The following is a 69,898-nucleotide window of genomic DNA, read 5'->3' as shown; positions in this document are numbered from 1 at the left end:
CCGCGGTCCGACCGTGGTCGTTTTCGACTATTCAGTTTTTTCGCCTTTTCTTCTACCGTGTTCCAGCCGGCCCGACCGCGGTCGCGGTGGACTATTGCCCAGTTTTCTTCGCCTTTTCTTGCTCATTTTCATCCGGGCTCTTCTCGATTTGCCTTGTATCTTTATTTTTTACCCCAAAACGCTCTATATCCTTCTCCTAACTCGGAGTAGCTCCTGTAAAGCATAAAAAAACTCAATTAGAGTATTTTGTTATCATTTAGCACTTAAAAAATCAATAAAGTATGGTTAATTTAGAGCATAAATAGCATCTACATCGCATAATATAGGCTACTATCAATCGAATAATATAGGCTACTATCAGAGTGCCAAAGGCTTGAAGCAAATGACCACAGCTATCCATAGCCGACACTCCAATGCTTGCCAACTTCTTTTCCAATTGTAACTCAGCATCTGCAAACATAACAACACCATCTTGTGCCACAGTAATATTTTTATTATCATAACAGTCAGATGTGTGGGAAGGAGAAGAGATAGTAAACATAGAATTTTCATATTCATGAAAATCAAAAGGTGCTTTGTTTACAATTTCATTAGGTTCACATATATCCCCATTAAAGTTCAACAAATTTCTAGCATTCCAAATTTGCCACATAATTAAAATGCTTAGTTTAACAATTTCAATAGATCCAGGATATTTGTTAGCCGTAATAAAAACATCATACCACCACGCAGGAAAATCTAAAGTATTTTCTAAGTTAGGCCAATTAGTAGGACTTAATTTCCAAACTATCTGAGTTTTATGACATCTAAAGAGCATATGATCAATAGTTTCATTTTCTAAACCACAAACCTTACATACTTGACGTACATGACTTAAACGTTTAGAAATAATACAATTAACAGGTAGCACATTCAGGATACATTTCCTAATAAAATGTTTATATTTGTTCTTAATTTTCAGAGACCATAAGAACTCACAAAAAGCTTAAGAATTAGGAATCCAAGGATCAATCCATACATTAATATTTTCACATGTTCCTACCCTCCATCGAATCCCTTTTTGCAATGGCTCTCTTCCCCAAATAATACTTTTCCAAATTCAAGAACTAGATGATGAAATAGTAGCTTTAAGGAAAGAATTATTTTGAAAGTACTTACTTTTGAGAATTTTAAAGAGTAATAAATCTTGTTGAGGCAAGTTTAGCTAACAAAGCTTGGTTAAAAGATTTTAAATCTCTAAAGCCAATACCACCTTTTGATTTTGCTAAACAAAGATTCTCCCATTTTTCAAAATGCATTTTCCTCCTGTCCTCATTTCGCCCCCACCAGAAATCAGAAAAAATAGTAGTAATCTCTTTGCATAGGTTATCCGAAAATTGAAAGCAAGATAAAGCATAAGCCGGAATCGTGGATAAGACAGATTTAAGCATCACCTCTTTTCCGACTGGACTTAGAAAATTATTTTTCCAACCCTTAATTTTTGTCCTCACTCTATCCTTAATAAATTCCAACATTTTCTTCCTAGATCTTCCAACTACTGCAGGTAAACCCAGATAAAAGCCTAAGTTATTCCTTTGTAGCTGGCCTAGCTCTGCAATAATACCATCTTTATCAATTTCAAGAGTATTTTTACTAAAAATTAGCGCTGATTTATTCAAGTTCACCTTCTGTCCAGAAAATTCTTCATAAATTTTTAAAATTTTAGAGATATTAATTGCATTTGGGATATTAAACACAATAATCTCTCCTCCAATATACCGATTTTAAAATCTCAATTCGCATATAAAAAGCAATAAAAAAAAGTTTAGTTCAAAGAGACTGTAGTGGACATCCACCTGAAAACAGGACCCACGCAAATAATTCTTTGAATGTGAATTGCTTATCTTTACCCATTTTCATTTGCAAATGCGTGAAAGGTGTATCATATGTGGATTATTTTTCCACGTCTAGTCGATATGATTGTCCACTCTAGATTGTCTATTTAGGATGGTGATGGCAAAAGGATCTAAATTGGAATATTTGGAGATGAAGGTACAATAATAATACAAAGATGGCCATAAATTTGGAGTCATTTTCATGTATACACCAAACATTTGAAAAAATTGGACACCAATAATTAAAATTTTCTTCAACCTTTCCTTGTTACAATATGTCTTATGAAGCTTATATGTAAATTTCTTGAATGAGTTGTAAATGTTTTATGAAAATTTAAAAAGACTAGAGAATATAATTAGCAATATTTATGGTCTGCTTTAGATTAAAGTAACTGTTCATTTTCTAGTCAGTTGTTCCTTAATAACAAAATTATTCACAAGAATAACTAAAAAGTTAAAAAATTTAATTACTAAAATAAAACAATTATAAATAAATAATATTTCCTTCCTACTTCCGCTTCTGTATGCATTATATACTCTTTTAAAAGGCTTTTTTGGGATTTGCTTAACGCTCGCCCTGGGGGCACTATCAAAACGCCCTGAGGCTTACGCGGGGAACTTTAGATCCATGATGTTCCCGACTGTGCGCCATGAACATGTCTAACGCTCAATGCTCGGGGCTTGCCCAACAGTTTTTATGCAAATAGTGTGTTGAATTTCCTAATAAGCTTTGTTGACCCCTCATAATTCTATAACAAATGAATGATAAAAATTATATGCATCTGCAGGAATATAAAAATTCAAAGTAACTCAAATAACGAATCATGGTGTTGTATATTATGTAATTGAACATTGTGGGAGTGAATTCCATTTGAATATTTCTTTGGGAAATATACACTATTAGAAATTCGGCCAAAATCGACCGCAGTCGACCGACCGATTTCGGTCGGTTTTTCAAAATATTTTTTATTTTTATTTTTTTTTTATGAAACCGACCAACTTTGGTCGGTTTTTTTGGCGCCAAATGCGGAAAAACTATTTTTGCATCCCGCAAAATTTATTTTTCAAGAAACCGGCCATTTTGGTCGGTTTTTATTTAAAATAAATTAAAATTAATATTCAAAAATCGACCGAAATCAGTCGGTTATTTTGGCCTGTCATTTTAAAAAACTGACCGATTTTGGTTAGTAATTTTATTTTTTAAGAATCTCTTAAAAATATAATTAAAGAGTATAAATAAAATAAAAGACAATCATAAAATAAAATGCACCAATGGTCTAGTAGTAGAGTAGTATTCTGCCACAATACGAACCCCGATTTGATTCCCAAATAGTATATTTTTTAATTACATAATTAAAAATACCGACCGACTTCGGAAAATACTTACCGACTTAGGTCGGTTTTTTCAGCAATTTTTTCTTTTTTAATATTTGATTGACCGACCGAAATCGATCGAAAAATACCGGTCAAAGTTGGTCGGTTGGCTCTACCGACCATACGATTACCGACCGCCACGAGTCGGTCGGTTTTCGGTCGATTTTTTCCAATTACCGACCAACATCGGTTGGTTTTGACAGTCGGTTTCCCCCATTTTTTTAGTAGTGATATAGCCAAAATTTGATATTCACTTATCATTGGTCTTCATCATTTAGTTCAATATCTCACTATTTGAAAGTAATTTTGCATTTAATCGTGAAGAAATAATATTTTAAATTACGGTACTGATGAAGTTTATTAATTATTTTACTTGAAGGGAAGTAAAATATGTCGTTTGATAATAGTTTTAAGAAATTATATTTTTTTAAATTATTTGAAAGTTAAGTATGGTTTGTTTGTATCTCACATTAAGTTAACACTATTACATTTCTTATATTCGTAGAAAATGCTAAATGCTTTATTTTGTATGTGTTTTTAATCCTTTTTAATTTTATTAATTTTGATGTACTTTTTTGTATACGGTGAAATCAGAAGGTCCAATTCCTCGCCATCGAGGCACCTCAGAAAATCATCTCGAAGGCTCGAGGCTACAAGGCTACAGTCGAGTTTCCTCCGTCGAGGTTCGTCGACGCTCGACCTTGGGACAATGTCGACCCCGGCTATGGTAGAAATGGGGAGTTCCCAAGGCACACAGCTAAGGCTGACAAAGCCTAGAGGTCTAGCCCTGACCCGTATCTGGGCAGTAGGTGGCTATACCTGCCACATATCATTGTAATTAATGTTATTGTACTATATTGGGATTCCCCCCTCCTATATAAGGGGAATCCTTGTCATTTTGTAGGGTACTCCCTGTTGCTCCAGACTAAATATACTAGAACATTCTCTCTGCTCTCTAACACTTTCTCTTGGTCTCGTTATCTCATTTGTTGCTAATATTTATTGTGTTCTATTCATTGTTCATCATTTATTGCTTATTATTGGCCATAAAGAGCCTTCGTTGATTTTATTATAACTGTTAGCCGTTTTCCAACTGGCTTCGATAGCTCCCAACCGAGCATCAGAATCGACCTCGAGGTCCCAATTGTTAACCTATCTGTTTGGTTATCACCTTATTCCTAACTCTTATCTCGTTTCTAAGTCTCACACATAGCATCAACTGCTTAACAACCAGCATAAAAATAGATCATGTATTTTTAGATTCCCATAATCAAATTTAATTGTTATTACCATTTTCACGGTAAACAGTTTGGCGCCCACCGTGGGGCTAAAAATAATAGTGATTATTTTCTTGCTGGTTTAACCACGTAACGCAAGTTATCGTTCACACCTTTTCTTCTCCAAGATCTTTGATTTCAGGTCAAATGTCTAACTCAGTAAACGCACGTGAAAACATCAACCTTGAAAACCATGGAGAAAATGGCATTGCCGTCCCAGGTGTTGGCGTACCACCACGAAACCCTGAGAATGCACCGAAACTGATCCCGTGGACGCGGTTTCATGTGACGCTCAACACATCGAAATAAGCTCCCACACCAACAGGAGCATACACAAAGGCGACCAACAAGAAGCCCAGAAAACCCCAGCTTGGGAAGAACGGGAGGTTAGCCTTCATGTTATTTTTGAAATGTTGCAGGCACAACAACTAGCTATTGCTCAGCTGCAAAGTTACCGGAAAACTCCTAGCACGGTAGCCCCGGCCGAGCAGGTACCGGAGAGATCAAGCAACAATGGGTCGGCAGCTGACCCCGCCATCGTAAATATGCTCGAGGACCTCACCAGAAGGATCGAATCGGGCGATAAAATGATGGAAGCCAACGATAAGAAGGTCGAGACTTACAACTCCAGGGTCGACCAAATTCCAGGAGCGCCCCTGATTTTAAAAGGTGTGGACTCAAAGAAGTTTGTACAAAAGCCGTTCCCACAGGAAGCGGCCCCGAAACCCATTCCAAAAAAGTTCAGGATGCCTGACCTTCCAAAGTATAATGGAACATCGGATCCCAACGAGCACGTCACTGCCTACACTTGTGCAGTAAAAGGCAACGACCTGAGGGACGATGAGATCGAGTCCGTCCTGCTGAAGAAGTTTGGGGAAACACTTTTTAAAGGGGCAATGATGTGGTATCACAACTTGGCCCCAAACTCAATATATTCATTTGCCATGCTGGCGGATTCTTTCATAAAGGCACATGCTGGTGCCATCAAGGTAGCAACAAGGAAATCCGACGTTTTCAAGATTAAGCAGAGGGATAATGAGATGCTCGAGAGTTCGTAGCTTGCTTTTAAATGGAACGAATGGAACTACCACCAATCTCCGATGACTGGGCGGTACAGGCCTTCACTCAAGGTCTGAACGAACGAAGCTCGGTGGCTTCTAAACAGCTGAAACAGAACCTAATCGAGTACCCTCCCGTGACTTGGTCGGATGTTCATAACCGATACCAGTCAAAAATCAGGATCGAGGACGACCAGCTAGGGGGCCCCTCGGGCTCGGTATACCTAAGGAGGCTTCTGGCAAAGGAGCCAAAACCAAACAAAGAAAGGTACCAGCCATACATCGAAGACAGGAGGAACGCCCCAAGGCGCAACATACCCCGCAACGATCGAAGGATGGCCTAAGGACAGAATCCTCAGGGACCCGTCAACAAAGTCGGATTTGATAGGCACACAGGCTAACAGAAACACCTTGCTTTGTCAGAATACAACTTCAACGTCCACGTACCAGACATCGTGTTCGCTATCAGTAAAATTAGAGACGTCAGGTGGCCCAGGCCTGTACAATCAGATCCTTCGCAAAGGAATCATAACTTAGTGTGAGAATTTCACAACACGCACGACCACCAGCTCCGAGAAGAAGTAGCCAGACTACTCAATAAAGGTCACCTCCGAGAATTCTTAAGCGACCGGGCCAAAAATCAGTTCCGGGAAAGAGAGGCGGCCAAGAAGAACGAAACGAACGAGCCGCAGCATTTCATCCACATGATCTTGGGAGGCATTGATGCCCCACAGGAGCCCATGATAAGAAGAACAAAAATATCCATCACCAGAGAAAAGCGAACTCGGGGCTACGTACTCGAGGATGCCCTCACATTCAGCGATGAGGACATCGAGACCTTGTCTCAACCTCACAACGATGCACTGGTAATCTCCTTCCTTGTAAATTCATTTCAAATTAAACATGTACTTGTGGATCCAGGTAGCTCGACCAATATTATCAGGTCGAGGGTAATAGAGCAGCTCAGACTGCTTGACCAAATCGTGCCCGCCACTCGAGTCCTCAACGGATTCAACATGGCGAGTGAAACAACGAAAGGAGAAATCACCCTCCCAGTCAACGTGGCCGGCACAACCCAAAATGCTAAATTCCACATCATCGAGGGAGACATGACGTACAACGCCTTGCTCGGAAGGCCGTGGATACACTGCATGAGAGTAGTGCCATCCACCCTCCATCAAATGATGAAATTCCCAACAAAGGATGGGATCAAAACCGTCTACGGGGAACAGCATGTTGCGAGTGAAATGTTCGTGGTGCACGATGTGGCCCCGACACCGTACCTCCACCGTCGAAGGAGCCGAAGGATAAACAAACAGTGAAATAGCTATAACAAGCTACACTCTCGGCTACTCCCGGCTAAACAAAGCAGGGGACCGCACTGCGTCCTCATCACAAGCGACTGAAACACATCAGGGCTCGAAACATCGCCGGCATAATCTATATTAAGGTATGACCGCCTCCCGATTCGTTCAATTTTACTCTACGCTAACCTGAGTGCAGGTACCCAATCAAAACGATCGAAGCACTTCTCGAAGGCCTTAGGTTTCGAAAGCATGCGTTGCACTCTTTTCCTTCTCCCGGGTTTTTATCCCAACAAGGTTTTTACCGGCAAGGTTTTTAACGAGGCAACACCTATATGTTACCTAAGGAAAACTCAACAAGTATTCAAGGCTTCTCTTGCAATCAACCACGAATACTGGGGGGCATCCCCCCGGAAGATCACCTTCTCGGAGAAGCTAACATATGTTGAACAGGGTCTTGATAGGAAAAACAATGTACCGGGCCAAACAGTCGAATGAACCGTGCCTGCATAGAATAACTGAGCCCCCAACAGCAAAGACATGTATGCTCAAGCAATCGAAGAATAATTTCAAAAAGCATTAAGCGTTTCGAAGAAGCTCGGTATTTTTACAAAAACGGCTCCTCTGTCAAAAACGTCCCGAACCCTCGGGGACTGCCTAAATGACCTCCGGGTCGGAGCTCTAAACTCATAAGCCCTCAACGAGGCAATGTTAAAATCACGAAATGGCTCCAAACCCAGAAGCGCCCCGAGCACTCGGGGGCTGGCGTCAAAGTCGCAAAAATCACACGACGTCCAGGTCGGAACTCCTAACTCATATGCCCTCAACGAGGCGACATCTAGATCACCAAACAGCTCCAGAGCCAAAAATGTCCCAAACACTCGGGGACTGGTGTCGAAAACTCAAAGCCACATGACCTCCGGGTCGGAAACTCCGGAATCGTAAGCCCTCAATGAGGCAGTACCAAGTTTTCAAATAATGGCTCCTGAGCCAAGAAACCATCGATAACTCGGGGACTGCCGTCAATCGTCATCTCCATCACAATGGCTCCCGAGCCGAGAAACCCTCGATAACTCGGGGACTGCCGTCAATCGCCATCTCCATCGACTTATCAAAAATCCGAGGCCATAAGACCCTAAATGGGCAGACTCGGTCTTGTAAGACCTGTATAAGGCAACAACAAAACTGTAAGACCTCAAAGGCATGTAAAACTTGTAAGACCTTAAAGGCATAAACCCGATCTCAAAGTTAAGGCTATATATCGAACTTGTAAGACCCCTAAAAGGCATACCCTTGATATAGACGCCGAAACTACTTCTCTCGGGATCAAAAATGGCTCCGTCCAAGCACAAATGACTACGGTCATAAGGTTGTACCAGCCAAACTAACGCGACTCGGGGACGCCCGACCGTCGCTACAAAATCACAGGCCTTCAATTACTTCGAATCAACTTTGAAAAGAACGGTTAAACAGGCTACCCTCGACATAGGCAAAAGAGCTTCGACCATGTCAGCTCCTAAACATCGGCTTTGAGATACTCAGCCTCCGAGCCAAACCTCCCAAGTTGCTCGATCATCACCATATAACGACTCGCAATCGAGGTTTTTTAAACCGTCGAGAGTCAAGCAAACACTTTCAAAAAATCTTTGTCGAGGGAAACATAAAGCCTACATAAAAGGTCTCATCGACCCAAGGCGTAAGAGCCATTGTCGCCAGCCCACATAAAAGGTCGCATCGACCCAAGGCGTAAGAGCCATTGTTGCCAGCCCACATAAACGGTCGCACCGACCCAAAGCGAAGAGCCACTGTCGCCGGCTTAAATTCAAAACTTGAGGGTCGAATGAGCTCGAGTCAAAACCCGATTCGGAGACTGAACCTAAGACAGTTAACTAAACCTGCCTAAGAGCAAAAGTGTAAGAGCCATTGTCGCCAGCTTACACTAAAAAGTCGCATCGACCAAGTGCGTAAAAGCCTACGGGTCAGCCAAATGAGCCTTAGGGCCATACCACGAATCTAAGGGCTCCTCTCAACTCAAAGACCAATTCATCTAGCTAAATTCAAGACAGGATGAGATACAGAAGAAACAAAACCACAAGGTTTTCTTTCGTACATATATACAAAAAAACACAAGCTCCATTTCCAGCATACTTTGAAGATACTGTGTGCAGAATCAGAAAAAGGAAATCTACGTTACCCTTGGGGACTACGGCCCGTCAGCCTCATCCTCGCTATCCTCGGCGCCGGATAGAAGTGACCTAGCACCTCGCTCGTCCACCCTCGCTCGTTTCACCTCTCCCGAGAGGTCGAAGCCCCCAGCATGGATATCCTCAAGGGTTTCCCTTCGAGACTTACACCAAGCATATTCCTTGCTCCTGCCCTCGCGGTCAAAAATCCTTCTCAGCTTAGCTTGAGCATCGGCAACGTCCTTCAAATAGACCGCCACTTTCTGGTCGGCCTTAGTTTGACTCATTGCAGCTTCAGCCCGAGCTTCCACAACCTCGACCTTTATCTTCAAAAGCTCAGGAGCTAGAAGAAAGAACACGCACTCGCTCGGAACAAAAACTACCTGCTCCTTCAAATAGCTCTCATAATTCAAGCTCCGACGCGCCTCATACTGTAAGCGTGCCAGCTCGACTTCCCTTTCATCACAAAGGAGCCTAAGGGATTTCTCGTCATCCAGAACTTCCCGCAGCCTGGCCTCGCGGTGAAGTAGCTCGGACTTAAGCTTGTCAAAAGCCTGCAAAGGAAAACTCAATAAGGAAGGGAAGGCACGAAACTCGAAGGGCCTGTGCCAAAACTCACCACATAGTGAAGTCGCTAGGCTTCTTCGAAGGCCGAACGCATATCTGCTAGCCTGGCCCCCTCAGCTCCGAAAGAGCCGACCCCGATCGGGGCACGATCGCTCGGTGCGTATGATCCCGGGTTTCGAATATCCCTCGAAGTACCTCCGACAGAAAAAGAGGACGACATTGGAGGAGAGACCGCCTTGCCAACACTAGAAATCACGGGCGTGGCAGGCTCAGTCAATATTTCCACTCCGGGCCCCCGGTCTAAGTTCACCTTGCTTTGAGCACCGTCGCCCTGCAGAGGTATCTCTTGCTTATTGTTATCATTCTTTGTCCTAGAAGCTAGCAACCCTTCTTCCTTTCCAAAGGGGCACGACCTCGCCTCGGAAGGCTCCCCGATGCCTACAATAACAGAGTTAGCATGCAGAAAGAAAAGGCGCCCTTCCGAGAAGAAAGGAGGTGAGAGCAAATCGTATAGCACGTACCGTGGTGTTTTGCCTCCCACCTATCCTTTGATAAAGCTCGCCATTTACGTTCATTGTAAGTCAAGTGGGTCAAAAACTTCCGAACCCAGCCTGGCAGATCGGGAACCTCGCTCGGCGCCCACGAAATCGCTGCAGAAAAGAAAAGGAAGCCATTGGCACCATTGCAAGTCCCGAGGTGGTACCCGACCTCGAAGACCTCCATCAGAAAAATGTTAGGCTCCAGGAAGCCATTGGCACCATTGCAAGTCCCGAGGTGGTACCCGACCTCAAGGACCTCCATCAGAAAGATATTAGGCTCCAAGAAGCCATTGGCATCATTGCAAGTCTCGAGGTGGTACCCAACCTCGAGGACCTCCACCAGAAAGAGGTTAGACTCCAAGAAGCCATTGGCATCATTGCAAGTCCCAAGGTGGTACCCGACCTCGAGGACCTCCACCAGAAAGATGTTAGACTCCAGGAAGCCATTGGCATCATTGTAAGTCCCAAGGTGCTACCCGACCTCGAGGACCTCCATAAAAAAGAAGTTAGGCTCCAAGAAGCCATTGACATCATTGCAAGTTCCGAGGTGGTACCCGATCTCGAGGACCTCCAAGAGAAAGATTGACTCCAGAAAGCCATCAATGTCATTACAAGTCCCGAGATGGTACCCGATCTCGAGGGCTTCTCTCAAGAGGAAAATAAGCGCTTAAACTCTACTCACATGGGTTATGCCTTGGGGTACCATCTGAACCCGGGTAAACCCTCACCCGGGATCTATCTACAACTCCTTAAAGCTATCTATACTAAGTTCAAAACAAGTTTCCAGGTAGCCCGGGTTTGAGCAAACCCCTACTCGGAAACTGCTCTCGAAAGCCTAAAGGCAGTCTCTATTCAACTCGAAGTTAGGATCCCGATGGCCCGAGTTTATCAGTCCAATCCAGGCTCGGTCCAAGGAACGGCAAAGGGTTCTGCGGGGAGCCGTGTTAATCAATCAAAAGTCAGAAGAAATACTTACACCCGGGCTCGATATATGCGCCAATCGATGGGGTCATGCATTCAAATTCTTCACAAACATAGATAAAGGGAAATATAGCATATATCAGAGGAAAATTAAGAAACATCTTTATATTAATAAACACTTGATTACAAAAGGCCCTCGAGGGGTCCTTACATAAGATTACAAAAGCCCACAAAGGGTCCTTACACAGAAACAAAGAAGCAAAAGAAAATACATACGACGAAAGCCAAGAGTCTAAGCTATCCCCAGAGGTATATTCTCGGCGGCGTTATGATCGACCGCCACCCCCTCGAGAATCGTATCTCCGGAGGCCTGATCTCGATCACCCCGCCAACAGCGTCTCAAAGGTTGAGGAAGGCAAAGGAGATAAAGTGCCACACCAGGCTGGAGTAGGGAGGTGAGCAACAGCGTATAGTCCGAACGCGCTCCCGAGCAGCGGTGTAGAGTCCAAACATCCTCCTAAACCAGAAGAAATTGGCCCCCCTGTCTCACCATCTCGAGCCAACAACAACAACAGTAATAGCAATAACAAAAACAACAACAAGTCGGTGTAATCTCGATCGGCAAGGGAAAGCCCTAGGAAAGGGCCGCGACATGACTGATGAGAACGCCGCCATGCGGCCCTAAGACAGCGGGGCTCAAACATGAAAAATAACAATGGATGGGGATAAAGAGAAGGGAAGGGCAAAAGACTAATCTGAGAACACTTGAATAAAGAAATGGCAGAATAGGTAAAGACCCCCCTAAACTTGACACTTTTTAATGAGTGTACACCTTAACTATACGTGATTTTAATTACCCCCCTATGCTTACTTTTTCGGATTTTATTACCCCCTAACCTGCCACATGGCAGTGGAAGTTGGTTCAAATGGCTGAGTGCGCGTGGGGTGGGGGAGTATATTTTTTGCCACATCAGTTGAATATTTCCCTTTCCCAATCCTAGAACCATCCCTAATGGTAATAATTTCCCCCAACGGTAACAACCCCCTTCTCACCCCTATTTATTGGCTTCTTTCTAAGTCTTCAGCATTTTCTTTATTCTCACAATCTTTNTTCGACCATTTCCGAGCACCTCATATCTTTTTCGGGGCGTCCGAAGATTCGATCATTTTTGTATGATTTCTCTTGCACTGCCCTTTCCAATGGGTTTCGAAGATAAAAATCCTTTATTGATTAGCCCATAAACTGATCTAGGTAAATCCATGAACTCCATTGGATTATTCCTTCTGACTAAGCATATGAACCATGAATTGTCCTAATAAGACAATTCAATCAATCCTTTGTTTTGAAAGAACTCTTCAAGGACCAAGCGATCCCTTTCCTTCATACTTCATATAAATAAATCTAAAACCCCAGAGTATATCTTTCCACGGATCGAAGGAAAAAAGACAGTTCGATCGAATATTTATTTTTAGATTCTTTTATCTGTTAGAAAAAGAGATAATCTACTATTTTTCCTTTTCTTTTCTAAAAGGAAAAATCGAAAAATTCAATAAAAATAAATAAGAGACTGGAAATGAAAGTCTCTTTCTCGGATCTATTCTTCATCACACTGTTGGAACAAAACAAAAATACCGGATGCAACGATATTGAAATATTTGGTACATGAAGCCACGATCTGATAGATATACATCGAAATCTACAATCTACTTAATATAATATAGATATATAATCTAGATCCAAACAGTAAAGAAATTCAAGTGGTCTTCTTGGAGGGTGATTTCCCCATAACCTTAGATCTTGTTTGTATTCCACCGGATTAGGACCTTGTCTTGATTCTAGCCATTGCAGCTTGGACTTGAAGTTGTCTTTGAGTCACAGCTTCCTTCCCTTTCCATTTCAAACCTTTAGAAGGCTTATATCCAATATCACCAGTAACATGGGTAGAATCAATTAAAGGGCCAGTATAAACCTTTCTGGATGTAGGCAAACCATGCTGATAACATTCAAACCAAAAGATACATTTCAAAGTTAGACAATAACATCATATAGTAGTTAGACAATAAAATGTAAGGACAAAAAAATACACTTACATTAATACTTGTAAAACCAGATTGTGCAACAAATACACCATGTCCTTGAAGCCTAGGCCTCTTGTAGTGGCTTCCTCCCCCCCCCCCTCCCCCCCCCCAGATTTTCCTTCAGTACTTGTAGATGTCTTACGTATAGATGCCTTACTTGTAGATGTATTGTCAGATTCCTTTCTGCCTCTCTTTTGTGAAGTTTTTGTTGTTGATTGTTGTGAGCAATCAGTAGTCTATTATATGAGAAAATGAAGTTTTTGTTGTTGATTGTTGTTCTCATAACCTTCATCAACTCCAACTTCACCTAAAAATCCATCAGGTTTTTCCTTCCTAAGTTTTCTCCTATTCTTTTGTCTATATTTCTTCAGATCTTTTTTAACAACCCTCAACTCTTCATGGACATCACTTCCATAATCAAATGACCTCTCAGATTCATCACCAGATGTTATTTCTTCTTCTTCTCCGGCTGGTTCTACTTGTTGAGAATCAGCAGCAATGTCTCTACATCATCAGCAGCAGCAGATTCTTCTTCCTCTGAAGAGGAAGTCCAATCTATAGGTTAATCCTCTTCTTGAGTGGTATTCAAAGAAGTAGGTAACCCTAGATCTGGATTTGCAGCAGTAGTATTTAAAGGAGGACCACATGGAACAAAAGATTCCCTATTGTCTTGTTGTGTGCTAGAAGATGCATTAAATGGCTCACCCACGTGGCTTATTTGGCTACCCTCTATAGCATCCACCTCCTCAAATTGTGAGTCAGAAGAGACAAAAATGTCTATTGTGTCCCCATTGTTTAATGACATAGCAAGGTCCATTAAATCCCTATTTTTGTTAATTCAACCAAACTACCACCCTTAGCGCTCATAATATAAGTTTTTTCCTAACTTTGTAATTCCAAAATCCTTAGCATAATCAGATAACTCTGGTATTGACAAGTGGTCACAGTCGACATTTGTCACATGTTCAACCCTACCCTCAACATATAGAGGTTATACCTTACTCACCAATATCCCACCAATTTTCCATCTTAGATTTACATACTTAGTATCCATGGGACCTTACACAGCAATAAGAAAAAGTAAAAAACAACTCTCAAGACAGATGTTTGTAAAATTATATACAGAAGATTACAAATAAACAGTAATCGGTAAAGACCCCCACAAATTAACAAATAACATAAAAGCCCTAATTTAACCCTAATCACCATGCTTGCAAAAATCACAATCAACATAAAAGATCTGATTTTACCCTAACAAAAAGAGGCACACATACCTTCAAACTCAGAGTGAAAACAGTAGAAATATTAGCGAGAATCAAAGATACCCAGTAGCTTTCAGCTCCTCCACAGTAGCTTTTAGCAGCACCTCAACGGAGAACCCTATCGACTCACAAAATCAAGCTCAAGAACGCACAATCGTCTTTGTCATTGATGATGGGAGTGAAGTGGTGAAGCCTAGTTTTTCTATGTTATCGACCAAATGAACGATTGTAAAAGGGATGGGTTAAATTTGAGGGATTAATTTTAATGGCGGGTCGAGTATTCTAATTGGATACCTGAATTATTCCAACGTGTACAAACACATCAGCAAGCATTTACATGTATACGGCGCGTGTATGCACGATAGAAAGGTTTACTAAGTTAGGGGGTAATAAAATCCGAAAAAATAAGCATAGGGGGGTAATTAAAATCACGTATAGTTAAAGTGTACACTCATTAAAAAGTGTCAAGTTTAGGGTTTTTTTTACCTATTCCCTTATAAAGAAATGGTTCCAGGAGGTTCCCTTTTATAGGGGATGGCAGCTTAACCGGCGGCCCCATTAATGTCTTTGAAAGACGTATCGGCAGGAGCAATCAACGCGTTTTTGAAAAATGGACCGACGACGATATTATTGTTTTGAAGAACAAGAATCGACAGTGTAGTGAATGACTCTGAAAAGATGAACCGACGTGACGCTCCAGTTGCCACTAAGGCTTATGTCATAAGTATGACATCACCAGTGTAACATTATCGCGGGAAATTCGGAAAGATGGTTATCAAGGTCGTTTCTAATCGTTCTACTCTTAGAAACACGGGACTATCTGTATACGGTAAAATCGGAAGGTCCAATTCCTCGCCATCGAGGCACCTCAGAAGATCATCTCGAAGACTCGAGGCTACAAGGCTACGGTCGAGTTTCCTCCCTCGAGGTTCGTCGATGCTCGACCTTGGGACAATGTCCCGGCTATGGTAGAAATGGGGAGTTCCCAAGGCACACAGCTAAGGCTGACAAAGCCTAGAGGTCTAGCCCTGACCCGTATCTGGGCAGTAGGTGGCTATACCTGCCACATATCTTTGTAATTAAAGCTTTTGTACTATATTGTGATTCCCCCCTCCTATATAAGGGGAATCCTTGTCATTATGTAGGGTACACCCTGTTGCTCCAGACTAAATATACTAGAACATTCTCTCTGCTCTCTAACACTTTCTCTTGGTCTCGTTATCTCATTTATTGCTAATATTTATTGTGTTCTATTCATTGTTCATCATTTATTGCTTATTATTGGCCATAAAGAGCCTTCGTTGATTTTATTATAACTGTTAGCCACTTTCCAACTGCCTTCGATAGCTCCCGGCCGAGCATCGGAATCGACCTCGAGGCCCCGAATCAACAAGCTTGAGGTCCCGATTGTTAACCTATCAGTTTGGTTATCACCTTATTCCTAACTTTTATCTCGTTTCTAAGTCTCACACGTAGCATCAACTGCTTAACAACCAACATAAAAATAGATCACGTATTTGTAGAGTCCCATAATCAAATTTAATTGTTAGTACCATTTTCACGGTAAACATTTTTATATTTTTGTGTTATTTGGAGCTTACGCCCCATATTAAGGAAAATGCCCCGCTCTTTAAAACACTGATACATTCCTGTAAAAGAAAAATTTACGCACGGTTCTTGTATATAATTTAGATAAAGAATAAATTTTGTTAAATGGAATACTGTTATTTATCGATATATTTTTAAGAAGTTTTTTTTTCTAGTTATTGATCCTAAATGAATTAGGTAAACTTAAAAAAAGATATGATAGCATAATATTAATTTAATCATCTTTTTCCTATAATAAATATTTCCTCTATTTTAATTTGTAAAGTACCTCTCTTGGGATGACTTGTGTATCAAGCCTCACGTCCACATCAGCTTCACGAGTCACGTCACTGAATTTGCACTTCAAGTATTCTATCTTGGTTTTGCTCAACTTGAAACCTTTAGATTCTAGGATCTGTCAGCATACCTCTTCGCGTTAACACCGCATTGTGTCTCGTCAATCAGTACAATATCATCCGCAAATAACATACGTCATGGCACCACTCCTTGAATGAGTCGCATCAATGCGTCCAATGCCAAGGCAGATAAAAATGGACTAAGGGTTATTCTCTGGTACAACCTCATCACGACTAGAAAGTGTTCCGAGTCTCCTCTTAATGTTCTTAATAGCCTCCAAACATCTCCACAAGACCTTCCTTAGAACTTTGTCGTATACTTTTTCTAAGTCAATGAACACCATATGCAAGTCCTTCTTCCTCTCTTTATATTGTTCCATTAATCTCCTTGCCAGGTGAATCACTTCTGTAGTCGAATGCCCCAACATGAATCCGAGCTGGTTCTCAAAAGTAGATACATTCCTCCTCACCCTCACTTTCACAATCCTCTCCCAAACTTTTATAGTATGGCTTAACAGTTTGATACCCCTATAGTTGTTGCATATTTGGATATCCCCTATTTTATACTCTATCTCCATTCTTTAGGCATCTTCTTCATCCTAAAAATAACATTAATATTTATGAAGTAGTGATCAAATTAACTATTTTCGATGTGAATTCAGACATAAATTCCTTTAAGTTATTTGAAACAAAAGGAGTAAAAGATATTAAAGTTGATAGGACCAAGAGAAAGCACGAAACACGTGGAAGAATAGTTGTGGAAAAGTATTAGGACAAACAAAAAACCTAGCAAAGTGATTCAAATAAACAAACAATTTTTCAATTTTCAACTTTTAATAATTGAAATCATAGGAGAATATGCTTTCATATTTCCTANAGCTTCCTATCATTTAAAAAAGAGAAGCATTCCCTATTAAAAAAAATTATGAAGTTGGACCAGAGACGAAGACCTCTAATTAATCCATTTACCACAACTCGTTAATGTTACTTATTTAATTATCTTGTTAGCAACAAGATCATGTCTCAATCATGTTTACTTGGTCCAAAATAATATTTGAACTTTACCTTCCTGACGAGAAATTTCGAGTTCGAACTTAAAAATGAATTTGTTTTATTACAGAACACTTTATCCTTCAAAATGAATTTTGTCCCATGTCAAACTCAAATTAATCGCACCACAAAGCAAATATTGGAAAAATAATAATACAATAAATTTCTAAAATCACGAAAAAAATACTCCAAATCCCAAACAACAACAGACACCTGTAACATGCAACTGTTGTTTATTAGTATTATATTAAAAGCTGTCCCATTCTCTTTTCTCAGTTATTGCTCTCTTCTTAGCCCACCTTTTTCTCAAGAAAAGCAAAAGCTTTCCCAAAGATAATATTTTTCCATCATACTGCAAGTTTTTGAAAGTCCTTTCTTCTTTCTTAGGAAAATATTTTGTGGGTATTTAATTGTGATTAAGATAAAGAAAAATGTTTGGGAGGGAGTGTTGCAGCTGGGATAGTGTATCTGATTACTACAATGTTGAACCACAGCGTTTTCATTTGCCTTCACCCCTTCCACAATGGCCTCAAGGTATGTTTTTAAGTTTCTGTTTTTCGTTTTTAAAAAAATAAAATTCTTATTGTTTTTATTATTTTCCAGTTGTCCTATTATCTTTAACAGAAGCTCTGTGTTTCAGTCAGTTCTCAGTTACATTGACTCTCTCTCTCTCTCTCTTCAGTTCTATGATTGACTTTGGCTGGGGCTAAGAATGAAAAATTGATCTTCTTCTGTATATATAAAATTCACATTTTTATGTGCAAGAATCTATGAAAAGTGAATAATTCAGCATTTATGTGGAAAGGAAAATTTTGAATTTTTATTTTATGAAGAATTAACCTAAATAGCCTTCGCCCAACTGCTTAAACTAAAAGTAGCCGATCAATGTATAATATCAGTCCATGTATAGTATGTGTATAATTAGTGTATAGTCTATGTATATTGGTTAGAAAAAGTATATAGTGAATCGAGTGGGCTATTTGTGTAAAGGTCCCATTTTTAATCTGGATAATTTTTTTTCTGGTGGAGTGCTGAAAGTCCTTTTGTTTCTATTTGTGTTTTGATTTTTGGGTTGAGGATGAAGATCCTATTAGTTAAATGATGTGCCATTTTAATATATGCTGCAATGGGCAAAACGAAAATAGAAATAGTAAATTGTAGAGTTGTCACGTTAAAAATTGTTTGTATAAAGCATTTCCAAAACAATAGAGACAAGGGGCCTAAAAAGCTATGTTGCTCCGATACTCCAAAAATACCGCCGAGTGTGTGTTGGATCGACACGCGTGTGACGGCATTTTTGAAGGATCCGAGCAATATAGCTAACAACAAACACTTGACAGTAAAAATTCTGCTATAGTTTCTCAGTTTTTCTAATGGAGATATTGTCCTTGTAGGTAAAGGATTTGCTACAGGAAAAATATGCCTAGGTGAAATTGAAGCTGTTCAAATCACCAAGTTTAAGAAAATTTGGGGTTGTAATCCATTATTTGGAAAATCAAAATCAATCTCATTCTATAAGCCAGATGAAATACCACAAGGATTTTCAATTCTTGGCCATTACTGTCAGCCTGATGGTGAGAACATAACAGGTTATGTTCTTGCTGTCAAAGATTTATCTGCTGATCAGAAGCAAAAAATTTCATTTCGAGATTCGACTTCCAAGCTTCCTGCTCTTAAAAAGCCATTGAACTACACTTTAGTATATAGCGCGAAATCCCTTTATAATGAAGTTGGTTACATTTGGCTTCCTAATGCACCAGTTGGTTATAAACCGATGGGCTTTGTGGCTACTGTTGAGGCTAATGAACCGAATCTTGAAGAAGTTAGATGTGTCCACGCTGATCTTACAGAAAGTTGTGAGGCTTGTGAAGTTGTTTTTAGTTCAAATTCTCTTTTTGGAAAGAACCAATTTCAAGTTTGGAAAACAAGACCCTGCGCGAGGGGCATGTTGTGTAAAGGGGTTTCGGTTGGGACTTTCTTCTGCAGTACAAGTTTCACTAAAGGAAATGAACTCAACATTGCATGTTTGAAAAATCTCGACTCGTCTCTAAAGGCAATGCCCAATCTTGAGCAGGTCCATGCACTTATTAAGCACTATGGACCAACTGTTTACTTCCATCCTGATGAAATTTATTTGCCCTCGTCCGTTCAATGGTTCTTCAAAAATGGAGCCCTTCTATTTAAAGATGGGAAGGACAATGGTATAGCGATCGACTCTAAAGGCTCAAACTTGCCAGCAGGTGGACAAAATGATGGTAAATATTGGCTTGATTTGCCAAATAAAGATGTTGAAAATAGACACACTGTCAAATGTGGTAATATTGAGACAGCTGAGCTCTATGTGCATGTTAAACCGGCTGAAGGAGGAACGTTTACTGATATTGCAATGTGGGTTTTTTGCCCCTTTAATGGACCAGCTACCCTTAAAATAAGTTTGTTGAGTCTAGCCATGAATAGAGTAGGCGAGCACGTTGGTGATTGGGAGCATTACACTCTTCGTATTAGCAACTTTTCGGGGGAGCTCTGGTGTGTCTATTTCAGTGAGCATAGTGGTGGTGAATGGGTTAATGCTCGTGATTTGGAGTTCATCAATGGGAACAAGTCAATTGTATATGCATCAAGAAATGGACACGCGAGTTTCCCACATCCTGGCTGTTACCTTCAAGGCAATACAAAGATTGGTATCGGAGTGAGGAATGATTGTGCAAGAAGCAAATACTACGTCGACTCTAGCAGTAAGTATCAAATTATCGCTGCTGAGTATCTCGGAGAAGGAATTGTTGCAGAGCCGCCTTGGTTACAGTACATGAGGGAATGGGGTCCAACGATCGAATACAAATCGGGATATGAAGTTGACAAGATAATCAACCACCTTCCTTCTTTTTTTAGAATTTCGGTGGAGAGTCTTATTGAGTTATTTCCAACTGAACTTTATGGTGAAGCAGGGCCAACAGGACCAAAAGAGAAGAATAACTGGTTTGGGGATGAAAGATGGTAGGCAAAGGCGAATCCAGGATCTAAAATCAATAGGTTCAAAGCAAGTACGGTCTTATTATATGTACACATTTTAATTTTTTTAGCATATATATACATGCTTCGAGCCAAAAACAATAGGTTCAGTTGAACTCTCGGGTTTAGCACTACTAAAGTTAAGGGTTCAAATGAAGAACCATTTTTTGGCAGTTATATTTAAGTCCAAGCCAGTATGGTTGACATTGGTTGATGATCAAGTCCAAGTGTAACAGCAGTTATAAATGTATATGGTTCCTGTATTAGTTTGTTGGTTGTATTATGTGCAAAAACCAAGAGATTTTAGAAGGCAAAGTGGGGGAAAAGCAGGAAGGCTTGAAACTGTGAGAGAAAATGTAAAATTAGACTGTTATTGCTCTTTGTGTGAAATTAAAACTCTTGAAACCCTTTATGTCCAATAGATATTTTCAAGCTTTTATAGCTTGTTTGGATGGTTGTTACCTATTGTATTGTATTATATTGTATCGTTATTTTATTTTGATTATTGCTTAAATTTTATTGTATCGTATCGTTAAATTCGTCGTTACGTAATAATGAAAAGTGTCACTTTATGTAATGACCGATTTGGTGTAGTCGCGTCATTACCTTATTTTTTCCTATCATCTTTCCTTTCCTTATTATTAAATAATCCTATTTTATTCTCTACCCTATCTTTTTATGTAATAATTCTACCTTATACCTTTCTTTTTCTTTGTAATTACAAGTTTTTCTACATATTTGCGGGTGCATGAAACGACGACAAACAGTATAATCTATCTAAATATTGTATATATTAAAACGATACAGTACAATACAATGCAACGCAATACAATATAATTCGATATATTATGAAATGATACATAACAACCATCCAAATAAGCTGTTAGAAAAACCTTTTAAGCGCTTCTAAGAACATTATAATGTCTCAAAACCTTCTCATTCAATGTGATAGATACATCTTCTTCCTTGAAATTACATGCTAATATGTTCAATGCACTACACCAAAAATCAAAGAATTTACTATTAACAGACTTTGTAATATACTGCTGAACAGAGTTTAAATTGTATCCCTTTCTTCTGCATCAAATTTGTAACATACTCCGTAAGAACTAGTGAAAATAGCACGGGCTAACCAGTTTTCGGTAATCGAAAATTAGTTAGCATTTACAAAGTCATTGAATGCTGAAATAGGGAAAGTTCCAGCATAATATGCGGGATTATAGAGCTCTTGCGTATAAACTTCCAAGATATTGTTTTGGAACTCTAACACAAGGAAAGTTCCAGCATAATATGTTGGATTATAAAGCTCCTGCATATAAACTTTCCGCATATTATGTTGAAATTCCAGCACATTCTGCGGGAAGCTCATATGTAAAAAATTCGAATTCCTGCATATTATGCTAGAATATTTCCGGATTTTAAAGGGTGTTTTTGTTCATATTTTATCTTTACTTGAAAAAGTGGCCAAAATTTCAATTACTTTTAAAATTGTCACTATTTATCAATTACCAATTATAAATCTGGCTATTTTTTATTTTTACCCTAAGAACTCAAGATTCATGTCTTCTTGAAATTGTTGATTTGAGGCTCTTCTTGAAATTGTTGATTTGAGACTGCTATCCAAAAGTAGCAATTTGTCTTTCATAACCAGCAAGTGTATCGGTGAAATCAGCATATCCATAGGACATAACTAATGCTTCAACAGTCATTGGCCAAAGGACTAATCACATTAGCCATTCCAGATTTACAATCATTAGTTATTTCGGTTTTTTATTACTCCCTCCTGTCCACAATAAGTGATCAATTTATTTTGGACACGCACATTAAGGAAATACTAAATTCTAGACAAAAATACTTAGTGTGACTAAATTACCCTTAATTAAATGTTGCAGCATAATTTAATATGAGGAGTAAAAGACTTTTTAAAAATAAGTACATAATTTTGGAAAAACACATTGAATATTTTCTTGATTAATGCTTCCAACAGTCGTTGGCCAAAGGACTAATCACATTAGCCATTCCATATTTACTGTTATTAGTTATTTCGATTTTCTATTAGTGGCTTTAACGGTAACGCCTCAATTCTAATTACTGGTCCCAATAACATAATGAGAAAAGCCCACTCTTGCCTACTCTTCCACTTTGATTGTGCATTTGATAACATTCTTCATGTGGCAAACCACTACCATCTAGTAGAGTTTTGTACATGTTAGATTATCGAAGGGTACAAAGTACATAAAAATCTTGAACTATTATTTTAATGTGTTACTACTAGTATTAAAGTAAAATGACTACAAAATTGTGGGAATTAGCTCAATGATTAAAAACCTTTGTCCTCTCTTCTCATTAGTTACTATATATATCCCAAAAAAGAATGACATAACTAGTACTATTCAAGGGCCATATACTTACATAAGCAAACCTACAAAGTCTGCTAATACTTTCTTATTGGCTTCATTATGATTAATTGTCTCGTCTTGAATAATTTTTTTTGTTTTGCTTTCGACATACTCTCGATGGAGGAAGATTTTATATCAACAAGTAAAGAAAAAAAGGAAATTATTTGATACTTACTACTGATATTAATTCAAATTGTGTCCGGTGTGTTGGAAGAAAAATAATTATACTAATTCAGCATACTTAAAATTGTCTCGGTATAATATTCTCACAAAGTTGAAATTTTAAAGAACTATTGTTTATTGAATTTATCTTTTACGGAATCAATCGTCCGATCAATAAATACATAAATACATACCGCGAAAGAAGAGAGGTATCATTTTTTTGTTAACATTAATACTAGTAATCCAAATAGCGTCTTTCTTACTTAAAAAGGAAGTTCGTCCTTAAAGGAAAATAAGGTAATATAGGTGCCTAAATATTCATTCGAATTGATATGAATTTCAGTAATAGACATATAGATAAAAGATTATTTGCGCAATTTCATTTTCTCCATTCACAATGGTTCACATTCAAATATTATATAACAACAGTATAAAGTCAACATACACACATTTTGACTATGCCATTGGATAGTTATATACTAAGTAACTCTATTTACCGAGGGAAGTTACATAATTTATCTCTACTAAATTTCGAATCTTAAGCTCTAATAGTCTTCATTTAGTTTTTCACCATTAGGTCATACTTTTGGATTAGACGAGCGCCTCTCTTACCTAAAAAGTAATTAGACGCGCGTCTTTCTTACCTAAAAAAGAAGTTCGTCCTTGATGAAAAAAGAGATAATATTGATGTCTAAATATTAATCCGAATTGATATGAATCTCAATAACGGACATATACATTAGAGATTAAAGAAATCACATTTTTTTTCATTCACAACGGTTCTAATTTAAAAAAATTTATAATTATATTATACAGGTCAGCTTACACACATATTAACTATTTCACAGCATACTTGCATACTAAGTAACTATACAATAAGGCAAAGCTACGTAATTTCTTAGCTCAACCTTAGTGTTCATTGGTTTTTATTTCGTTTCATCTACCATACTTTTAGACTATTTTCAAATAATTTAATGCTAAAATTCTACAATTTATAATATTTATGTCCAAAAATTCACATAAAAAAATAAAATAAAATTGTTGTCATTGTTGACCCTTGTCCGCCTACCTTGTCACTTTATTTGGACAGAGTCATTATCATCATCCCCTTACTATTTATAGTACATCAATTCCAAAACCAGTAAATATCAAATTCAAGAAAACACCATTCTTTTCTGATTTCTCCAAGTCCAACAAATTTCTCCCGTCACCCACAAACTCCTTCTACTTCTTCTCCTCCCCAACCACCAACACCCTTTACTGTTACAACAATGGCGGCAGTTCCTATTGAGGAAAGTGTGGATATAGCAAGAAAGTGTTGGATCAAATTCAAGAAAGAGTCAATTCTTGCACTTTACACTCCATTTATTGTTTGTTTAGCTTCTGGGACTTTAAAGCTTGAAACATTCCAGCATTACATTGCTCAAGATTCTTACTTCCTCAAAGCCTTTGCTAAAGCGTCAGTTTCTTTACTTTACTTCCATTTTTAGAAATTTTTTTTTACTCCCAATTCGTTTTTATCATTTTATGTACTTAAGTTGCAATTCTACTTGAATCAAAAGGGTGAAAAGAGATATAGTTGCAATTCTACTTGAATCAAAAGGGTGAAAAGAGATATACATTTCTTGGAATGTTCGTTAAAGTTTCTTTTCTTGAATAGAGCGGGTAGTTTTCTTGTTCTTGTTTCTACCTGTAATTTTTGTGTAGGGATAATGTTTCAAGAAATGGTGTATTTGATTTTGTAATTTTTGTAGTTTATTTTGTTTGCTGCTTATTTATGACATACTAATAGAGTGGAATGGAATTATTTAGTATCAGAATGAAATGGACTTAATAATAGGGGGATTAATGTAGAGGATTTAATTTGGGATTGAGATATAATTAATTTATGTGGTTTAATGAATATGCAAGAAAATAATTAATTTATGTTATGCGATCCTTTTTTTTTTTTTTTTGCTGAGCTTGGTATGGTTACTTATGGGGGAAGATTATTGGTTAGTGGAAGATTTTCTACTATTAATACTACTTGTATACGGGTGTTTTTTTGCCATTTATTAATAAAGTTATATTACTTTATCAAAAAAAAAAAATGGTTTGTGGGGTCTCTCTTAGAAAATCTTGAAAATCTATCATTGGAAAAGATGTCTTTATCTTTCTTATCACAAGATGATGCAGGATTTTTTGGGGTCTAGTTGGTTTTAATACTTTGTATTGGTAGTGATAAATGTAGGAATGAGGACAAATGATTGAGATTTTTGGTAGGGAATAAGTTTGTTTTTACCATGAGTTTTGGTAGTTACATGTGTATTAGTTGTTTTATACATTTACTCCAAAATGAAAGTGTCTTGCAGGTATGAAGCTGCAGAAGAGTGTACTGACGATGATGATGCAAAGGTCGGCATTAATGAATTGCGGAAGAATGTCATCGAAGAACTCAAAATGCATGATACGGTTATTCAAGTGAGATATAATTAAAACTTTTGTTCTTTCTCTTGGTCATGTTTCATTCTAGTTTCTCATCACACTTGTTTGTAATTGGGACTACTGTGCATTGGTTGCCTGCTGCTTATTTTAACATATTAGGGTGACTTTTAGTTTCTATAGGTACTTTCGTTAGAGTTATAATTATTGAATGTATCTAACTCTCTGGTGGATTTTGAAAAAATAGTTGACTCTGTATAGCAGGTGGTTTTTCGACGGTTCTCATCTTTGATCAAAATAATTGTAATACTGTTTTTCTTGTGGGAGTATACTGGTGCAGCAAACTTGTCATCTTTATAAGACTTGGAATTGAGTCGTTTAACTAAAACCTCTGTCTGAATTACACCCACAAAGGAATGTGGAATCCTTTTTGGAGTTTAATCAAGTCTATCCAATTTGATGATGGAACAAAAAGGAAAAAAGTTATTTAAAACATGGGCTTTTGTTGAAATAGCTAGCTGTAGACAAAGCGGACCTTTGCCTTCTTTTTTTAATCTAGAAAAGGCTTATTGGCAAAGGAATGCCATAGAAGTGAGTGCATTCTTAACTTTCAAATGGGCTATATATCTAGAGACTATCAGGAATCTAATGCCAGTGAGAAGTTTGATGTAAATATATTTTTAGATTTCAGCCTATAATGTTCCTAACATAAGTTATTATCAGCAGTTTTGATCTTGTCTGTTACAAATTTATGTTGATGCATCCCGTCTCTTCTGGCTCTAGCTTTGTTACCATGTTAAGAAAAATAAACTTTGGACCTAACTCAAAATCCTGATGTTGAGTTACCCAATGTTGAGGCCCCATTTTATGTAGTCCAGCTCAAATGTCTAGGTCTAGGCGTGCAAGGAGTTGTTAAGAGGTCCACGTTGGTTGTGGGGGATGCTTCCTGTCTTGTATCGCTATGTTCAGTCTTAAGTCTATGGGCTCCAAAAGACAAGGTTAAACAAGGTCAAGAATGGGTAGAGGACTGAATTGTAATGAGTAGACAAACCATTGTGGTTTTCCTGTGGGGATATCTCAAAGATTGAATTGGTAGAAGATCGCCCCCCTCCTTTTTGGGACGGCAATCTAATGAAGGCAAGTGAGGAAGATGTTAAATGAATGGACCAACTTCTCAAAAAACATGCTATCGTTATGCAAATATCTTCACTGTGTTCTATTCTGTAAATCCTCTGGATAATTCAAAATTCTACTCCAACACCATCTTCAGATGATCTCTGTGGACTCTCAATAGCTGTTTACTTTTTGTGTCTATAGCACATCTGAAGGGCCACTCATCTAGTTATACTTTGATTTCCCATTTAAGGAGATAGTTGTCATTTGCAACTACTGTGATGATTGTTATCTTATGATTACAACTCAAGTGCTATATGCCTATATATCAAAGTATTTCCAAGTTATCTTTATATTTCCTGTAATCTCTCGTGAGCAAATAAATTATGTCATAAATCACTATTAGGAGTGGGGCTTTGATCTGGCCAAGCAGTCTACGGCCAACCCTGCAACAGTCAAGTACACAGATTTCTTATTGGCTACAGCCTCGGGAAAGATTGAAGGAGTAAAAGCTGCTAAACTTGCTACTCCATTTGAGAGAACTAAGTTGGCAGCTTATATCCTTGGCGCTATGATTCCTTGCATGAGGCTTTGTGCCTACCTTGGTAAAGAGATGCACGTGTTTCTTGAGAGCGAAGCAACTCATCCTTACCAGAAGTGGATCGACAGTTATGCTTCTGAAGGTTTCCAGGTTCGTGGCTGTTTGTTCCTTGCTCATGAATTCAGCTTTTGTAAGATAAACACAATGTGATATACTCACTTACTTTGTGAATTTAGGGACTGACTCTGCAAAATGAGGAATTGTTGGACAAACTAAGTGTCTCTTTGACAGGCGAAGAGCTTGACGTAATTGAGAAGCTTTATCAACAAGCAATGAAACTTGAATTGGGCTTCTTCTTAGCGCAGCCAATTGATCAGAAATCCGTCATCCCTCTGTCAAGAGAGCACAGTCCTGCTGAACACCGGCTTGTGATATTTTTCAATTTTGATTTGACATGCGCGGTTGTTGATTCTTCAGCGATCTTGGCAGAACTTGCAATTATGTCGGCACCAAAATCTGGTGAAAATCAACCAGAGAATCAACTTGTTCGAATGTTGTCAGCAGATCTGAGAAGTACATGGGAACATCTCTCTAAGCAGTATACCGAAGAATATGAGCAATGCATAGAGACAATGTTGCTTACTGAAAAAGGTACACTTTATTCATAATCTTTTGCTGTTGTTTGTCAGTGTAACTGAAATGAATTTAGATTTCTGAGAAATTTATTCCTTCTTCACAGCTGAAAATTTTGATTACGAAAGGCTGCATAAAGCGCTTGAGCAACTTTCAGATTTTGAGAAAAGAGCTAATTTGAGGGTGACTGAATCTGGAGTACTGAAAGGTATGAATCTTGAAGACATAAAGCGAGCCGGGGAGCGGTTGATTCTCCAAGATGGTTGTAACAACTTTTTCCAGAGCATAACACAAAATGAACAGTTGAATGCAGACATTCATGTCCTCTCCTATTGTTGGTGCGGTGACCTTATGAGGTCTGCCTTCTCATCAGGTATTTCCTTGCTGATAAGAACTTTGAATAATGGATTTAGTCGGAAAATATGGCCATTGATTATGTTTTGGTTTACAAACTGAGTCTTTTGTTGAGATATCACCATTTATATGATGTGTACTCCTCTTTTGTCTTTCTGAAAACTTGTCTTTTCGTAGCTGCTAATGTGCGGTGGGTCCTCTTTCAGTTTTCAAATTAATGGTAGTAATACTTTTCTTGCCTTGTGTTGAACAGGGGGTTTGGATGTTCTGAATGTGCATGCAAATGAGCTTATATTTGAAGAAAATCTATCCACTGGTGAAATTGTTAAGGAAGTTGAGTCCCCCATCGACAAAGTTCAAGCCTTCAGTAAAATATTAAATAGCTGCAGCAATGACAAAAAGAATCTGACAGTTTACGTCGGGGATTCCGTGGGCGACTTGCTTTGCTTGCTGCAAGCAGATATTGGGATTGTGCTCAGTCCAAGCTTAAATCTGAGTAAAGTGGGGAATCATTTTGGTGTTTCTTTTATTCCGCTGTTTCCTGGCATCATTGAGAAACAGAAGGTTTTTGCTGCGGGAAACTCATCTTGTTGGACGGAGCCCTCTAGCGTTCTCTATACCGTTTCTAGCTGGGCCGAGATTCATGCCTTCATATTGGGGTCGTAGAACGTTCTTTCAACTTGCAGATATGCCGTGTTAATTAGGACGTAGAGAAATTCATATATAGTAAAATCATACATACAGCTTGGTGGCAAGTTTTATTGCAGTCCACAGGTAAAGGTCTGTTCTTTCTTCAGAAATGTAAATCTGATTCTTTTGGCTGGAGATTCTACGCAAGTAATGCTCTGGTGAATATGGTCAACTGTAGGATGTTAAATGGAAATTATCCTTTTTTTCCCAAGAATTTTATATTTTCTTGGTGAATGGTTCTTTTCAGAAAGGAGTAACATGAAATTGTTCTGTGTTACAACAATATTATTCAAGTGTTATATACATATGATTGTTACAGATTCTTGCTGTTCAACTTTTAGCTTGAATTGCATGTTCAATAATGCAGCAGCTTTTAGCTTATTTTTGGTTCTGCAGCTATTGGAAGCAAGTACTATAGTATAAGACATTCTATATTCAGCATCTGGTTATTGTCTTTCCATTTTCATATTGTTTACATATGAGCTTAACTTCTATACACTTAAGGGCAGCCCGGTGCTCTAAGCTCCGGCCTCCCGCTATGCGCGGGATTCGGGGAAGGGCCAGACCACAAGAGTCTATTGTACTCGGCCTTACCCTGCATTTTTGTAAGAGACTATTTCCACATCTTGAACCCGTGGCCTCCTAATCACATGACATCAACTTTACCAGTTACGCCAAGGCTCTCCTTCTATACACGAACAGTAAAAAATGTTTTTTACACAATCTGGTCGCCCAAAAATATTTACATTTTGATTGTCTATAAAAAGTGGGAATAGAAACCTGGAAAGTAAGACATGTTACTTGTTACGACAGGTTAAAGTAGAGTGATCATGTAAATTTCAAAACATTAAATCAGTTACATATATATTTTGCTGTCAAGATTTTATGGCGCTGAAAACTTTCTTCTCCCCTCTAATGTCATTGCTGCTATCTCTCTTTTTCTCTTTGTCTATCTGTAGAGTTTATGCAACAAAATTGCCATGGAATTGTAGTAAGCCAAGTTACATCTTCCATAGGTTTCAGTTCAGGGACTGATGGCACAATTTCACAAAGTTGTGCATAATACATAAGGGATTTTTTTGGTAAAAATTAATATAACTACTTTTCAATCACGAACTAGTTAGAATCGAGTATATGAATCTTCTTTATGCATTTAGTCCTATTCAATCACACAAAAGATTTATCATAATCAGTTATATTTATTTTGGTTTTTAACTTACAGCCACCTTTCTCTTTAATTCTAAGTTCAAAACCGATCCGAAATCAAAAACCGAACCAAAACCGAAGCTTAATGGCTTATTGGTATCGGGTTAACAGTTTAACGGACGGGGAACGGATTGAAATTTTTTTATTAACGGCTTATCGGTTTGGGGGCGAATTATTCAATTTTCTTAACGCCTAATTCCTAAATAATCAAAAAGACAGAAACGTGTTCTGTTTTGGGATTTAATGTGTTCTGTTTAGAGGAGGTGTTAGTGTGTTCCTAGGCTAGATAAGAAATCTTCTTTCTAAGTTCTCACAACTTAACAGACATGTGTAATGTCATGGGCGGCTTTCCAGCCATGCCCCATGACCCCTTGGGCGCGCCCCGTGGCGTCCTAGCGAACCTCCCAATGCCTAGCGCCACGGACGGCCCCGTGGTCTTGGCCGCGCCAAGTGACAAGCGCGCAGGTGCCTCTGTCGCCCCACCGATATCCCTCGCGAGCGCCAAGCCGCAGGCAGAAGCTAACAGCGCCGCGCGCGCAGACCGTGATGCCAAAGACACTGCTGCTGACAACGGACATGCTGCTGCCTTATAGAAGACTAAGTCATTTTCATTGTAAATATAGAGTAGTTTTATTTCATGTACTTCCATTATGTTTCTCTAGCTTAATTAAGTCTACTCCTGTAACTTTGGATTATTTTTTTTAAGTACTATTAGGGGGGATCAAGCAATCAAAACTTTCTAGCAAGCAAGCAATTCTCTGTACTGGTGTCTCTCCCCCTCGACACCGCGTTGCTTTTCTGTAATAGCTTTCATTAATGCAATCAAGCTTTCTTTCATTCTGAATTCTCATTTCTGTTCTCTCAATTGCTCTTGATATTGGTTTTCCCGTACGGCACTGACAATCTCGTCTAGCGTACGGAGGGGACCTCAGTTGGCGGACAGCAACTGCACTGACATCAGTTGCCTAGCCGTACGTCGCCCTTCCAAGGAATCTCAGGAAGGCGTCGCGTATCAGTAATTTTGATTTCTGAATGTGTAATTTCGATTTCTGAATTTGTATGCTGAAATTTCTGAATGTGTGATATAGATTGAATTAGGCCAATAAGCCGCCCGATAACCACCCGATAAGAGCTAAACCGATACCAATCCGCCCGTTATCCTATCGGGTGGCTAGCGGATTAATATATTTAAAAGCCGATAACCGATAAACTAAACCGTTAAGAATAAATAACCGCTCAATCCGTCCGATAAGCAGCCCTTTTTATGAAGCTTACAAAGTGGTAGTTAAGACAAGAGAAACCAGCAAATCATATGAATATTATACTTTTTGGAGAACTGCATGAAATTCATTTCTATTATTACTGCTATAATATATAATATACATAGAGAATATAGCAAAATAGGGTATATAAAAATGTGTCAACTAGTCACGAAATGATACATGGCATCGTCAAAGGACTTAAATTAGATAATTAACAGTATAAAGATATTTTACATGATCAATGTAGTTTAACCTTTTTTAGGTCGGCAATTACTTCCTATGTTTCAATTTATATGATTTTTTTTTAATTTGTTTAAAAAAGAATGATATATTTTTATATTTGAGAACTCTTTAATATTTAACTACTCATTTTATCCTTAATAAATAACATAGTCTTATAGTCATAGAAATATCATAGCATGTCTAATTCTAAGACCACAAATTCTAAGGGTACATTTGGTCAAAGGCTTTTCGTTCTTAAACAACGCGTTAAGTCAAAATACTGTTATATAACATGAAATAAAAGGAATAATACCTATCAGAAAAATTTATTTATAAATACATTATAATTAACATAATTATGGGTAATTTTATTTTTACCATCAGTGCTTAAAATTATTTTCAACGAGAAAAATCTTCAGCCGCCATGCCCACTTAGTTAACCAATTGAAAAGCTATACTCATCTCCCTCCTAGAAAAAAGATGTAGGGTTAAACACACTTATTTTCATATGAATTTGAACGCTATTTATATTCAGAAGACAAAGATTATATATATATATATATATATATATATATATGAAAGACCTTAATTAGGCATGATTAATGTTTACCTGTTGATTGTAGGAATCAAAAAAAATAAAAACTTTTGATGGAAAATAATAATATGGTGGGGAGTGGCCACTTTATGTCTAATTCTATAAAGGTCTAAATCAAGCAATTTCTTTTCAACTACTCCCCCTCCTCCCTAATCTTTTTTGCAATACACAGTTAATCCTTGTAGGTAGAAACCTTAGTAATTAAACTTGAAATAGCTAATGGACTGCTAAAAATATCACGAAATTTATACAGTTGATTGTAATCTTACGATATTATAAAATAGTTATACAACAACAACAACCAAGTAAAATCTTACAAGTAGGGTATGGGGAGGGTAGTGTGTGTGCAGACCTTATCTCTACCCCGAGGGAGTAGAAATGTTGTTTCTGATAGACAATCGGCTCAAGAAGACGAAAAGAGACAATATATCAGTACCATCAACAGAAATCATAGAAATAAGGACCAGAAAATATATGAAAAACAATAACAATAACCAGTAAATAAAGCTCGGTACTATAAACTACGGAAGAATAGTGTGAACACAACATTAACCACTAGCAGTCTAAGACGAAACCTCATCAGACTAACCTCACACCCGGTACGAAGTAGAAGAATGTTCAAGTACCTCCTAACCTACAACCCTATTGCTCGAACTCCATACTTCCTATCAAGGGTCATGTCCTCGAAAAATTATAAAATAGTTGTTTATTAAATTTAACCATGCATATGAAATATTATGTTCTCGATCACAATCTCATAAGGTTAAATTTAATAAACAATTTTTCAGAAATATTGAGTCTTAAATCTTTTTCACAATTAGGTAATCTCTATCTAATTTATGTTATAGTTCAAAGCTTTTCCGAAATTTACTTAGTCAGTTGTCACAAGATAAACAAAAAGTTTGATGAAATTTAAGTTGGGCTAGCCTAGAATATTGACATAGTGAATTGTCCAATCTTCTTTCTTGTTTAGTGGATAAAGATTCATTTTTATTGTCCCTACATGGAATGTGGGGTGGGTGGGATATCCATTACGGTAGGACCCACAAAAAAAATAATTAAAAAAGACAACTCAGTGTATCACCGGGTACAAGTAAGAACCGCATTCCAAAGAATATAATATAAACAGTCAACCCTAATACAAATATTCGTACGGTTTAAATTATAAAAATTTCTATGATTAGTAATCTGAAAAGTATGACAAGTCATATAACAAACTGAAAAACACTTAACAGTACAAAATTATAGTATCAGTGCAGCGTTTATTAACAAATAACAATTCATGAAGATCCAAAACCAAGAATAAAAAAAAATGAAAAAATTACTAATTTAAAAGTTTTGAGTAGGGGTGTACATAAGACGGGTTGGTTCGAATTTTTTAATTACCAAACCAAACCAATTATATCGGATTATTAAATCTAAATACTAAACCAAACCAATAAAAGTCAGGTTTTTAATCTCGGGTTTTTGGGTTTTCGGGATTTTCGGGTTTTTTTGCAATAAAGTCTTCATAGCACAAAACATAAAGTTTGTGCTCTAAATATTTCTTCAATTCTAGTAAGACAAAAATATATAAGGTATTTTTCAATAAAATAACATAAATATGAGATGAGTCATGGCATTGTACTAAAATATTCAACAATAAAGATAATAAAATTGCATAAAATAAATATTATTAATAAGCCATAATGAAAACAAACATAATTTAAAATTACGACTAATAAGTACTACTTATTATTTACATGACTAATCACTAAAAGAAAAATAAGCCATACATTTTATCTAAACCATGGATAAACTAAAAAACTAGATATCCAACACTATTTTCATTCATAATACAGTTGAATTGAATGTTTTATTAACATTAGTATTGACTTGATTTTGGTTTAGGATTTATTTGAGTTACTAACATTTATGGACTATAAAACTTATTGGAGCATCCAAAAATTATTAGTCCAAGCTTGAAATAATACGATAAAACTATGAAAAAGCTTAAGAAATATTTATAAAATACACTACAATAAATATGTTTATGTATTAAATATATTTAAAACTTCTATACATATAACGTCGGGTTGGTTTGGTTTGGTTTTTTTTCCCAACACCAAATCAAATCAAACCAAACTATAATCGGACTCTTTTTCTCTATTTGACTCGGATTATCGAGTTGGTGCGATTTGTTGGTTTCATTTTGTACACCCCTAGTTCTGAGTATGCCTAATTTCTTAATTTCTTTTTTTTTCCTCTTCTTTTTGCTCTACCCCTTCTCTTTTTCTTTTCCTTTTCTTTTACATTTGCTTCCCTTGGATTCCACTTTACCTTAAGTGTGTTCGTTAGTAGCAATTATTATAATAAAATATTTCATGACATAGGAAAACAATAAAACAAACATGTGACATATGCCCTTATAAATTAAATATTTTAATCCTATCACTTAATTTGTTAGGTATCCAGTTGGCTAACATGTATTGATTGATGCACTTTCATTATATCGTTAAAAAAAAAAAAAAAAAAAAATTTAAATAAAGCAAAAAGAAAACACCTTGTTACTTCGAACTTTCTCACCTATGAACTAAGTTTTTATCCATTTCCCTTATAAATATTCCACCATTTTTCTTCCTAATTCTTATCTCCTCTTCTTCTTCTTATCTTCATTTTTTTCTTCTTCATTTTTTATATTCTTACATTTTCCTCCCTTCTTTATTTTGGAAATGATACGAGGTGATAATTGTACTTGTTTTCATAGGATTGGAAGTTTTCATGAAAATGAAAGAAGCAGGAACAAGAACAAGAACAAGAGAAAGAGGATGAATTGATGAAAAAATGCATATCTTAGGCAAGTCTGATGCTTGGCTTCATTATTTTTATATTCAAATCTTCGTTTGAATTACTTCTTTTTTTTTTTTTTTTTTTGAAAAAAAAAATGTCTTTGTTTTGATTTTTGAGGAAAAAGAAAAACAAGAAAAAGGAAATAGAATCCAGAGATTAAGAAATCTTTGGGAGGTCAAGTCAATTTCTTTCTCTCTTTTTTTGTTTTGTTTTTGTTTTGTATTTTAAGTGATAGTGAAACCTTGTAAAACAAGCAGAGCTGTTCAATTTTTAGTAAATTTGAAGAAAATTTATGTGATTAATTTTCCTAGGGCAATTTAAATATAATTAATTCAGAATATGAACCCCATAAAGGAACCTTAATTTCTAAGTAAAGTAAAATATGTGGCTCAACAACAATAATAAAGCAGCTCTCAATTATTATGTCTTAATTACTTTTTAAGGTTGATGATGCATCTTACTACAGGAATATGAATAACTACATTCATGAGTCAATGACTTATTATTTCATATTCCTTAAGCAATGCCAGAAATGCTCTTGGTAAGATTATATTTGAAATTTTTTTTTTAAAAAAAAAAGATAAAAAAAATAAGGAATCTTTTCATGGGTTTCGATTTTGTTGTTTTTTTATCAAGTATCTACGTAAAACCATAATTGTTATGGCCAAACTTTAGGATAAGGATGGTTAATAGTGGAAAGTCAATCATGCTTTTGTTGATATACGTGTCACAATTAGCGGAAAACGACTAGTAACTAATATGGATTAATATTTTTTTAAAAAAAAATAAAAACAAGAAAAGAAGTAATCTACAGGCAATCAAATGATAATTTTCTATTGTTAATGACTCATCAATATTAGAATAAGCTTAGATTAATCATCAGAGTGCCTAATTAGGTGAAATGAGAGTTCACGAGCTTAATTAAATGTTTTCTTACAGCTTGTTTGAATGGTTGTTACATGTTGTATAGTATCGTATTATTAATTTAAATGCAATGTATGTTTTGATTATTACTTAAATTTTATTATATCGTATCGTTAAATCCGTCGTTACGTAACGCCGAAAAGTATCATTTTATGTAACGGCGGATTTGGTGTGGTGGTGTCGTCACCTTATTTTTTCTCTCATTTTACCCTTCTTTATTATTAAATAAATATATTTTATCCTTTATCTTATTTTTTTTATATAATAATTATACTTCGCATCCTATTTTTTTTTAGTAATGTTGCAAGTTTATTCTTCATATTTTTGGTACGTGACATCGTAAAACGACGACAAATGATACAATCTATCTAAACATTATATTCATCAAACTACATTATAAAATGACATGTAACAACCATCCAAACAAGTTGTTAGTTGTTCCATTGTCCATGTACGGTTGTCACTAGTATTTCCATTATACATGACATTGGGTTTTCTATAAAAAAAAAGAATAATTTTTTTGTTAATGTTCAGTTTTGCCGTAATAATGGAAGATTTAATTAATTACAACTTCTCATAAGTACTTTGAATTTGGATATCCTAATATTATGATCGTATGCGTGTCGAGATATTGGTCTCTTATATGGTATGTAGACATGAATAAGGATTCGTTCAGCTCTAATAATAATGTCGGATGCCGATCATAACTCCCTAGTTTTGGGTCGTGACATAGGTGGTATAACAGCATTTTCACATAAAAAGTGGCTGCCCCCATTGACTGACTTGTTCATTGTCATTGTCACCACCTTGAAACATGAATTTGGTTAGGATTTTTAAGTTGTTCAACCATGATTGCTACCTTCACTATTGAATCCAAATATCATTTCCAATGCCGATCAAATTATATTTAATTTTTATATGTAACACTAAAACTCTATATGGCGATAAGAATGCAAATAACCTAGCTAACATAAAGTCACTTCAAGATAGGGGAAATGCCAGAGTCACGCCGCCTTACCCACAAGTTTTAGCGCTTAAATTGACATATTTAGTTGCCCAATTTCGTGGAAATGAGGTCAGGTAGCCATTTTTAAGTATGTTGTTTAAAATATATCTATAGTTTGCAATGTATTTAAAGATTAGTCAATTTCGCTTAAATTTCAGGACACTACGTCCTAGAGTTTAAATCTTAAAATCCAAACTTCAGGACATCGTGTCCTAACGTTCGAAAATTGTATCCTAAAGTTCGAATCTTATGTCTAGAATTTTAAATTAGTAGTTCAGAAATTTAGGAGATCGTGTCCTAAAGTTCGAAAATTGTGTCCTGAAATTCGAATCTTATATCCTGAATTTTAAATTAGTAGTTCAGAAATTCAGGACACTTAGTCCTGAATTTCAAATTTGCAGCTCAAAAATTCAGGATACTAAGTTCTGAATTTTCAAATTCAGAATACTTACTCCTGAAGTTTGGGTGAATTGGTTAATCTTTAAATACATTGTAAACTACGGATATATTTTAAATAGCGAGCTTAAAGGCGACTATGGCTACACTTCGCCCCCTAATTGCTTGATATCTCCATAATGGTCTTAATTCTTCAATACCCATTATTAATCTGGGATTTTTACACGAATAGTCACTCGGATACATGGTTTACTTTTCCTAGCCGGTAAAAATAGACTATACACTATTTATACGTATATATACATATACATTCAAACCTTTTCATAACATCATCATTTGTTCCGATATTTTTTGTCTTTTATAGTGAATGGTTGTTATACACTTATAACAACGATTGACATTTAAATATTTTTATCTGTTAAATAGACAATCCAAAAAATAAATTTTCTTTGCTTTAATGTTATATGTAAAAGATAAGAAAATTATTTAGATGTGACGACCCAAAGGGTCATCACCTGTTTCCTCATTCGTTCTGTGCTTTCGAGGCCTTGGAAACCTCACTTTTGGTTGCCTCGATTTGCGTGCGCACTGCGGGCGCGAAGCCGGAAAATTTTTATGTTAAAATATATGAATTCTATGAAAAATTTGGTGAATTATGATATTAATATTGATATAGTTGACTTTGGTCAACATTTTGGGTAAACGGACCCGGACCCGTGATGTGACGGTTCCGGGAGGTCCGTAGAAAAATATGGGACTCGGGCATGTGTCCGGAGTCGAAATCCGAGATCCAGAACCCGGTAAAAGAATTTTTCTGATAAATTGTTTTCTGAAATTAATAAGGAAAAATGGAAATGAAAATGAGTTAGAAAATATAGGTATCGGGCTCGTATTTTGGTTCCGACGCCCGGTACAGGTCTTAAATATGCGTTAAGCGCTTTCTGTGAAATTTGGTTGAAATCGGACGTCGTTTGACGTGTTTCGGACCTAAATAGCTAAAGTTGAAGGTTTATGAACTTTGAAATGAAAATTATGAGTTTTGGGGGTTGATTCTTTGATTTTGATGTTATTTTAGCGATTTGATCGCTCGAGCAAGTTCGTAGGATGTTGTTGAGTTAGTCCATGTGTTTGGTTAGGAGCCCCGAGGGCTCAGGTGTGATTCGGATGTGTTTGGGATGGTTTTAGCCTTAGAAAAGTTGCAGATCTGCTGTCTGCTGTTGTCCCGCTGTTTGTTCTATGCGATCGCATAGCTTTGTCCGCGATCGCATAGTGTAACTTGTTCAGGAGTTTATTTTGTTGTATGCGATCGCGTAGATCATTTTGCGATCGCATAGTGTTAAGTTGAGAAGCCCTTCATTTTTCCTCTACGCGATCGCATAGTCCCGTTCGCAATCGCGATGCCCGACCTATTTCTTCTATGCGATCGCATTGCCCTTTCTGCGATCGCAATGGACAACCTTCATATCCCTATGCGATCGCATGACTTGCTTCGCGATCGTATTGAGCAATTTTTTGCCCAGTTATTTTTAAATTACAGAAACAGTAGCTTCGGGGTTTAGTCCATTTTTCACACGAACTCACCTTCTCCACAGCCCATAGGCGATCTTTAGAGCTTTTCTTCACCAAAGTTTTTTGGGTAAGTATCATCTACTCGTTTTCTTCCTTTTCTATCATCATTTATCAAATTCCTAGACCTAAAACATGTAATTTAGGGTGTAAATTAAGGGTTTTGGGTAGAGTTAGGTTTTTGGGAATTTTGGGTGATTCAACCTCAATTTGGGGTCGGATCTTGAAACAAATTATATATTTGAACTCGTGGGGTTATGGGTGATTGGAATTTGGTCCGAGCCTCGAGTTTGGACCATGTGGGCCCGGTGTCGGATTTTGCTATTTTTGGAAGAATGGTAAGAAATTCATTTCTAGGCCATGGGATTATGTTGTTGAGCCTCATTTGATATTATTGAATTAATTATGATTAGATATCATTGTTCCGGAGTCGAATTCTAGAGGAAAGGCGGTGTTAGAAGCTTGATTGCTATTCTCGGACCGAGGTAAGTGTTTGATCTAACTTTGTCTTGAGGGAATAGGATTAGAGTATCATAAATGCTATGTGCTAATTGATCGAGTGCGGTGTATAGGCGTGGTGACGAGTGTCTATACACCGGAGTCTAGCATGACCGTGGGTCTTTGTTTTGTACTTGTTTTGAGATATTTTGGAACTCTTCTAAGCTACAACATGTTTTGCTGCAAATGTGAAGAGTTTGAGGATAAGTTGTGAAATATTAATATTTTGGAGCATTGGCTCAAGTGTTAAATACCATTGAGTAAGAGATGAACGTATTGAAAAGAGTTGTGATTAATCCCTTGCCGGGTTGCGAAAGATATTGTTATTGTTCCCTTGCCGGGACTTGGTTGTTATTTGTGTTATTCCCTTGCCGGGATAGTTCATATTACTTGTTTATTCCTCTTGCCCGTTTGGTTGTAACTGTTATTTGGGTGAGGAAGAGTGAAATTGCACGAAGGGTCATTCCGTGCTATTCTTGATTATATTTGCACGAAGGGTCATTCCGTGCTATGTTTTGACTATTTATGCACGAAGGTACATTCCGTGCTCTGATTTGATATATTTGCACGAAGGGTCATTCCGTGCTATGTTCTGACTCTTTATGCACGAAGGTACATTCCGTGCTCTGATTTGATATATTTGCACGAAGAGTCATTCCGTGCCATGAGATGAGAGCTATGTGAGGGAAAGCACGAAGGATGATGCTGTGCATTTTATTTGATTGCTTTGGGTGAGATTGAGAGCAAAAGCACGAAGGGTGATGTCGTGCAACTATTGAATTTCTTATTCTTTGATAATTATTGTTGTGCCATGTTTCTTAATTACGCTGATGAACTTTATATCCAAATTGTACTTTCCCCACAGCATGTTTCCCTCCCTTTTTAACTGTTTAGTTTCGGTATTTTCTTTCCTTTTGTTGCATATTTGTATATAAAAATTGTACAGGTTGGTTTGGTAGTCCTGTCTAGCCTCGTCACTACTTCGCCGAGGTTAGGCCAGACACTTATCAGCACATGAGGTCGGTTGTGCTGATGCTACACTCTGTGCATTTCTTTGTGCACAGATCCAGGAGCAGCTTTTGGACAGCAGCAGTAGGATTCTTATCCGGGAGCTATCTTCAGTCCAGGGACTCTCGAGGTAGCCTAGCTGGCGTTCGCAGGCCGAAGTCCCTTTCCTTATTTCAGTTTGTTTTCATTGTACCGAAACAGACATGTGTATTTCTTTCATTCAGACTTGTTGTAGTATTCTATAGTAGTCTGTGAGCTAGTGACACCAGATTTTGGGTAGGGATGTGTTTCAAACTTCCGCATTTTTATATCTTTTGTTAAACTTAAAGTCTTCCGCACTTCTTTAACTGTTGTTAGTATATTATATTGTTGAGGTTGAATAGCGAATGTTTAACGTATGGCTGGCCTAGCTCCGTTAGTAGGCGCCATCACGACGTCCGATGGTAGGAAAAATCCGGGTCGTGACATTAGATATCTCAAATTTCTCTAAGTAAATATTTTTTTTAAAAAAAAAAAGCAAAATGAATATACTTACCCCTTTGTTTCTTAATTATGTTGAAAATATCTGGATATTTTTGCTACATGGCATTGGCTCTGTTGGTATAATTTAAAGTATTTTAAGATGTTATGTTTGATGATACTTGCTTTTAGGTAATATTTAGTCTGTTAGAAATACCAAATAAAGGAAAATAATTTAGGTGATATTAAGATAAGTCATTTTTCATTACTATATACTATTTTATTTTACTGGTATATTTCATGGCTCTTTACTACTTAAGGTTATTAGCAAAGCATCTCAACGAATCCCACTATCAACTTCTCTTCCTACTACATACTATAATATTATAACACTATTAAAAAAATCTAAAATTAGTTATGAACTTTGTCGCTGAACCGCTCGTAGCTAATAGAATTTTTTGATAATCTGACGTTAATCCCCTACTAACCAAAATAAGCGACGAATTTTGTTGTATAGCTACTGAATTTATCCGTCGTTAATTCGTATTTTTTTAGTATATGTAAAGAAACGTCAGAAAATAAACAAATTATCATAAGGCTGAAACGTCAGAAATAAACAAATTATCGTTGACAAAGTCTTAAATGATTCGCAAAAGATTTTCTTGAAAGTGAACATACTTTTTTGGTCATATCTAACATACTTATAATTGAATCCGAATTGGCAGAATAAGTTTTCTACTTTGCTTTTTTATGTCATTTGCATAATTTTGATTTTTTAAAGGATTTAATTCATAAACAGCGACAAAATAAATTTTGTTATAAAATAAAAACAATTTAGTAAAATGTAAATAAGAAACAAAGATAGAAGGAGTATTTCTTCCTTTTGGTGTGTCTTTACAATGCCATTTACATAGCCTTTTATAGGCATAAAAAGTAAAGACCACTATAGTAAAATAGTCTAAGGGATGGACATAAAGTGAAAATCCATCCACAACCTATTCATACATAGACTTCATCCACGTACTATTTACAACACTACCCCTTGGATGGCCATGTAAAAAAAATATCATTAAGAGCTTAATAAAAAAAAAAGTGAAAATTACATAGTTATTTGCAATATGCATTACTTGCTGCCTCATTAAAAACCTTACCAGGAAAATCCAATGGGACAAATCCTAGTTAAGAAAAAAGGAGTACATCGCGTATTTTTACTCCCCCTGATTAACATAGCACTTAAGGTCTCGGAGACGCTGCATTTCAATCTTGTATATTAACTTCTCAAATATTGAGGTTGGCAATGCCTTAGTAAACAGATCCGCCAAATTATCACTTGAACGAACTTGTTGAACATCTATTTCACCATTCTTTTGAAGATCATGAGTGAAGAAGAATTTTGGTGAAATATGTTTTGTTCTGTCTCCTTTAATATATCCTCCTTTCAGTTGAGCTATACATGCAACATTATCTTCATACAATGTTGTTGGAATATTTCCTTTCAAAGAAAGACCACATGTTTCCTGAATATGTTGAGTTATTGATCTCAACCAAACGCATTCTCGACTTGCTTCATGAATGACTATTATTTCTGCATGATTTGAAGAAGTAGCAACCATAGTTTGTTTCGTTGAACGCCATGATATGGCTGTACCTCCACATGTAAATAAGTAGCTTGTCTGAGATCGAGCTTTATGTGGATCAGATAAATATCCCGCATCTGCATAACCAACTAATGTTGATTTGGATTCATTTGAATAGAATAAACCCATATCAATGGTCCCTCGCAAGTATCTGAATATATGCTTAATACCATTCCAGTGTCTTTGTGTTGGTGAAGAACTAAATCTTGCTAACAAGCTTACTGAGAAAGCTATATCTGGTCGAGAATTGTTGGCAAGATACATTAACGCCCAATTGCACTAAGATATGGTATTTCGGCACCAAGAAGCTCTTCATCATTTTCATGAGGTCGGAATGGATCTTTATTTATATCAAGTGATCTTACAACCATTGGGCTACTCAATGGATGTGCTTTATCCATATAGAATCGCTTTATGATATTTTCAATGTATGTTGATTGATGGACAAAAATTCCATCTTTCATATACTCGATTTGTAGACCAAGACAAAATCTCGCCTTTCCAAGACCTTTCATTTCAAATTCTTTCTTCAAACAGTCTACTGCTTTTGGAAGCTTCCCAGGAGTTCCAATGATATTCAAATCATCAACATACACAGCGGTTATAACAAATTCAAATCCGGACCTTTTATAAAGAGACAAGGACAAATTGGATCATTCTTGTACCCTTCTTTCAACAGGTACTCACTCAGGCGATTATACTACATGCGCCCTGATTGTTTCAATCCGTATAAGAATTTCTGAAGCTTTATTGAACAAGTTTCTCGAAAACTTTTATATGCTTCAGACACTTTAAATCCTTCAGGAATTTTCATAAAGATTTCATTGTCTAATGAGCCATACAAATAGGCTGTGACAACATCCATTAGACGCATATCAAGTTTTTCATGCACTGCCAGATTTATAAGATACATGAACGTGATAGCATCCACCACAGGAGAATATGTCTCCATATAATCAATGCCAGGTCTTTGCAAAAATCCTTGTGCCACAAGTCGTGCTTTATATCTAACGACTTCATTTTATTTCATTTCGTTTTCGCACAAAAATCCATTTGTACCCTACTGGCTTTATACCTTCAGGTGTTCAAACTATGGGTCCGAAGACATCGCGTTTTTCAAGTGAAGTTAACTCCGCCTGGATAGCGTCTTTCCATTTTGGCCAATCATTTCTCTGTCTACATTCATCGACATATTTTGATTCAAGATCCTCATCTTGTTGCATTATTTCAACAGCAACATTATAAGCAAAAATGTTATCGATAACAATATTATTTCGGTTCCATCTGTTTCCGTTGAGACGTAACTTATTGATATTTCTTCATTCTCATTATTTTCAGGTACCTGGACCTCCCCTAAGGTCTTATTATTTGTTACGTCTTGGGGCTCTTCTTGAGCCACTACCTCCGTGTTATGATCACTTTGATCATTTGCTCCTTTTCTTCTTCGAGGATTTTTATCTTTAGAACCGATTGGTCTACAACGTTTCAAGCGTGGCTTAGACTCATTTGCTTTAATTGATTGTCCTACCGGGATATCAACTTGAATAGGAGCATTAGCAGCTGGAATATGTGACTTAGTCACCCTTGGTAGGTCAGTGAATGCATCTGGCAATTGATTTGCAATATTTTGCAAATGAATAATCTTTTGAACCTCTTGTTCACATTGATTTGTTTGAGGATCTAAATGAGACAGTGATAATGCATTCCAATCTATCTCCTTTTTCAGCCGCTTATTTTTCCCCCTAATGTTGGGTATACTGATTCATCAAAATGGCAATCGGAAAATCTTGCCGTAAATAAATCTCCAATCAACGGCTCTAGATATTTTATAATAGAAGGAGATTCATATCCAACATATATCCTCAACCTTCTTTTGGGACGCATCTTTGTGTGTTGTGGTGGAGCAATTGGAACATATATCGCACAACCAAAGATTCTAAGATGGGAAATATTTGGCTCCTGACCAAAAGCCAATTGCAATGGGGAGACTTTATGATAACTTGTGGGCCTTATCCGCAAAAGTGCTGCTGCATGCAAAATAGCATAACTCCATACTGAAATGGGAAGTTTTGTTCTCATAAGCATTGGTCTAGCAATTAATTGGAGGAGTTTAATCAATGATTTCGCTAGACCGTTTTGTGTATGAACATGAGCAACCGAGACGAATTGTCTTAATTGCATAATCTGGAAACTGGGCTCTTAGCTTTATTATTTGAGCCAACAATCTCGCAAATGCCATATTGCGAGTTGATAGTAAGCACACATGTGACCATCTTGTAGATGCATCTACCAAAATCATATAATATCTGAATGGCCCACATGGAGGGTGAATGGGCCCACATATATCACCCTGTATACGTTCCAAAAATGTAGGGGATTCCATCCTAACTTTAATAGTTGATGGTCTAATAATTAATTTGCCTTGAGAACATGCAGCACAAGAGAATTCCTTAAATTGAAGAATATTCTGATTCTTCACTGAATGTCCATGTGAATTCTCAATTATTTTATGCAACATATTAGAACCAGGATGGCCAAACCGGTCATGCCAAATAATAAAATTATCTTGATTAGTAAACTTCTCGTTTACTACGGCATGTGTTTCAATCCTGCTAATACTTGTGTAGTATAAGCCGGAGGAAAGAGCAGGTAAAATTTCAAGCACATATTTCATACCAGATATTATTGTAATAATACAAAGATATTCAATTTTTTCATCATTTGTAGTCTCAATATGATAGCCATTTTGGTGAATATCTTTAAAACTTAATAAGTTTCTTTGAGATTTACTACAATATAGCGCTTCATCAATAGCCAAATTTGTTCCTCCTGGTAGTAATAATTGGCTCTTCTAGAACTTTCAATTAATCTTGTACTACCGGATATTGTATTAACATTGGCTTCTTTCATTACAAATAAGAGAAATATCTCTTATCTCTTAAAATATTGTGTGTTGTAGCACTATCCGGAAGCCATATATCATCTTTATTAATCTTGAGTCCAACAGAAGACTGGAAAATTTTCATATTCTTCATAAAAAAAATCAAAAAGTACATCATAAGAAATATGAAAGACAAACAGAAAAAGAACATCAAGAAATACATTAGGAATGTAGAAACTAGCAACACATGATGCATTAGGAAAATACACTCAAGAAAAATAAACTAGTTACAAACAAAAAAAAAATGACAACTTTTACAGCTTCATTCCCCAGTAAGATGATTAGTTCTTCAGTCAATATCCTCAAAGAAGTCTCCGACTTCTAAATGAGTAATATTTGCTAGGCCTCTAAAATCATCATCTTTATATGCAAGATGTGCCTCAGAATCATATTTGTTTGAGGGACCTGCTTCATCATCATTATTTTGAAAGGTCAAGTGTGCCTCCACATTATTTTCTTTCTTTCTGAGGGAGGCTCGATAAAGTTTGACAAAATGATCTGGCGTACGACAAATGTGTGCCCAATGACCTGTCATACCACATCGGTGACACATACTAATTTTACCTTTTGAAGGATTAATTTGAGAACCCTTATTGTTATCTAGTTTATTTCCACCATAATGACGATAATTGTTTCGTCCCCTGCCACGTCCACGTCTACGACCATGTCCACGACCACGGTAATTATTTTATTTTCTTTCAAACTTATCATATGTTGCTACATCGTTCACTTCCGGGAATGGAGCTGACCCAGTGGGACAGGCTTTATGATTTTTCATTAATAGATATTATTTTGCTCTGTCCCCTGCCACGTCCACGTCTACGACCATGTCCACGACCACGGTAATTATTTTATTTTCTTTCAAACTTATCATATGTTGCTACAGCGTTCACTTCCGGGAATGGAGTTGACCCAGTGGGACAGGCTTCATGATTTTACATTAATAGATATTATTCTGCTCTGCCACAAGTATGAATGTGATTAACTCAGAATATTTCTTAAAACCTTTTTCACGCTATTGTTGTTGTAGCACCACATTTGAAGTGTGAAAAGTAGAAAATATTTTTTCCAATAAGTTCTCATCTGTGATAGTGTCTCCACATAATTTTAATAGAGAACTTACTTTAAAGATAGTAGAATTATACTCACTACGATTTTAAAGTCTTGCAACCTTAAATGTATCAACTCATACCGAGCTTTCGGTAATATCGTAAGTTCTAGGTGGTCATATCGATCCTTCAAATTAATCCATAATTCAAGTGGATCTTTTACGGTTAAATATTAAGTTTTTAACCCTTCATGTAGATGATGACGAAGGAAAATCATTGCCTTCGCTTTATCCTGATTTGATGCTTCATTTCTTTGTATAATAGTATTTCCAAGACCTTCAGCGTCAAGGTGAATTTCAGCATCAAGGACATAACAAATAATTCTTCCCCGTGATATCAAGTGCCACAAATTCAAATTTTGACAAAGTCGACATAGTAAAAACTACAATAAAAAAAATTGTAAAAGTAAATATAAGGATAATCGTGAAATGGAAACAAATGGAATAATCTCAAAGCAGTGATACAATAACCCCATTACATAAGATTAACAGTACCATCAGATCATTAATCTTATATCTATAGTACTTGCTAATGACTATCAACCAGTTATTGTACATTGGAAAGAAATATATATGGCCATGCTAGTTCCTTTAATTATATGGAGCCACCTGTCCATTTCATCAAAACATGTAGGCAAACGTAGATATCCTATTGAGCAGATAGTTGCTTAAGGAAAATTGGAGTAGAGGTCACTTAATAAAATATGTATAACTCATCATAGTTGTAATTGTATTATGTACATGAGATAGCAGTTAGCATGGTTATATGAGAGTAAAGCACTTGTTAAAGTTTACATGCAAAATACGCACAGCAGCAGTATTTAGAATAACTTTAAAAGAAACATACTTGAACCGAGGAGGAAAATAAGCACAACTTAGAGATTACGTGCTGATAACGTGTTATAAAATAAAAGCAATTTAGTAAAATATAAATAAGAAACAAAAATAGAATGAGTATTTCACTTCCTTTTGGTGCGTCTTTACAATGCCATTTACATAGCCTTTTATAGGCATAAAAAGTAAAGACCACTATAGTAAAATAGTGTAAGGAAGGACATAAAGTGAAAATCCATCTACAAACTATTCATACATGGACTTCATCCACATACTATTTACAACAGATTTTACATTATTGATATATACACTGTCTTGTAAAACTTGTGCAACTCTTGTGGTCAAGATCTCCCCAGACTAAAGTCTTTTAGGGTCTCGTAGCTCCTAGTCCCTCTTTTTCTTGCGCTCACTCGGAAAGTGGCTTAGCACAGACACAAAATGAACTTTCAATATCAAATCATTAGCCTTCCTTAGGCCTGATTTCAATCCCTTCAACAGCTAAGCCACTTTTCCAGTTACCTTCCTTGATCTCTGTCAAGCTCATCTCCAGTTCAACTTCTTGCCCTCTCTGGACAAAGAATTCTCCCAACTCAACTTCTATCCATCCATCACTTCTCTGATGTGGATATAGTGCTTGTGCATCGTTTTCTGAAGGTGGATTCACTTCCCGTCTTAGGATATTCGCCATCTGGTTCAATAGTCCCAGCCGCCTAGGAACTATTTCGTACATATGCCTCCGTGCTGCCTCTGGATCCAGAAAAACTGTGTGAGATTTTCTTTCATGTCCCGAAATCCCTACTGCACCCTCTGCACTTTGGTGATCAAATCCATAGGTCCTGAATTTTGTTGTGAACACAAAGTACGCAGCATATTTGGTGCCAGGGGATAACATAGAGGTGTTTATCTTGCCGGCAATGTCAAACCAGCATACGTCAAGAAGCTCAGCCACCTCTGAGAACCTAGTTTCAAAAACATCACATTACATCAACTTGAGAATGACATCTTATAAAAACCAAGATTCTACTCTTCTTCGCTTTAGCATAAAAACTTTTATCCTTAGAACTAGACTGCAAATGAAAAAACAAGTACTAATCGTAAACTCAAATAAAGAAAAGGTAGAGGAAAAGGACTTCTCTTCTACCCCATAGTAAAAGTTACTTGTCAAATGAAATACCTGGACTCGGGAAGGGAGATCCATCTCCAATACATAGGTGTGTCAGCCCAAACAATTGCAAGTGACTTTGCAGCTAACATGTAACATTTCTTTCCACTGCGCTTCTCCAATGAGAAGCTCTACATTCCATCAATACCAAGTCAGAAGTAAGCTTAGCAAGCAAGAAAAAAAACTAAGCCCAGCAACTATTGCTCAAAGTAGAGAAAATAGGAAAAATGAGCTAATCACATGTGAACCTAAACACAAAAGCAATGATATGAAAAGTGTAGCAGAAAATACACGATGTGATCAAGGCGATATCAATATGTACTTAAAGACAATGGTGGATCCACACCTATCCACAAGTGGGCAATTGTAGTCCTGTTGCTTTTTTTTAATATTCTAATTTCCTTTGGTACCCAAAAGATAAAAGAGGGAAAAGGGGGTAACGGGAACGTGAAAAGGCTTTGATTTAATGTTAATACCATTCACAAAAGAATTTAAAAGAATATGGTTAGCAGGCACCACTATATAAGGTTCTAACACTGTATTCAACTTCCCATCTTCTGCATCAATGTTGATGTAGCCAATTGCAAACAGATTGTCTCTCACACACATGGACTTGACGAATACAGGAGCAATATCAGCTTTGAACGAGTTCAAATTACCAAGAACTAGCACATACTTAATGTCTAAATGATCGATGGATCACTTCAATCTTTGAAAGAGAAGATTCGAGGAATAATTTGAACCACTATCTTTTCTTCTGCATGTTTCACATCAATATAATTCCCATATTCTATACGTTTCTTTTGGTAATTACAGCCTGCCAGGTAGCTTTTATATCGTTGAAGTCGGTCTTTAACCTACTCTATTTGCTTGAGTGACCCAAGCAAAAAGAAAAAGTCACAGTTATCCACTTGTCAAGGAAATGACTGACTATTATATCTTCTACACTAGTTCAATCCATGTGAGTAAACATATGAGCAAAAAACTCTTATTGTTGTTCAAAAATAACATGTTGTAAAGTAAAAATTGCTTCACATTATATTTCATATCAAAACAAACCAAAATCAGTTCTCTCCTGACAAATTCCAAACAATTCTTTCAAAATCAAATCCAAACATTCAAAAGAAACAAACAACACTAAGCAAACTATCCAAGGGTGTGGCCTAGTGGTCAATGAAAGGGGTGAAAAACACTAGGCGAAGCAAAAGCAAAAAACCACTAGGTGATTTCGTCCCATCCGTGACCTTGGTGGATATAATTACCTGATGGGAGGTGGCAGAGGTGCACAGAAGCCGGCCTTGACACCATAGGCATCCAAAAAAACACAAACAAAATTATTTCTAGTCCTGACATTTGGTTTAGAATGTATTCTCTAACTATAACAAAATGAGTTTTATGTTCTATAATGTACAATTATTTTCACAATCAGATCACTTATTTATCTTAGTAAAAATAGGTAATTAAAATGCTATCACAGAATAATGTAAAAAGACCTTTACCATGTCAGTGTATATAACATAAATTCCAACAAGATATTATGAGTATATCCGCAATTATTGTTTTCAAAAACAAAACAGACCAAAACCAATTTTAGAACAAACTCAAAATTATTCCTCTCAAAACTAAATCCCCACACACACCAAAAAATAAACCACCTCACTCCACCAGACGCATAGTAGAATAATAATATCCAACTACAATAACAAGCCCTTTTTTGTGTGTATTTTCTCGATCGCTAATCGAATGCACTTCATTCCGGAATATTCCATACAAACAAATTCACATTTTTCGACTTCTCAAACAAGGAACAAAAAATTCGAGATTAAAAATATCATTTCCAACGAAATCAAAATAAAGAAAACATAGTAGATAACACTATCATGAACCAGAAAAAAAATCATCTATATCAAATAATCCATCATGTATGCGATAAATTACCTTAGTTCCACCCTCAATCAGAAAAGGATGATCACAGAGGTAAAGATAAAGCTCCTTCTTCGAATCGAACACAATAGAATCCGGTCCATCACTACACCGGGAAACAATATCACGATAATCCGGCGGCAGAAACCGGTCCCAAACGGCATCAGATTCAGCTGCGGACCGGAAAATTGAAGCCACAAGCGATAACCGACTCGCATCCCTCGGACACGTTAATGATAGAACGTTCGCTATGCAACCTTCCGGCAGGTGGTAGATATCAACGCCGTTGACGGCGGAGCTATTTCGGCTTTCCACCGCCATTGTGATGTACGGTAATGGGTAAGATTATGTAAACTGGCCAAAGCAGCTAATATGTGGTTGAAAATGACTTCAGTGTGCAAGCTGCTGCAGCTGCTATTGCTAGCTGGTGCGTAAAGCTATTTCTAAGTTGGTTGTAAGCTGCTATAACAGACTCTATCGGCATAATATTTATTCATAACGAGTATTAAATAAATATTTATAATATAATATTTATATTTATATTTATAGCATTCTCTTTTTTAAAAATTTAAAATTGCCGGAACAGTTTTACGTGTAGAAAAAGTGTATGTATTCTTTGTTCTTACCCGATTTCCTTGCTGATTTTTTTTAATGAGAAACTTATAAATCTCTGTGTAAATCAAACTTATTCTTTTTACAACTATCAAACTTATTGCATTATATCACTTGTTTGTCATAAGGGTGTCAAACGGGCGGGACGGAGCCGATATTAAAAGCCAAAAATGGGTATACAAAAAATGGATAAATATCCTGATTCATATTTAATTCAAATAGAAAATGAATTAACTACGAATAATATGGATATTTATATTATTCGTGACTTTTTAAATATGATCACTTTTGGGAGAATTTCTGCTTCCTAGTCCCCCAAACTTGAGAAACTCCTAATTTGAGTCTTTAAAAATATAAAAATTAAAATTATTAGTTATCCATTGGTTATCAATTTTCTAAGTGAATAATATGATTTTTATTCATATTTGACCTGATTTAAAATTTTTCATTATTTAGCCCATTTTTAGTGATCGCAGGATAACTTTGCCGCCACTAGTTTGCTATATATTGTAGCACTTCAGGTTTTTATTCTTTTAACAAGTTGAGAAATTGTAATATGTAAAATATAGTTCCAAATTAATTATAAATCTGATTTATTAGTATCACCCTTTAGTTTTGCTCAGATACAGGTGACTATGATTTTGATATATACTAGAAACTGTGATTAAAAAAATTAATTAAGTAGTTGTGAAAATGGTGAGGAGAGGGAAAATACAAGATTTTAGCTTATTTTTTAGGTCTAACTAATCGGTCTATCACAAAAAATATGTAACGAACCGACCGGTCGTTTTGAGCTCCAGCGCTTCGTATTTTTATATTATAAAAATATCTTTATTTAAATAATTATTTTTATATTACGTGCATAGAATATATATTTTACAACCTTTATTTTCTTTCATTATGAATTGTGTATATATAAATTTTTGAATTTTTGTTGTTGATACTAAAACGTTTAAAAAAAATAAGAAGAAGATAAATATTTATAATTTAGAGGGTAAATAGGTATTTGGCAATCCAAATTTTAAAAAATCTAGTTGAGTAACCTTCTGAGTGCAATAGGCATAGTTCAGTTTACACACGAAAGAAAAGTGACTTTAGGAGATAATTTGGGATAGTTGAGTGACCATTTGAGTAATTGACTCGCCATTTTCACCACCAAACATGAGGTAAGTGGTTTATACTAGTTTTGAGTTAAATATATCGATTATGTATAGGTTTTAACATGAAAATTAGTAGAAAATTTGGTGTTTGAGGAAAAATCTAGAAAATTGGTATTCTTGGATTTTGACCACGATTTTGGACAAGAAATTGAGAGTAACTATATATTTGAGTTTGTGAGGTTATGGGTAAACTTTATGTTCGAAAAATTTCGGAATCCGAGCATGTGGGCCCGAGGGTGATTTTTATCGACTTTTCGATCAGGGTTAGAAATTGTTATTGTAACGACCCGAATGGTCGTTTTGAGCTTTTACACTTTGTTCGTCAGTTCCTGGGCATGACTTGCCTCGTGTGATGTATTACGGCTCATGTAAATCGCTGATTTTGGTTTTCAGGGTAATCGGAATGAATTTGGAAGAACAGCTCCCAGTTTAAAGCTTGAAATTCGAAAGGTTTGGCCAATATTTGACTTGCTTGTATATGATCTCGGATCAGAATTTTTATGATTTGGATAGCTCCGTTAGGTGATTTGGGACTTAGGAGCGTGATCAGAATGTGTTTGGAGGTCCGGTGTAGAATTAGGCTTGAATTGGCGAAAGTCAGTTTTTGGCGTTTTCTGGTTGATAGGTGAGATTTTGATATAGGGGTCGGAATGGAATTCCCGAAGTTGCAGTAGCTTCGTTATGTCATTTGAGATGTGTGTGCAAAATTTCAGGTCATTCAGACGTGGTTTGGTTGGGTTTTTGATCAAAAGCGAAATTCGGAAGATTTTAGAAAGTTTGGCTTGAATCCGACGTATTTTGGGTGATTTGATGTTGTTTGAGATGTTTTGATGATTAGAACAAGTTTGAATAAGGTATTAGAATATGTTTGTGCTTTTGGTTGAGGTCCCGGGGGCCTCGGGGTATTATTTCGGATGGTTAACATAGAAGTTTGGATTTTAGTTGCAGCTGTTGAATTGCTGCTTCTGGTATTTACGCACCTGCGGATTGGGGACCGCAGGTGCGGCGCCGCATGTGCGGTTGGTTAGTCGCAGAAGCGAAATAGGCCTGATGGGCAGAAATCGCAGAAGCGGTTAGAGGGGCCGCATCTGTGATGCCGCAAATGCGGGTATGTGGTCGCAGATGAGATTTTTGGCCAGTAAGGGATTTCCGCAGAAGCGGAGGAAGCATCACATATACGGTACCGCAGAAGCGGTAGAAGCACCGCAGATGCGGAAATGCCTAGGTCAGAATATATTAATTCCTCCTTCGCGATTTTTAGAGGGTTTCTTCATTTTGGACGGGAAAAGAGCTTTGAGGCGACTTTTGAAGAGAGGAAATCATTGTTCTTCATTGAGGTAAGTATTGTGGACCCTAAAACTCGATTATTTGTGATTTAGGAACAAAATATCAGTGTTTAATTCATGAAAATCAGTAGAAAAAGGTGGAGTTAGGGCTTGAGATTATGAGATCTTCTAGGGATAATTTGAGGGGTCAAACGAACTCCGATTTTCGAGTTCTTTATATGTACAGACTCGTGAGATGATGAAGAACATTTTGATATAAAGTTTGTCCAGTTCCGGGACGCAGGCCCGGGGTACGGGTTTTGACTGATTTCGGGCTTTGTGCTTAAATTCGATATTTTTCAATTGGAATTCATTCTTTTAGCATAATTTGATGATAAAAATCTGAACTTGGTAGATTTGGAGAACTCGGAAGTTGATTCGAGAGGCAAGTGTGTTGCAGAGTAGCTTTTCGGGCTGGTTCGAGGTGAGTAATGATTTTAAATGCTGTCCTGAGGGTATGAAACCCCGGAATTTCACAGCGTACGACTATGTTGAGGTACTTACACGCTAGATGACGAGTGTGGGGTAGAGCACCGTTGGGGATTGTGACTTAGTCCATCCCAAATGATTATTTTACTGCATATTTGATAGTTAATTGTTTAATATTATTATATTTTGGGCTAAATGCCATATGTGGGCTTCGTGCCAGCTGTTTGAACCCCTTAGGGGATTTTTTAAATGATATTTTCCTCACTGATTGATTTCATTCTGGTGCTCAATCATACTATGTTTTACTATTTTAAAGAATCAGCCGTATTATTCTGTTTTAAACACAATAAATGATATTTTCAAAGGTATTTGAGCTGAGCTTCATATTTTACTTTGGCCCAAGGGGCTTATGAGATTCTGACTGAGTAAGGCTGAGGGCCTGTATTGTGAGGATACTTTTGGGTCGGGCTGTACGCCGCAGCAGTGATACACTGATTATGATAATGAGGCCGAGGGCCTGAGATTTGTACGCCACGAGGTGGCTTGAGATATGATAATGAGGCCGAGGGCCTGAGATTTGTACGCCACGAGGTGGCTTGAGATTTGATATGAGGCCGAGAGCCTGTTTATGATGCCATGAGATGGCTTGATTATGCGCTTGGGCCGTAAGGGGCCCCTCCCGGAGTCTGTACACCCCAGCGAGCGCGGGTACCCATTGTGATATGAGATATAGCCCGAGGGGTTGGTATTGTTCTGTGATATTGCCCGAGGGGCTGATTCTATTGTTACTGTGCTCGAGGGGTAGATATTATGTGTTTACTTATTGGTTGTTTTTTTAAATTGTTTAACTGTTTAAGAGAGGTTTATGAGATTTCACTGTTTAATTTTGTATTCACTGATTTGTTATGCCTCTTGCAGCTTAATGTTGTGCCTTACGTGGCTTTATATTACTCAGTCTTCATTTATTTTTATTACTCATTGAGTTGGAAGTACTCACTTTACTCCCTGCACCTTGTGTGCAGATTCAGGTATTCCTGAACCCGATAGCGGGTATTGGTTGCTCAAAGGCAGAGTCATCAGAGTTTAGCAAGGTAGCTGCCCGACGTTCACAGCACTGCCTTTTTCTCCCTCTCAATTTCATTAGACTATATCTAGTACATTTTAGACTCTTGTTGTATTTGGACCTTAGTAGATTCTCATGACTAGTGACACCCCGATGTCGGGCTGTGTTGGGTTTGTTTTTCCGCAAATTATACTGTTAACTGCTTACATTTTGAGATTTTATCATGTTTACGACTTAATACTTATTATTTTACTGCTTAAGATTGGAATGGGAATGTGTCGGCTGGCTTTGTCTTCACGAGAGGTGCCATCACGACCGGTTCCGGGTTTTGGGTCGTGACAAGTTGGTATCAGAGCCTAGGTTACATAGGTCTCACGAGTCATGAGCAGGTTTAGTAGAGTCTCACGGATCGGTACGGAGACGTCTGTATTTATCCTCGAGAGGCTGCAGAACCTTTAGGAAAACTCCATATTTTTGAAATTCTTATCGTGCGTCCTTGATTCAGCTTGAAATATAACTCTTTGAACTCCTTCCACACATTCGTATGCGCGAACGAGCGCTCAGTATCAGACGTGCAACGATGGCTTGTGATTCCCTGATCGAGGGGCGAGATGTGATCTCTGTGTGTTGATGTTGGGCCAGTCTGGAAGACTTAAGGCCGGATTTTTACCTATAGCTTGAGCCCTGAGCTGTTGATTGCGTGAGCATGTGTTTCTGGATCTATATGTGCTGTTGTGTCTCTATTAAGGGAAGTAATGACTGGATAGTTACGTGATGAGTGTGATGTGATTGCGAGATGTATTTGTATGATTTGGAAGCGACAAGAAGGGTCGGCTGGAGGATAGAAGAACTATTAGGTGCTTGATTTCCATCTTGATTTGAGGTATAGCCCCGAGTTATGGGTGTGTGAAGAATCTTTTCATGTTTCCTAGTTGGGAGTGAAGTAAATTTCATGTCGCGGTATGAGTTCAGACTTAGGAAGACTAAGTGACTGCGTAATGTTTATGACGGTGGAAGGTATACAGAAATGTTCATTGGAGGCAAAGCAGGTGGGTTATCTCCTGCGGAGTGTTCTGAGTTTGTGTGATTCTTATGTTGTCTGTTAGAAGATCTCATTTACAAGTGAAATATATGTGTTGAAATTTAAATTTGGGTCGCTTAAGAGAGCGGGTTTAACTGTTACGAGGGTGAATGCGAGCTTTGCAGAAGATTTGAAGTACTAGATGGTCTGTGTTTCACGAGCTTATGAAGGATCGAGTTTAATCTCACTATGGTATTATGGAAGTAATAGAGTATACGTGTTATGAGTTATTGTATGTGTGTTTTGATCTATGGCTTTGAACCAAGTGGGGGAGTCTGCTATTGAGTTGTTGATTGCACGGTGATGTGCTATGTTGGTTCCAGTCTGAGGCGTGGCTTATAGAGATTGAGATCGAGGATGGCTCGAGTAAAGGAAATTTTTTAACGAAGGTTATATTATGCTTCACAGGTGTATGAGAATCACGGAATGTCTTGAGTGGTTATTGGTAAGGGTGTGCAGTGCATAGAATAGGAAGTTGCTTGGTTGCATTAAGATGAGGTTGCATTCTGCGGTGTCGGAGTGCTAATGAGGCACAGGTTGTTCGGTTCATTTGATCAGGCTAATTGCAGTTCGAGTAGAGTGGATGACTCTAGAGAATGGTTCCAACGTGTTCAGGATTTTACATGCAATGATTTGGGGATTTCCAAGTAGTACTTTTCGCTAGAAACTGAGGTTTGCATTTTGGAGGATGTCAAGACTTGTGTCATTTCTATATCAACTATGGGATTCTATTTATTAGCATCAGGAAGGTGAAAGTAACGGATTTAGATTTGTAGGAGGTCTCTTCAGAGTAAAGTATTTCGAATGTGGTGCTTTAAGGGACGTTTAAGGGGGTATTCAACAGCTTATGAGCCTTAGCCGGTGTGGTTTATGCTTGGGTCTCGTGTAGGGAGTCTGGGTTGAGGAATTGTGGTGTTATAGCAAGAAGGAGTATCAAGTTGAAGGCAAATCAAAAAGAAACTCGGATAGATGGGATAGCTTGGTAGTAGACCAGATCGGTATGGTAAGGATATGATTAGTTCCTTGGGTGTGTACGGGGTAATGAGTTCCTACAGGTATTTCCCGGCAATGCGCTTAGGTTTTGATGGCTGGCGTAGCTTGGTCGAGTTAGAAGGATTCAGTCCTGGCAGGTCTGGTTTGTGTAAGGGGAACTCAGAGAGTTCTTGATGGTTTCTACCTCGGTTGGAGAGGTATATTTTCTATGGGCATGAGAAGCATGGGATGTATATTGATTTTCTTCTAGATGAGATCGATGGAAAGTTCTCGACTAGTTAAGTACGTAAATGTTGTGGCTCGGAAGGGAGATGAATTTCTCATGTTATCCTTGGATGGTATGGTACATGCGGTATGTTGTGTGGGGTTGAGATTTGCATGGTAAGGTTACGGTTCAGTTTTGAAAGGAAGGTCATAAATTCTTAGGCAGCATGGACAGCTTCAGATGACTAGATAAATGAGATCACTGATTGGTGTGGCTGGATAAGGGTATACATTTCAGAAAGGTCGATGTGTTTGAGTTGATGGTACTTCATTAGTATTGCGGCACTCTCTTGTAGGATCGACTGTTGGTATTCGAGTTTGCTTGGTGGCATAGAAGAATTATAGGAGTACCTCCCGTGGAATGATTGGGTATTAGAGGTGTGGTGTATATTCGGACGACGAAATTGGGATGGGATATAGAGATTCGTGTGCTATATGGGGTTGGGGACTGAGAGTTCTCATATGCAGGTTATGTTGTGGTTGTGGACCGCGTAAATCGGTCTTGTGTGGTAACTATTGGAGGTTTGGAGACCCGAGTGGATCTTTTGCTGCTGGGTATGTTAGATTTTGGATGTGATATTGGGTATAGACTGGTTGTCGCAGTGTTGTGTCATTCTGAGCTATTGCGCTAAGGTGGCGATGTTGGCTATGCCGGGAATGCCACAGATTTAACGGCGAGGTTCGACGGATTATGTTCTTAGTAGGGTGGTTTTATATTTCGAAGACCCAGCAGATGGCTGGGAAGGATTGTCATTCTTATTTGGGGCTTTCGTGATGGATGACAGTGTAGAGACTCCTATCATTGATTCAATTCCGGTGGTGAGGGACTTTTCGGATGTGTTCCTATGGCCGGGCAAGGCTGTTAATTTTGGTATTGATTCGACGCCGGGCACCGTATCGTATGGCACCGGCAGAGTTAAAGGAGTTAAGGGAGCAGCTTCAGGGTTTCCTTGATAAGGGGTCCGTTGGCAGGCCAATGTGGATGTGTGTTCTAGCTTGAGTCGACTTGGTTGGCTCCGAGCTGTATTGCCGAGGGATGTGTGATTTGATGTTATTGAGTCTATTAGTGTTCTGAGGAGATATAGGAGTTACTTTTTCGTGTTGCGGGGCATTTGATTTGTTGGTTATAGGCACATGTAGTGCGGTGTTATTAGGGTCTCTCAGTGGAGCTCGAGCGGGAAGAGTATTGGATATTGCTCGGCGGATGGCATATCGGTTATATCCTTTTGGGTTTGTGTGATGTTATGTATCTGCCTCACCGTGGTTATGATGATTTGCTTGGTTCTAGACATCAATTGCGTGTGGTCGTCAATTTCGAGCAGAGTGACTTGAGGTATTTCATGTGGAGCAGCGTTTGGATAGGATCGCACATTGCAGCGAAGTTATGTGGAGGTATGACCTTGCGGGTTAGATTCGTATGTTCTGTTCCTGTTATGTGAGACAAGTTCTCACCTTTGTGTTGTGGTGGTACTGGCGAGCTTGCGGTACAGCTCTTTCATTTAAGTCATTTTCATGATTTGAGTATGTTCGGATTGTGGCGTATTGGTGCGCGGATTGCACAAGTTGTGGCTTTAGCCTGTATTGATGCGTCATGTCACCAGAGTAGTGTGTTGGATTAGATGAGATTGTTGGAATCATTAATGAATACGAACGGATTCGATTTCAGCATGTTGGAAAGATAATATCGAGGTTCGGCTCAGAAATTTGCAATGGTCTTTGCCAAAGGAGAAGTGGCTTCGTGAATGGTTGATCTGAGAAATGGTTATGGCTTATTGCGTGTTTTATTTATCATTGGCAGTATATGAAAGTGACGGAATAAGACTATAGTTGATAAGAGATTTTCTATCGATATTCGGTTGTTGTGTGCAGCTGCTGTGATTAGAAGTTAACGCTGCAAGCGTTTGAGTTATATGGTACGTCATGTAATTGCACCTGAGGTTGCAGGTATGGGTTATTACAGCTTGTTCGGGCTTATTCTGATCGCATTGATGATTTCAGAAGTGGAAATGCGGTTCTATGGTGTATGGGCTAGATTGGATTGTGAAATTTCAGTTTCCATGTGTTATAGGACCTATATGAGATAGGGTGATGTGGGATCACCCCGAGTATATGCATGGTAAGGCTATTCAGCGAGTGGTTGGCTTTTGGGAACAACTCTGGGCACGTTCGAGGACGAATGTATGTTTAAGTGGGGGAGGATGTGACGACCCGAACGGTCGTTTTGAGCTTTTACACTTTGTTCGTCAGTTCCCGGGCATGACTTGCCCCGTGTGATGTATTACGACTCATGTAAATCGTTGATTTTGGTTTCCAGGGTAATCGGAATGAATTTGGAAGAACAGCTCCCAGTTTGAAGCTTGAAATTCGAAAGGTTTGACCAATATTTGACTTGCTTGTATATGATGTCGGATCAGAATTTTTATGATTTGGTTAGCTCCGTTAGGTGATTTGGGACTTAGGAGCGTGATCGGAATGCGTTTTGGAGGTCCGGTGTAGAATTAGGCTTGAATTGGCGAAAGTTAGTTTTTGGCGTTTTCCAGTTGATAGGTGAGATTTTGATATAGGGGTCGGAATGGAATTCCGGAAGTTGCAGTAGCTTCGGTACGACATTTGGGATGTGTGTGCAAAATTTCAGGTCATTCGGACGTGGTTTGCTTGGGTTTTTGATCAAAAGCGGAATTCGGAAGATTTTAGAAAGTTTGGCTTGAATCCGATGTGTTTTGGGTGATATGATGTTGTTTGAGGTGTTTTGATGATTAGAACAAGTTTGAATAAGGTATTAGAATATGTTTGTGCTTTTGGTTGAGGTCCTGGGGCCTCGGGGTGATTTCGGATGGTTAATGGAGAAGTTTGGATTTTAGTTGTAGCTGCTGAATTGCTGCTTCTGGTATTTACGCACCTGCGGATTGGGGACCGCAGGTGCGGCGCCGCATGTGCGGTTGGTTAGTCGCAGAAGCGAAATAGGCCTGATGGGCAGAAATCGCAGAAGCGGTTAGAGGGGCCGCATCTGCGATGTCGCAGATGCGGCTATGTGGTCGCAGATGCGATTTTTGGCCAGTAAGTGATTTCCGCAGAAGCGGAGGAAGCATCGCATATGCGGTACCGCAGAAGCGGTAGAAGCATCGCAGATGCGGAAATGCCTAGGTCAGAATATATTAATTCCTCCTTCGCGATTTTTAGAGGGTTTCTTCATTTTGGACGGGAAAAGAGCTTTGAAGCGACTCTTGAAGAGAGGAAATCATTGTTCTTCATTGAGGTAAGTATTGTGGACCCTAAAACTCGATTATTTGTGATTAAGGAACAAAATATCAGTGTTTAATTCATGAAAATCAGTAGAAAAAGGTGGAGTTAGAGCTTGAGATTATGAGACCTTCTAGGGATGATTTGAGCGGTCAAACGAACTCCGATTTTTGAGTTCTTTATATGTACTGACTCGTGAGATGATGAAGAACATTTTGGTATAAAGTTTGTCCAGTTCTGGGACGCGGGCCCGGGGTACGGGTTTTGACTGATTTTGGGTTTTGTGCTTAAATTTGATATTTTTCAATTGGAATTCATTCGTTTAGCATAATTTGATGATAAAAATCTGAACTTGGTAGAATTGGAGCACTCGGAAGTTGATTCGAGAGGAAAGCATGTTGCAGAGTAGCTTTTCGGGCTGGTTCGAGGTGAGTAATTATTTTAAATGCTGTCTTGAGGGTATGAAACCCCGGAATTTCACAGCGTACGGCTATGTTGAGGTGACTTACCCGCTAGATGACGAGCGTGGGGAGAGCACCGTTGGGGATTGCGACTTAGTCCATCCCAAAATGATTATTTTACTACGTATTTGATAGTTAATTCTTTAATATTATTATATTTTGGGCTAAATGCCATATGTGGGCTTCGTGCCAGCTGTTTGAACCCCTTAGGGGATTTTTTAAATGATATTTTCCTCACTGATTGATTTCATACTGGTGCTCGGTCATACTATATTTTACTATTTTAAAGACTCGGCCGTATTATTCTGTTTTAAACACAATAAATGATATTTTCAAAGGTATTTGAGCTGAGCTTCATATTTTACTGTGGCCCGAGGGGCTTATGAGATTCTGACTGAGTAAGGCCGAGGGCCTATATTGTGAGGATACTTTTGGGTCGGGCTGCACGCCGCAGCAGTGATACACTGATTATGATAATGAGACCGAGGGCCTGAGATTTGTACGCCACGAGGTGGCTTGAGATATGATAATGAGGCCGAGGTCCCGAGATTTGTACGCCACGAGGTGTCTTGAGTTTTGATATGAGGCCGAGAGCCTGTTGATGATGCCACGAGATGGCTTGATTATGCGCTTAGGCCGTAAGGGGCCCCTCCCGGAGTCTGTACACCCCAGTGAGCGCAGGTACCCATTGTGATATGAGATATAGCCCGAGGGGCTGGTATTGTTCTGTGATATTGCCCGAGGGGCTGATTCTGTTGTTACTGTGCCCGAGGGGCAGATATTATGTGTTTACTTATTAGTTGTTTTCCTGTATATTGTTTAACTGGTTAAGAGAGGTTTATGAGATTTCACTGCTTAATTATATTCACTGATTTGTTATGCCTCTTGTAGCTTAATGTTGTGCCTTACGTGGCTTTATATTACTCAGTCTTCATTTATTTTTAAATCTGCAAGTAATTACTCAGTCTTCATTTATATTACTCAGTCTTCATTTACTGATTTGTAGAGAAGGAATTTTTTGAAAGGGAGGAAAAAGGATGGAAGAAAGACATGGCTTAGATCTGCAAGTAATTACAACAAGATTAACTATGATAACTTTAATGCTTCCTGTTCTTGGTTCAAGAGACCATTGGGTTCCATTAGGATAATATTCATGTTCTTAACTCAATATTATGTAGAAAAGTTAGATCTGAAAATCAAATATATGGATACATGTCTTCTCTTATATATAATAATTAAACATAATTATTTCTTAAGAAGTTATTCTTTAGCATGACCCAAAGGTTATAAATAACCATCTATAAGCCAAAGAATTATAATATCCATTTTTCTCAGAAAAACTGCTTACAGTGTATAACTGGAAGGATCACAGTGCCATCCTTAAGAGATCTTCTTAAAAAAGTATAAGATTTAAGAAAGATATATAAAAGAAGCCATATATCTATAGATCTGAGTTTGGTCTATCAATACCACATAAAAGCAAGTTAAAACAAGAATAATAATCCTTACTTCCCTTCATGGCTCTGATACCAAGGGGACCGGAAGCGAAGCCCCTAAAAGATTAGGGGGAAATTAAAAAAAATGCAAGGACATGAAGCAAATAACAATAAGATAATTAAACCTGCAGAAGATACAGTTAGAGTCCAAGCAAATAAATTTATGTGGCAGAGCCAACCATGTAAATAAAATGCGATAAAGTAAGTTAGGCGGTTTAACCGACCATGATGCCGAGTAATATAAATATAAACTTGGACAAGAGTAAAATAAATATAAACTTGATTATTATTGAAACTGAAAAATTGATAATACAAGTTAAAAACTTATATTAATATACTAGAGAGAGAGAGCTCTAACCAATTCTAGAGAGAGGAAGAGAATTATTTCTCAAGTGGTAATGTAAGGTGTGTGCCTTACAAGTGATATGGGGGGCTATTTATAGCCAAAAAACTAAAAATTACATAATGTTTTCTAATGTCATCCATGATGTCATTAGGAGTAAGTGCTAGCTGATGTCATGGATGATGTCAGCTGTGATGCCACTGTGCTGTCATGCTGATGTAATTTCTGATTAATTTTTCAGAACATTAAATCAAGATCTTCTTATGATGATGATGATGATGATTTGTCAGACAAAGATGCTTGATTTTGTTGGCCTGGAATTTGTGTCTTGTGGGTATCAAGAATTTTCTCCATTTGCTGAATAAAATCAAGACTGCTGCTGGAACCGGCTAGTTGTGCACTTGCAATAGACTTTTGTTGTAAAAATAAAATTTCAACAACATCTGTTATAGCTAGATACTGCGGATGGGATAAAAACCACTTGTCTACCGTCGGTACATAGGCTTTGGATGAATCCCACATTTTATACCATTTGCAGTGGCCTTGGAGGGCTAACCACGGTAGTTCTTTATGTCCTTCTAGCTTGTGGAAGGAAAATTTCTTGGAGTATATCTATGGATATGAAATCTGTGGGAAAATTGGAGGAGTATGGTTATTTGTTGTTCACTGGAAAACCTGTGACAGAAATAATCATATCCTTCTTTTACTGGTGCTGGGAGGATTTTAGCTCTATGACCATATACAGGCCACCATTGATGTATAAAACACTGAGGGAACTCAGAGGTTAATTGTTTACTCCAGAGGATGAACCATGAATGCTTTCCAAGTTGGTTTTCGAAGGTGAAAGCATTCATCCACGCTGCCTGGTAGTCATAGTAATTGTAAAATTGTGGATCAAAAGGCTGAGAAAGTCTTTTGTATTTGGCTAGATGGGTTCCCCATTCTTTTGGTGAGATTATTTTGTTAATCCACATCGTAGTATGTGTGACATATGATTGGGTTTGCTTTTCTTTGTGGGGCTTAAACAAGCAGGATCTGGTATCTGTGAGAATAAACTCATAATATTTTTGGGTATATTTGTGGGTGTTTTTAATGAAATTGGCTGAAGGGCTAAGTATTTTCTTAGCTACCTCTTGGGGGTTGGAATGCCAGAATTCTGGTTAAATTTGAATGAGTGAGTAAACACTTTCATTCTTAATATAAGTGGGTTCCTCGGAGGAGAAGCCTTTGTTTAAAGAAATAGGTTGTGGCACTGATGAAGAAAGTGCCTGATTGGTTGTAGTTTTTGGGATGTTGGATGGACACCCTGTACCTGCAATGGGACTTTTAGCCTCCGATATTTTTTGTGTGGTGCTTCTGGCAAACACAGGAAGTGAAGAGGCTGTGTGACTTTGGGCCTCCACGGAGTTGGAAGAAGATGCGTGGCCTTGTGCCGCCACATTGGAACAATAATTTTTATACAATTGATACTAATCTCTCAGTTTTTTTTTTAAATAAGGCAGGCATGGTCATTTGATCTTTAATACCCATGAATTGTTGACATTGTATGAATTCTTCTTCTGTCCAAGGAGAAGACATGGTTTGTGCTAGTTGAGCTTGAGATTGTTGAGATTCTTCTTCCTCAACTAGGTCTGTCCATTTTTTCGGACTGAAAATTGGGATTGGTCCTGAACTTTCTATCATATGAACTTGGGGGACTCCGCTCATAGCGTAGTCTGATGGCTTTCTATATTTGGGCTGGCTTGGTTCAGTTGCGCCTTTTGGGAGTTGCTTGGAGGCAACTGAAATTGTTTGTTGTTTGGAAACAACGTCTATATTAGAGTTTATGGGTATTGCCTTAGTAATATTTTCCTCCGGCGGAGGAAGAGCTGGTAGTGGGGGATATGAAATTTCTGCTTTCTTTTTTCTTGGCATTTTATCTCCCCTATAAAAATTCTCGGGTAAGAAAATCTGGAATATAGTTTGAGCTCCCTTTGATATATTCTATATCAAAATCCAAAAAAGGTAAAATAGCTTGCCATCTAGCAAATATATATTTAAAAGCAAGATTTTGTACATCCTTTTGTAAAGCAGATTTTGCAGCTTTACAATCAATTCTTAACAAAAATTTTTGATTTAATAAATCAGCTTGAAATTTAGAAATGCACAAAACAATTGCTAAAATTTCTTTTTTAATTGTAGGATAATTTTGTTGGGAATTATTCCAATGTTTTGATGCAAATGCAACAATGTGTTCCTTGTCATCTTTTTTCTGCTTTAAGTTGCCACCATAACCAATGTCTGATGCATCAGTCTCAACTATTTTGAATGCAGAAGGATCAGGAAGAGATAAGCAAGGAAGGTCCTTGACTTTCAATTTGATTTCTCTGATAACGTTGGTGTGGACTGAAGCCCACGGAGGTGGAGGTTTTTTCAACCTATCGCGGAGAGGTTTTAGCAAATTGCTAAGGCTTGGGATGAAATCTGATACATAATTAACACATCCTAAAAATCTTTGAAGCTGGGTCTTATCTAAAATTTGGTCAAGAAATTTGTCAGCAAATTGTATGGATCTTTGAATAGGGACAATGGTTCCTTGCTCAATATTGTGCCCAAGAGGTTTTTTCAACCTATCGTGGAGAGGTTTTAGCAAATTGCTAAGGCTTGGAATGAAATCTGATACATAATTAACATATCCTAAAAATCTTTGAAGTTGGGTCTTATCTAAAATTTGGTCAGAAAATTTGTCAGCGAATTGTATGGATCTTTGAATAGGGACAATGGTTCCCTGCTCAATATTGTGTCCAAGAAATCGGATGTTGATTTGAAAATGAATATATTTAGTTTTTGATAAAAACTAATTCATTTTCTTTGATAACATTAAAGAAAACTTTTAGATGTTTAAAATGTTGATCTATGCTAGTAGAAAATACTAATACATCATCAATATAGACAATAATAAATTTTGAAAAAGGATTAAAAATATCATTCATTATCCTTTGAAATTCGGAAGGAGCATTTTTTAAACCAAATGGCATTACATTCCATTCATATTGTCCAAATGGTACTGTAAAAGCAGTTTTATACCTTTCTTTGGGATCTATTTGAATTTGCCAAAATCCTGATTTTAGATCAAATTATGAAAAGATAGTTGCAGCATAAAGCCTTTGAAGTAAATCTTTTTTGTTTGGAATAGGGTATCTAATCCAGTAAAGTGCTTTGTTCAAAGGTTTATAATTGATGACTAATCGAGGGACACCTCGTTCAATTTCAGAGTTTTTATTGACGTAAAAGGCAGCACAACTCCAAGGGGATTTGCTTAGAGAGATGATATGTTTTTCAAGAAGATCATTGATTTCTTTTTGACAATGAATGGTTAGCTCATGATTCATCTGAATAGGACGAGCTTTAGTGGGGATGGTTTTTTCATCAAAGTCGGGTTCATAAGGGAGCCTAATAATGTGCTTCTTGCGATTCTAAAAGGCTGTAGGTAAATTAGCACAGAGTTCTTCTTGGATTTTGTTTTCTAAAATTTTTATCTTGGATTGGAGAGAAGAATTTTGAAGTTGCTGATGTAACCTTTGGAACACTACTTCTTCTTTGAGAAAATTGATCTGTGCTTCTTTACTTTTTATGGTAGACAAGAACTTTGCCATTGGAGATCTATCGAAAGGAAGTAAGGTTCCACCTCATATGCGTTCAATTAGAATTCCTTATTTTGTTACCATAAAAGGTATGAGCTCCTCGATAAAGGGAGTACCTAATATAACTGGATTAGTAAGGTCTTTTACTAATAGGAAAGAACTTGAGGCTGACAAGGGATTATTATTCTTGTTTTTAACTTGCTTTTATGTGGTATTGATAGATCAAACTCAGATCTATAGATATATGGCTTATTTTATATATCTTTCTTAAGTCTTATAATTTTTTAAGAAGATCTCTTAAGGATCTATACTGTAAGCAGTTTTTCTGAGAAAAGTGGATATGATAATTCTCAGTTGGCTTATAGATGGTTATTTATAACCTTTGGGTCATGCTAAAGAACAACTTCTTAAGAAATAATTAAGTTTAATTATTATATATAAGAGAAGACATGTATCCATATATTTAATTTTTATATCTAACCTTTCTACATAATATTGAGTTAAGAACATGAATATTATCCTTATGGAACCCAATGGTCTCTTGAACAAAGAACAGGAAGCATTAAAGTTATCATCGTTAATCTTGTTGTAATTACTTGCAGATCTAAGCCATGTCTTTCTTCCATCCTTTTTCCTCCCCTTCAAAAAATTCCTTCTCTTCTCCAACTTCTTCATCTTCCTCTTCCTTATCCTCCTCCAATCCAAAACCCATTTCTTGGAGCCAAGTTTCTCTACCACAAAACTGGTTACTACAAGATGCCACTCAAGCTGAAAAACCAAAAAATACTACGGTCTCTCACATCCAACAATATTCTAGCGGATCTGTAGCCATTTCCTTCCAAAGATCCCTTAGCCAAAGAGTCTCTGTCTCGTCCTCTTCGGCACAGTCTGAGATTCAGCTTGGAAGACATTCAATATCTTCTTTTTCTTCTAGGATCGAAATTGTTAATTTTGACTCTAGGATCCCATAAGCCATAAATTCTGTAGAAACAGCCCCTCCAACAGAAGTTAATTATGAATAACCTCAATCTCCCACTTACTCAGCTTTAGGTGCTAAATTAAGTGTTTTGGAAAAAGATTTTCAAATTGATAAAGAAAAACTTCGAGCAAATTTTTATTCACCAGAAAATATTTTCAAAAGAACTTGGTTTTTTGAGAATTTTCAAGGAGACAATTGAAAAGATCTCCAAAGTATTTACTATGAGTCTTTAAACTTCATAAAAGAACAAATCAATTTCTTTGAATGGTTTGAGGCTTATGATGAATATTGTGAGCACGTGATTTTTGCCCTATATGAGTTACTCCCATAATTTCAAACAAAATAATTTCCTTTTATTATTTGAAATTTTGCGGATTTTTGTGGCATTTTTATGTTAATTGCTTGCATTTTGTCCATGCATTTTAATTCATACAAAAATACAAAAAAAATATGTTGCATGTGCATTTAGGAGTTAAGTTTGCATGTTAAGAATTATTTAGCAATCAATTGTTTTTGAAAATGGAAGATCACAAAAAATAGTTTAATTTGCACTTTTGGAGTTAATTTTTGATTTTAATATTTTTCTTTTTAATTTGTTAGTTGTGGTGATTATCATCTAGGTTTATTATTTTTAGGATAATTAGGTATTAGGAATTAATTATGATTTTTGATTTTTGAAAAAAAAGAAAACAAAAAGAAAAAGAAAAGAATTTTGAATGGAATTGTTTTAGAAAAGAAAAGAGTAATGTGTTTGGGCCAAATCAGTCTCCCCAGCCCAAAGACACCAATACCCGCCCTAGCCCAAACCATGACCCAAGTCCCCCCCATACCCCAACCAAACGACCCCGTTTAGGTCCAAAGAGATCCAGGCCCTCAAGGTTACTTTGATCTAACGGCCTGGAAGCCTAGATCAGTTAATATAAAACGGTCGGAGCCCCCCTACCCCCAATCCGTCATCGCTCATTACCCCACGCCAAAATCCCTAACCCCCACCGTCATCCGTCGCGAACCGCCGCCGGAAATCGCCCACGGCGGCGGTGAAGCTCCAACTTCCCCCAAAATAACACCAAAGCTCCGCCTTGTCCTCCTCATGCCTATCCCGCCATTGATTTCCTTCGAATATCACCCAAACACCTCGAATAAGCCAAACCCTAGGCGCCGCCGCCACCGTGCACGGCGCGGCCGCCACCAAAACCCCACCAAACGAACACTGTAGACCCTCCTCGACCTCCCCATCACAAATCTACCCTTATTTTCCTTCGAACAACTTTGAAACTCCTCGAATCTTGAATTTAGTTTAACCCTAGAAATCCGAAATTTCCAGTTTGAAGTAGTCGTTGAGGTTTTGGGCTCGTTTGAGGTTATTTACGTGTTAAAAGCACGGGGATAGCCTCAGTTTGAATCAGAACGTGTTAAAATCAAAGGTCCTCGCTGATTTCTGTCCAGTGTTCAATAGGTATTGTCTTTTCTTTTTCTATTATTATCTTCTCTCAAATTTTTCTTTCTTTCTCTATTTTTCCTCTCCTCTCCTCGAATTATTTGTTTTCTTTTTGTTCTCCGAGATTTTGTTTCTTAATTAGGGTATGTTTTCAGTGTTGATGTTCTTCTCTTTGTCATTATTATCTGTTTCCCTTGTTCTCTAGGATTATTAAATAAATCGTGTTCTCAGATTTTCCCTCGATAGGTTAACTCTGTTTGAATGGTAGTTTTAATGCGTAATAGGTTAGTTTTTGATTCATAACTTGGTGATAGATTAGTACTTGCTCCTGGCTGATCCTGTTTTGATTGTTCCCACGATTAGTTTAATTTTCATTTTTTTTTCTTTCTGATTTGGTTTAAGGGTTAATCATGTTTACATTTCACTATTTTGTTCTCTCTAATGTTTGTCCTGGTTAAGTTCCCTCGATGTATGATTTTGATTGTTATTTGAAGTTCAGTGTTGATAATTGAATAATTGTTAGGATTAGTTAGTTGATTGTAAGGGTGTGCATTCGATTTATCGATTCGATTTTGACCCTTATCGATAATTACTTATCGATTATCGATTTGTACATATGCTTATCGTTATCGTTTCAATAAGGTTTCGATTTTTTCGATTTCGATTTATCGATTTTGGGGGCTTATCGATTCGGTTATCGATTACACCAATAAGAAAATTTGCGAAATTCCACGGAAAGTATATCGCTATAAATGCGCCTAATTAATATGGACAAAAAGAAGCTAAAATAAGACGAACACCATTTATAATATAAAAATTGTGTCAACAAGCACATGCAACAAAACTAAAGTAAGGGATCAAATGTATGCCACCAACACTCCAACTGTATAAAAAAAAAAATAAAACACATCATCATGGCTAATTCTGTTTTCCATTAATTTGAACTTCATTCCCTTGATCTTTAAATATGATCATTCCTTAAATGTGGTAGAGGAAATAATAGGGTAAGGGACTTAGGGTAAAAGGAAAGGTATAGAAGTTAAAAAATAATATTGTATAGCC

General features: G+C 37.3%; 3 protein-coding genes across 3 annotated transcripts; 2 read left to right on the top strand and 1 right to left on the bottom strand.

Moving 5' to 3' along the window:
* Positions 1 to 17,692: 17,692 nt before the first annotated feature.
* Positions 17,693 to 20,939, top strand: LOC109208001. Its single transcript, XM_019371002.1, has 2 exons — positions 17,693 to 17,965; positions 18,826 to 20,939. The coding sequence occupies exons 1-2, from the start codon at positions 17,863 to 17,865 to the stop codon at positions 20,427 to 20,429; spliced, it is 1,707 nt and encodes a 568-aa protein (XP_019226547.1). The 5' UTR covers positions 17,693 to 17,862; the 3' UTR covers positions 20,430 to 20,939.
* A 3,199-nt stretch (positions 20,940 to 24,138) lies between these two features.
* On the top strand, positions 24,139 to 29,071 carry LOC109208000 (probable aminopyrimidine aminohydrolase, mitochondrial). The gene is made up of 6 exons (XM_019371001.1): positions 24,139 to 24,460; positions 25,353 to 25,461; positions 26,942 to 27,226; positions 27,313 to 27,727; positions 27,816 to 28,082; positions 28,317 to 29,071. Exons 1-6 carry the CDS (start codon positions 24,273 to 24,275, stop codon positions 28,727 to 28,729), a joined length of 1,677 nt encoding a protein of 558 aa, XP_019226546.1. The 5' UTR covers positions 24,139 to 24,272; the 3' UTR covers positions 28,730 to 29,071.
* An 18,268-nt stretch (positions 29,072 to 47,339) lies between these two features.
* LOC109207999 (F-box protein At2g02240-like) lies at positions 47,340 to 50,797 on the bottom strand. Its single transcript, XM_019371000.1, has 3 exons — positions 50,345 to 50,797; positions 48,419 to 48,537; positions 47,340 to 48,203 (listed from the first exon to the last, which is right to left on the bottom strand). The coding sequence occupies exons 1-3, from the start codon at positions 50,648 to 50,650 to the stop codon at positions 47,705 to 47,707; spliced, it is 924 nt and encodes a 307-aa protein (XP_019226545.1). The 5' UTR covers positions 50,651 to 50,797; the 3' UTR covers positions 47,340 to 47,704.
* Between the last annotated feature and the right edge of the window lie 19,101 nt (positions 50,798 to 69,898).

Source organism: Nicotiana attenuata, unplaced genomic scaffold (assembly GCF_001879085.1).
Source record: "Nicotiana attenuata strain UT unplaced genomic scaffold, NIATTr2, whole genome shotgun sequence".
Lineage (NCBI taxonomy): Eukaryota > Viridiplantae > Streptophyta > Magnoliopsida > Solanales > Solanaceae > Nicotiana > Nicotiana attenuata.
Note: the sequence above shows the minus strand (reverse complement) of the source record. Positions and strands in the feature narration are given on the sequence as shown.

Bases quoted from the DNA above. Each gene is read 5' to 3' on its own strand.
- LOC109208001 (XM_019371002.1), top strand. From the start codon at position 17,863: ATGTTTGGGAGGGAGTGTTGCAGCTGGGATAGTGTATCTGATTACTAC. The intron at 17,966-18,825 runs GTATGTTTTTAA...TTGTCCTTGTAG, and splicing joins CCTTCCACAATGGCCTCAAG to GTAAAGGATTTGCTACAGGA.
- LOC109208000 (XM_019371001.1), top strand. From the start codon at position 24,273: ATGGCGGCAGTTCCTATTGAGGAAAGTGTGGATATAGCAAGAAAGTGT. The intron at 24,461-25,352 runs GTCAGTTTCTTT...AGTGTCTTGCAG, and splicing joins CTCAAAGCCTTTGCTAAAGC to GTATGAAGCTGCAGAAGAGT. The intron at 27,728-27,815 runs GTACACTTTATT...CCTTCTTCACAG, and splicing joins AATGTTGCTTACTGAAAAAG to CTGAAAATTTTGATTACGAA.
- LOC109207999 (XM_019371000.1), bottom strand. From the start codon at position 50,650: ATGGCGGTGGAAAGCCGAAATAGCTCCGCCGTCAACGGCGTTGATATC. The intron at 48,538-50,344 runs GTAATTTATCGC...GATGGAATGTAG, and splicing joins TGATTGAGGGTGGAACTAAG to AGCTTCTCATTGGAGAAGCG. The intron at 48,204-48,418 runs GTATTTCATTTG...TTTTGAAACTAG, and splicing joins ATCTCCCTTCCCGAGTCCAG to GTTCTCAGAGGTGGCTGAGC.